At 41.1% G+C, this 68,860-nt stretch overlaps 2 protein-coding genes across 2 annotated transcripts; one reads left to right on the forward strand and one right to left on the reverse strand.

Moving 5' to 3' along the window:
• Positions 1–1,563: 1,563 nt before the first annotated feature.
• Positions 1,564–37,668, forward strand: LOC128071412 (phosphatidate cytidylyltransferase 1; the record flags this gene model as incomplete). Its single annotated transcript, XM_052664284.1, has 10 exons — positions 1,564–1,661; positions 6,274–6,413; positions 17,636–17,694; positions 19,515–19,597; positions 21,519–21,606; positions 24,211–24,279; positions 27,080–27,232; positions 28,616–28,735; positions 31,441–31,544; positions 37,539–37,668. Coding segments are annotated over 10 exons (1,044 nt in total), but the record flags the coding sequence as incomplete, so codon positions are not given.
• Positions 37,669–55,883: 18,215 nt separating this feature from the next.
• Positions 55,884–67,242, reverse strand: LOC128071411 (WD repeat and FYVE domain-containing protein 3-like; the record flags this gene model as incomplete). Its single annotated transcript, XM_052664283.1, has 6 exons — positions 55,884–57,155; positions 60,311–60,508; positions 60,862–60,973; positions 61,587–61,910; positions 65,541–65,637; positions 67,060–67,242. Coding segments are annotated over 6 exons (1,038 nt in total), but the record flags the coding sequence as incomplete, so codon positions are not given.
• Between the last annotated feature and the right edge of the window lie 1,618 nt (positions 67,243–68,860).

Here is a 68,860-nt window from a genome sequence, read left to right on the forward strand (position 1 = left end):
AAAGGTGATTTGAAGGACAGTATTTAGATTTCCTCTTGTGTTTATAACACATTTATAACTTTTTCTTAAAAGAATTATTTATAGTAGTTTGGCATAATATTTTCTTACCAAGGGGACACAATTACTTTTTTAAGTATGTCATTGGACGTGTAATAGGTATAGTGGGGAAAAATAGCCTAAGAGTATCCTGGGCAGTAGGTTTGGGAAAGCTGATTTGTGGTGATCTTAAAAAGAAATCCCGAAGTGTATTCTTTAGCAGAGTTTGGTTAGTTCTTTCTGGAAAGGCCCAGATAGTACTTCAGGCTTTAAGGAGCCACATATGTCTCCATCATATCATCTTTGGGTTTTGTTTGTAACTGTTTAAAGATATAAACTCCATTCTTAGCTCCAGGGCTATACAAAAACAAGCCCTTGGGTAGATTCTCTAGAGGTGGGAAAAGCTAGTCTGCTATGCTGACAAAGGTTTGGATCTCTTAGTTTCTGATGATGAGTATTCAGCTTGCCCTTTGCTCTTTGAGTCTTGGAATTGACTTCAGCCAAACACTGGTTATGATGCTGTAGTCTCAGAAATTACCTTTATCTAGATTGCTGGACGCAGCAGTTTGAGGGACTGCTGCATAGACCATCAAAAAGGGATTCATGAATATAAACACATTTACTCAGCATGTGTGGGGCTTCCCTGGTGTTCAGATGGTAAAGAATCTACCTGCAATGCAGGAGACCTGGGTTCAATCCCTGGGTCGGGAAGATCCCTTGGAGAAGGGAATGGCTACCCACTCTAGTATTCTTGCCTGGAAAATTCCATAGACAGAGGAGCCTGGCAGGCTACAGTCCATGGGGTCTCAAAGAGTCGGACATGAGCGACTTTCACTTACTTACTTGGCATGTGTATTGGACCCTGTGCAGACAGAACTGCATAGACTCACTTGACTGGCCACTGGGGCTGCAGATGTCGAAGGCTGCTTATAATATGTCAAGGAAGCACCGCTTGGGTTGATCAGAGATGTGTGTTGCTGGCTGAGGGAGAGTTGGCATGGTGGGAAGAAAGAAAATCTCTTGCCAAACCCCTGAGTGACTCAGTAAGGATATTTTAGCCATTTGTCCTGATAGTATCTTTATCCTTGGCAAGAATACCAACTTGTTAAAAATAAACATATACAAGGAAATTTTCACATAGGATCATTTTCTTAGGATAACTCAAGAAACAAAATCGACAGAAGAAGCCACTCAACTTCAAGAAATGAAGCAGTAATGAGGGATTGATTAAGCCTAGTTAGCTGTGACCCCAGCCAGACTATACCTTTCAAGTTCTAAAGTACAGTGCCGCCTCCTACCCTGGGAAGCATCTCTCAAATGTTATGAATAAAACATTGTTTTGCTTACCTCTTTGGGATATCACTTGATTATAAAGAAGTTGAATATTGAATTTTTGCTGATGATCTTGAGAATAACTGAAAGTGGGTAGCTGAAGATTTTTAAAATACATGCGACGTTACTTATTAAATAATTTAGCATAAATATAGACATTAAGAACTGTTTGTTAATGTTTTCTCTTGGTTTCAGGTTCTAAGCATCCAAGTGAAATGCTTCCATGAAATCATCACCATAGGTTACAGAGTCTATCATTCTTATGACTTACCTTGGTTTAGAACACTGAGTTGGTAAGTGACTTAAAACTGTTTCAGATATGAAAATCTGATTCTTTTCTAAAGTTGGTAAGGAAGCATCCTGACCAGTCAGTATCGACCCAGTTGACCTTATAGATTGAGTATGAAGAAATATAAATAAAAAGAATGCAATTGAATGTTGAAAGAATAAAATCACCTTTAACTTTCCATTTCAACATAACTATTTTCAGATTTCATCTTTCACTCTTTGTACAGAGTGACTGACTTATATTGCATATACCCACTATTTTTGTCCTCTTTTTAAAAACTTCAGCACTATATTGGGCACATGTTTATACTCTTTGTAATTACAATGTTAACAGAAAGTTTCATTTTGTGAAGTGTTAAAAATATGTTAATCTTTTGGTTTATTTCCCCTCAGCTGACATGAGACCATACACAAAACCTGATATTTCTACAAAGACTGGAAGATGAGATATGAAAATAGTTGTGGGTTTTCTTTTTTTTTTTTTTTGTCTTTTTTGAGTGACAAGTTGATTCAGGAGAGGAAAGCCCAAGCTGCATGTCTGTCTCCCTCCTCCCCTCCCCACCTCACCCCTGCAGACTGGCCTGTGCTGTGCTTAGTTGCTCAGTCGTGTCTGACTCTTTGCAACCCCTTGGACTGTAGCCCACCAGGCTCCTCTGTCCATGGGGATTCTCCAGGCAAGAATACTGGAGTGGGTTGCCATGCCCTCCTCCAAGGGATCTTCCCATCCCAGTGATTGAAGGCAGGTCTCCAGCATTGCAGGCAGGTTCTTTACCATCTGAGCACCAGGGCAGGTAGGCAGACTGGCCTACCTTCTCCAAAGCACCCATAGGCCTGGGGCGGGAGGAGGGAGCAAGGCAGTGAGAGGATGGATGACCTTACCTTTGCTGCTCCTGGCTTGGTCTCCTGAAGGCCCTAAGATCTCTGACATGCAACAAGGATGGTTGTCAGAGGGAATAGGAAGGCTCTGATGGGGGTCAGTGTATAAGGCACCCTGCTAAACATTTTAGGGCAGTTACCAGCCCCTGAAACATTGCATATAAAATTATTCTATATAGGAAATATTGCATGTAAAATTAGTAAATAAGAATCACCAAACAATTTTGATATTTAATGTTTTATATATAAGTTTTTTCAGGTTTCTTAGTTATCAGGACCTTGACCATGAAACATGGTAATATGATAGTTCGTAGTTAACAGTCCATGTCTTTGAATATATCAGTAGTTGTTTGATTAGTATCAGTGTCTTTTTATTTATTTATTTATTTATTTATTTATATATATTTTTTTAAATTTTACTTTACAGTACTGTATTGGTTTTGCCATACATTGACATGAATCTGTCTTTTTAAAACAGGCATCACCTTTTGGGTTTACAGTAGTCAAAAACAGTTTCTTGGTTTTATGAACACCTAATTTTTCCTTCTGGAAAGTTTCTTCATGAGTGAGTGGCAATGTGTACAGAGAATGTTAGATAGGTAGATTAAGTATTAGTGATTCAGTCACTCAGTCGTGTCCACCTCTTTGCAGCCCATGGACTGCAGCACCACAGGCTTCTCTGCCCTTCACCATCTCCTGGAGTTTGCTCAGACTCATGTCCATTGAGTCAGTGATGCCATCCAACCATCTCATCCTCTGTCGCCCCCTTCTCCTGTCCTCAATCTTTCCCAGCATCAGGGTCTTTTTCCAATGAGTCTACTCTTTGCATCAGGTGGCCAGAGTATTAGAACTTCAGCTTAATCATCAGCCCTTCCAACGGATGTTAAAGTAGTTGGAGAGTAGCTAACCCATGCAGGATTGATTTTAAGTGTAAGGGGGGGAAAAGGTAGGTCAAGATGGGCTCCAGTGATTGTAGAGGCTTCACGGAGAAGGGGACAGAGAAACTGTTACTAGAAGTGAAGACAGGCTTTGGATGGAGAAGGATGTTTTAGGCTGGGGAAGCAGCACCCATCAGGTTCTAGATGGGGGACAGAGGAGGCACCTGCCACAGGTCATGAGATCTTCTTGGCTCTCCCGTGTGGGAGGGAATAGTGGCCCAAAAGTTGGACTGGGGCAGGACTTTCTGGCGGTCCAGCGGTTAGGACTGTAAACTTCCAGTGCAGAGGACATGAGTTCAGTCCCTATTTGGGGAACTAAGATCCCACATGCATGGGCATGGCCAAAAACAAAAAAGTTAGTTTGATGGCTGGATAGGCCTTGATAGCCTTACAGAGGCGTCACAGACAGTTTCCATATAGGAGAGAGAGACATGGTAATCTGGAAACGTGATGTGCTTCCCTTTGGGAACAGTGGGGTCTGATTCTATTCATGAGGACCAGAGGGAACCACCACCCCTCTCCTCTTCTACTGCTGCCTAGGACACAGTCTTTCTAAGGCAGAGTGTGGGAGGAACCCCGAGGCAGTGTTTCTCAGCATGTTTTCCTGGCTTACACACACTCCCATCAGCAAAGTCTTGTGGGTTCAACTTCTGCCTGGGGAAAAGGATAAAGCAGCGCTGGGAGAAGGGACAGGCCATTCATAAAGTTTTTTTTTTTCTTTCAAATTTTACATTCCCCATTTTATTTTATTTTTTTAAATTTAATATATTTATTTTAATTGGAGGCTAATTACTTTACAATATCATAGTGGTTTTTGCCATACATTGACATGAATCAGCCATGGGTGTGTACATGTGTTCCCTATTTTGAAGTTTTTCCCCAGAGATTTTTACCTGCAGCTAGCTCCCAACCCTCACCGCTACCTTTTTGAGTCACTTATTCAACTAGAGTCCATCCAGAGCATTGAGAAAAGGGGACAAGACCCAGTGTGGGCAGGACAGAGTAAGAGGTGAGAGGTCAAATTACTTCTTCCCTCTTTTCCCATTGGTCTTCCTTAGGGCAGGCGGGAATTTGACTTAGGAGCTCTATTATTAAAAAGCATTAGAGGGACTTTGCTGGTGGTTCAGTGGTAGAGGCTTTGCCTTCCAGTGCAGGGGGTACAGGTTCAGTCCTTGGTTGGGGTGCACTAAGATCCCAAACTTTAGCAAAAAACTAAAACATAAAAAAATAAAGCAAAATTGTAACAAATGCAATAAAGACTTTTTAAAAAATGGCCAATATAAAAAAAAACTTAAAGCATTAGGAAGAATGCTAATTCTCCTAAAGCTAGGGAATGCATTTTCATTGTAAACTTAATTCTGTGTGCGTGTGTGTGTCTGAGAGTGTATTAGAAACCGTGTGTGTGTGTGTCTGAGAGTGTATTAGAAACCGTGTGTGTGTGTGAGAGTGTATTAGAAACTGTGTGTGTGTGTCTGAGAGTGTATTAGAAACCGTGTGTGTGTGTGTGTGTGTGTCTGAGAGTGTATTAGAAACCGTGTGTGTGTGTGAGAGTGTATTAGAAACTGTGTGTGTGCGTCTGAGAGTGTATTAGAAACCGTGTGTGTGTGTGTGTGTGTGTCTGAGAGTGTATTAGAAACCGTGTGTGTGTGTATCTGAGAGTGTATTAGAAACCGTGTGTGTGTGTGTGTCTGAGAGTGTATTAGAAACTGTGTGTTTGTGTGTGTCTGAGAGTGTATTAGAAGCCGTGTGTGTGTGTGTGTAGTAGTTTCTACACTGTTTCCTGATTTTCTGTCTCTGGGATTAGATTTTGAGCTAAATAAAGGCATGAACTACTCAGTACATTTTTGTTCACTGGTAAGTTTGAAATTTTAAGTTTAAAACAAGGGGGAAAAAGCATTTTGGTGGAATATATCATGAACCTACCACCCTTATGGCAGAAAGTGAAGAGGAGCTAAAAAGCCTCTTGATGAAAGTGAAAGAGGAGAGCGAAAAAGTTGGCTTAAAGCTCAACATTCAGAAAACGAAGATCATGGCATCTGGTCCTATCACTTCATGGGAAATAGATGGGGAAACAGTAGAAACAGTGTCAGACTTAATTTTGGGGGGCTCCAAAATCACTGCAGATGGTGACTGCAGCCATGTAAAAGACGCTTACTCCTTGGAAGAAAAGTTATGACCAACCTAGATAGTATATTCAAAAGCAGAGACATTACTTTGCCGACTAAGTTCTGTCTAGTCAAGGCTATGGTTTTTCCTGTGGTCATGTATGGATGTGAGAGTTGGACTGTGAAGAAGGCTGAGCGCCGAAGAATTGATGCTTTTGAAGTGTGGTGTTGAAGACTCTTGAGGGTCCCTTGGACTGCAAGGAGATCCAACCAGTCCATTCTGAAGGAGATCAGCCCTGGGATTTCTTTGGAAGGAATGATGCTAAAGCTGAAACTCCAGTACTTTGGCCACCTCATGCGAAGAGTTGACTCATTGGAAAAGACTCTGATGCTGGGAGGGATTGAGGGCAGGAGGAGAAGGGGATGACCGAGGATGAGATGGCTGGATGGCATCACTGACTCGATGGACGTGAGTCTGAGTGAACTCTGGGAGATGGTGATGGACAGGGAGGCCTGGCATGCTGCGATTCATGGGGTCGCAAAGAGTCGGACACGACTGAGCGACTGAACTGAACTGAACTGAATGTTTAAAACTTAGTTTTGATTTGTGTCATCATCAAAAGTAGAAGATAAGTTTTGTGGAGTTTGAGGGGAAAAATGTTTCAAATATAAAGAAGCTAATTGTTTTAACCTTACAGGTACTTTCTGTTGTGTGTGAACTACTTTTTCTATGGAGAGACTGTGGCTGATTATTTTGCTACATTTGTTCAAAGAGAAGAGCAACTTCAGTTCCTCATTCGCTACCACAGATTTATATCATTTGCCTTGTATCTGGCAGGTAAGTTAAGGAAAAGACTCTGTATTGATTTGTAGCCAGTATATGTTACATGCTTATTTTATGTTAAATTCTAACATCCTTTTTGGTTACATTTTAATCCACTTTCTCTTTTTAAATGTCTCATATATAAAACTACTTTAATCACAGTCGAAATAAACTGCAATTTCTCCCTAATGGTTAAAAAAAGTACTTGGTGGCTGAAAAAAAGTACTTGCTTAGTAGTCTGTCTATATATTTGAAAATTTTCTTTGTAAATTATAGTAAAAGAACTTGAAGCATATGGATTATTTACCAAGTAATGATATAATTTACAAAGAAACTTTCACATATATATTGCTTTATTTGTTCCTAGGAAATAGTTTTATGTAGAATTAATCAGGGTACTTAGTTTTCCTGACATTTTTTATTATATAGTTATTTATATATAAATATATATATATGTTTATAGTAGGCTATCACATGATTATGATTTTAGATTAAGAGTCAGATACTTAGGATAACATTAGAATTAACAGATTTGTGGCTGTCCAATAGTTAGGCTCCATGCTTCCACTGCAGGGGGCCCAGGTTTGATCCTTGGTCAGGGAACTAAGATCTCAAAAGCCATGCAGCATGGCCAAAAAAACCAACAAACCAGATTTGTTTTCCATTGAAGTTGACCAATTATAAAAGAAATTTCTTTAAAAATTGATTTAGATATGTACTTCAGTAAAAATTATCTATTATTTTTATTTGGCTTTATTGGGTCTTAGTTGGAGCATGTGAGATCTAGTTCCCAAACCAGAGAGTGCACCTGGGCCCTTTGCATTGGGAACACGGAATCTTAGCCGCTGGACCACCAGGGAAGTCCCTAGGTAGGTACTTGTAAAAAGTCAGATTTCCAGTATGAATCCTGGTTCCACCGCTTACATGCTGAATAAACTTTGGGAAATGTAATTAACTAATCTGTGCCTTAGTTTCTTTGTAAAGCACTTAGAGCAGTACCTGGTGCTATTTAAATATTGAATATTATCATTCTTTTCACTTTTAAAGGCAGAAATGAAATTTATTTGTGAGTTTTCTCTTTAGCTCTTAATGGTTACTGTTTTAGCTCTTAGGGGTTTCCTCATAAATAAATTCTTCTCCAGTGAGTACAATTATGGAAACTTAATACAGTATGGATGACTCCTTTCCATTTCTCATTAAACAAAAATATATACAGAGTGTGTGGGAAAGTCCTTTAAAAGCATGTCATTTTAATTCAATAATTAAAATACATTCTTTTTTATAGCTGAGTAATATTCAGCTGTATATATGTAACACAATTTCTGTATCCATTCATCTGTAGGTGGACATCTAGGTTGCTTCCATGTCCCAGCTATTGTAAATAGTGCTATAGTGAACACTGGAGTACATGCGTCTCTTTCAATTATAGTTTTCGCAGCTTTTGTGCTCAGTAGTGAGATTGTTGGGTCATATGGTAGTTCTATTCCTAGATTTTTAAGGAATCTCCATATTGTTCTCCATAAAGACTATCCATTTACATTCCCACCAGCAATGAAAGAGGGTTCCCTTTCTACATCCTCTCCTGCATTTACTGTTTGCAGACTTTTTTTAGTGATGGCCATTCTGACCTGTGTGAGGTGATACCTCATTGTAGTTTCGATTTGCATTTCTCTGATAATGAATGATGGTGAGCGTCTTTTTATGTGTTTGTTCACCGTCTGTACGGAGAAGGCAGTGGCACCCCACGCCAGTACTCTTGCCTGGAACATCCCATGGACGGAGGAGCCTGGAAGGCTGCAGTCCATGGGGTCGCTGAGGGTCGGACACGACTGAGTGACTTCACTTTCACTTTTCACTTTCATGCATTGGAGAAGGAAATGGGAACCCACTCCAGTGTTCTTGCCTGGAGAATCCCAGGGACGGGGGAGCCTGGTGGGCTGCCGTCTATGGGGTCACACAGAGTCGGACGCAACTGAAGCGACTTAGCAGCAGCAGCAGCAGCAGCAGCAGCAGCAGCAGCAGCAGCAGCAGCAGCAGCACCATCGATATGCCTTCTTTGGAGAAATGTCTGTGTAGGTCTTCTGCCCATTTTTTGATTGGGTTGTTTGTTTTTCTGGTATTGAGCTGCATGAGCTGCTTGTGTGTTTTGGAGATTAATCCCTTGCAGTTGCTTGTGTGTTTTGGAGATTGTTTCCCTTGCAGTTATTTTTTTCCCATTCTGAGGGTTGTCTTTTAATCTTGTTTGTTGTTTCCTTTGCTGTGCAACTTGTTTCTTTTTATAATATTGTATACATGATACCCTCTCAACTGATTCTTTACAGTCATTGTTGCTTCCTCCCCTGAAATTTCTGACTGTCAAATCGGTATTTGTTCATCTTTTTCCAACTGATTTCTATCATTGGCATAGCTCGCCATTGCTCTTCTATAGAATCACAGAAGCTCCTTGAAAGTCATCGTTGTCATTCTTTCAACAAACACTCGAGTGCTTTCCAAGTGCCAGCGCTGTCCATGGTGGTGAGGATACAAAGGGAAGCAGGCCGTTAGCGTGCCTACCAGGGTCTGGCAACTGCTGAGACACGTGTCCCCTTGTTCACTGCTGGAATGTGAACAAGGACCTCTAAGACCGCAAAGAAGGGGAAGGAGGGCCTTGCTTTACTGGGGCAGGAAGGCCATTGAAGGCCTTGGAGAAGAGATGCTTGTTGTTGTTCAGTCGCTAAATCATGTCTGACTCTTTGTGAGCTCATGGACTGCAGCGCTCCAGGCTCTCCTGTCCTTCACTGTCTCCCAGAGTTTGCTCAAACTCACGTCCATTGAGTTGGTGATGCTATCTAACGATCTCATCCTCTGCCATCCCCTTCTCCATTTGCCTTCAGTCTTTGAGGGGGAAGTGGCAAGCCACCTCAGTATTCTTGCTCTGAGAACCCCATGAACAGTATGAAGAGATGATTGGTGAAAAACAAAGAACAAGCAGGTGTTTGCCAGGTGGAGGGTGGGAAAGGGCATTCCAGGTAGAGAAACCAGCTGTGCTATCTTGAGAATGAGAGCGGCATGTTTGGGACCCATGGGAGGTACTGAAGGTTGTGCAAGTAGACAGGAGCCCCATCTTGAGGAGCCTTGTATATCATAGGAAGACTTTGGGCTTTATTCCTAGGAAATTACCAGAGGATTTCAAGCTAAGAGATAATATAACCAGGTTTGTAATTCAATGAATGGTGAGTGGGAGACATTAATAGAGTGACAAGATAGGAAATTGTTGCTTTAATTTATACTAAATATAATGTATGCCTGAGTCATTCACGTTTATACTTAATACTAAGAGGGTCATAATTTTTTAAAAAAATTGTGTTTTTAAAAAATAAAATCTGGACTATTATTGATGGGAAAAAAAAAAATTATGGGACTTCGCTGGTGGTCCAGTGGTTAAGACCCTGTGCTTCCTCTGCAGGGAGTGGAGGTTCAATTCCTGGTCAGGGACTAGGATCCCACCTGCTATGTGGTATGCCCAAAAAATTTAAAACAAAAAAAAATTTTTTTTTTAATACTAAGTGCTGATTTTAGAACCAACTGCTGTTTATGACAATCTATGAAAAATTGCTTTTATATCCTAAATTATTGGCTTAAAATGTACTTTTTGTTGAGATAATTATGCATTTTCATGCAGTTGTAAGAAATAACACAAGATGCCTTATGCACTTTTCCTAGTTTCCACCGGTGGTAATATTTTGAAAAATTACAGTGTAAGATCACACAGGGATATTGACATTATACTAATGTACTTTTAAAACACAGTTTTTTAATTGAAATATAGTTGATTTGCAGTGCTGTGTTAGTTTCTAGTGTACAGTGAAGTGACTCACATATACTTTTTCATGTGCTTTCCCAGTTTGGTTTCTTACAGGATATTAGAGTTCCCTGTGCTATAGAGTAGGCCCTTGTTGTTTATCTGTTTTACATATAGTAAACTATATCTGCTAATCCCCAAATCCTAATTTATCCTTTCCCCACCCCTTTTCCCTTTTGGTAATTGTAAATTTGTTTTCTATGCTTCTGAGTGTCAGTTAAGTCGCTCAGTCATGTCTGACTCTTTGTGACCCCATGGACTGCAGCACGCCAGGCCTCCCTGTCCATCACTAACTCCCGGAGCTTACTCAAATTTATGTCCATCGAGTCGGTGATGCCATCCAACCATCTCATCCTCGGTCATCCTCTTCTCCTCCTGCCTTCAGTCTTTGCCAGCATCAGGGTCTTTTCCAGTGAGTCAGTTCTTCACACCAGGTGGCCAAAGTTGGAGCTTCAGCTTCAGGATCAGTCCCTCCAATGAATATTCAGCACTGATTTCCTTTAGGATTGACTGGTTGGATCTCCTTGCAGTCCAAGGGACTCTCACGAGGCTGCTCCAGCACCACAGTTCAAAAGCATCAATTCTTCAGTGCTCAGCTTCTTTACTGTCCAACTTTCACATCTGTACATGACCACTGGAAAAACCATAGCTTTGACTATATGGACTTTTGTTGGCAAAGTAATGTCTGCTTTTTGGTATGCTGTCTAGGTTTGTCATTGCTTTTCTTCCAAGGAGCAAGCATCTTTTCGTTTCATGGCTGCAGTCACCATCTGCAGTGATTTTGGAGCCCAGGAAAATAAAATCCATTGTTTCCCCATCTATTTGCCATGAAGTAATGGGACCGGATGCCATGATCTTAATTTTCTGAATGTTGAGTTTTAAGCCAACTTTTTCCGCTCTCCTCTTTCACTTTCGTCAAGAGGCTCTTCAGTTTGTTTGCTTTCTGACGTAAGGGTGGTGTCATCTGCATATCTGAGGTTATTGATATTTCTGCCAGCAATCTTGATTCCAGCTTGTGCTTCATCCAGCCCGGCGTTTCTCATGATGTACTCTGCATAGAAGTTAAATAAGTAAAGTGACAGTATACAGCCTTGACAGACTCCTTTCCCAATTTGGAACCAGTCTGTTATTCCATGTCCAGTTCTAACTGTTGCTTCTTGACCTGCATACAGATTTCTCAGGAGGCAGGTCTGGTGGTCTGATATTCCCATCTCTTTAAGAATTTTCCACAGTTTATTGTGATCCACACAGTCAAAAGCTTTAGAGTAGTCTATGAAGTGGAAGTAGATGTTTTTCTGGAATTCTCTTGCTTTTTCGATGATCCAGAGGATGTTGGCAATTTGATCTCTGGTTCTTCTACGTTTTCTAAATCCAGCTTGAACATCTGAAAGTTCTTGGTTCGTGTACTGTTCAAGCCTGGCTTGGAGAATTTAGAGCATTACTTTGCTAGTGTGTGAGATGAGTGGAATTGTGCAGTAGTTTGAACGTTCTTTGGCATTCCCTTTCTTTGGGATTGGAATAAAAACTGACTTTTCCAGTCTCTGTGTTTCTATAAAATGCAACTTTGTAGTAAGCTAGGAGCTGCTGGGTTAAGTGATGAAACTTCTGATATAAATTATGCATGGTATTGTATTGGGTTGGCCAAAAAGTTCATTTGGGTTTTTCATAAGATGTTATGAATTTGAAAAACCCAAATGAACTTTTTGGCCATCCCAGTATATCTGTTATCACTTCACATGTGTCGTAAATATGGTCCTATTAAAGGATCATAAGCACCCACTTTGTGTTTCTCTCGTTTTGTAAATTCCTGGTGCCTAATGCAGGGTCTGGGATTTAGGTTCCTAACACACATTTCCTGGATGAAGGATCGAGAGGCTGAGAACATGCACATCTAGACATAGTGCTTTTTAGAGATAATTTTTTTTTTTTTTTTTTTTTTAGCCTCCAGATTTTGGTGGCTGGGTCTTGAGGCCTCATTGATTGTTTCTTGAAGTGATTAGCAACATTTATGAGCTTAGTCCAGCAAATAAAGTTAGACTTTAAAACAGGAGTGAGGAAATAGAAAGTATGTTCTGTTGAGATAGTTGCGCCTTTCTTTCAAATTATGCTGTGAAAAATGTCTGGACTTCTTCTAGTTGGACAACATTCCAAGAGGCCTGTCCAAATTTTAGTTCTGCAGTGGTCAGATGAGTTTTATAGGTCTTAACGGATATAAAAAGCAGAGACAACACAAGCTTTTTCATTGATGTTGAATTTTATTAAAATAAAAAGTACCTATATCCAGGTCTGACCTACTCACCAAGGCCCAGCAGGTTAAATGACTCATTTAACATTATCCCAGATAACTCACTGACTAGGACCCAGAAGCCATTCTGACACTTTAGATAATTTTGTTGTAAAATGAATTTGTCTCATAGTAAAACGAGTATCAGTGACAACATTTTCTCTAGAGTCTGGATATATTTTTAAAAGATCTCGGTGATTTGGATTTGAGGCTCTTTAGAAACAAGAGCAACCATGTGATTACATGTCTGGTAATGACAGGTGAATAAGCTTAAGATGTTGGACCCGTAATATCGCCTTAAGATCTCTTTAGCCAACTAGTGAGAAGCATATTAAAGGCATATTATGTTTAGTCAGGTCTTTTCCCTTGTATTTGTGCATGGCTAACTAGTTTGACTTCTTTTTTAAAACCCTTAAGGAGAGGTTATGAGTTGAATAGAATACTTTGAATTCAAGAAAAATCACTGGACAGTATAATATTGAAAATCAAAGTGAAAGTGAAGTCGCTCAGTCGTGTCCGACTCTTTGCGACCCCATGGACTGTAGCCTATCAGGCTCCTCCATCCATGGGATTTTCCAGGCAAGAGTGCTGGAGTGGATTGCCATTTCCTTCTCCAGGGGATCTTCCCGACCCAGGAATCGAACCTGGCTCTCCTGCACTGCAGGCAGACGCTTTACCATCTGAGGCACCAGGGAAGCTCTAAGGACAGTATAAGATTAAGTTATGGCTAAAATTAATACATGATTAAGAATTGTTTTCAAACATCCTGTGTATCTTTCATCTCAGAGAGGTAGATGAAATCTTTGAAAGATGTCACAAATCACTGTTCATAAAGGATTGTATCTCCAGAACCACGTCTAGTTTATATTTGTGTGTGTGTGTCTGTGTGTATAGAAAAGAAAAGAAAGCTAGAGCTAAGTCGTGCCTGACTCTTGCGACCCTATGGGTTGTAGCCTGCCTGGCTCCTGCCATTTCCTTCTCCAGGGAATCTTCCCAAGCCAGGAGTCGAACCCCGGTCTCCAGCATTGCAGGCGGATCCTTTACCAACTGAGCTATGCGGGAAGCCATAGCTTGTTTATTTTTGGCTGTGCTGGATCTTCAGTGCTGCGTGGGCTGTCTCTAATTTCCATGAGCAGGGGCCAGTCTCCAGTTGTGGCGCGTGGGTGTCTCATTGTGGTGGCTTCTCTTGTTGCATAGTATTGGCTCTAGGGCACAGGCTCAGAAGCTGTGTCTCATGGCCTTAGTTGCTCCATGATGGCTGTGAGATCTCCCTGGACCAGGGATCAAACCCGTGTCTTCTGCATTGGCAGGTGGATTCTTTACCATGAGTTACCAGGGAAGCCTTCCCACGTAACAGTTTTTTAATTAAACATGATTATAAACTGTCTACATATCAGTCTTGTTTTATACCTTAAACTCACTATGCAGATTAAAGGAAAACTTTTTCCGTATATTAGTTAATGTAATGGTTGATTTGTGTGAATTTCTACACTACATATTTAAACTTCTTTAAAACGCCTCAGTTGTATTCTAGTATCTGAATATGGCAACACATACATAAAGCAGTGTACTTCTGAATTGTTGAATACGATGTTTGGTACGTTTCAAAGTTTTGGTTAGTTAGCGAAGTGTAATGAAAAATACAGCCATGTACAAAAGTAATCGGTGAGTCAGTAACCTCCAGTGTATAATCCTGGGTCTGTCTTTGTTTTTTGAGTTAAGGACTGCATGTGTTTACTGAATCGGTTAACCAACAATAAGAAATTTAAAAACTTTATCATTTCTTTATATTTTCTGTCTCTGCAATTAAAGTATGAGCTCCTTGAGCGGAATGACTATCTTATCCATGTTTTGTATTTTGTGTGTATTGAGCATCTTAAGTGCTCAATAAATATTTTTCAATTGTCTACTTTTTCTGAAATTCCTTCTATCGGATCTTTTGGACTTTTCAATGTCTTTTTTCTTCTTCAATTCACTTGACTCCTTAGACATCTCATTCTTCTTTATGCTTTCTGAATGTACCTCTCTTAAGTCTATTGGGAAACTTGGTCTCCCTAACCTCCTGGGAATTCCTTGATACTGGGCCACAAGATATGTCCATCTTTGCACTGACACCACCAGGCCCAGTGCTGTGTATATAACTGGTAATCAATAAGTGTAACTGAAAATAGTTACATATCAAGACTGTATGTTTAGGAAACTTTTTCAGTGAACATTTTACTTTAACAGATCCTGTGATTTTAATTGGAAATATAACCATAAAAATCTTCTTTATTAATTGGGGAAAAAGTAAAACTATGGATCCAAATATGCAAAGTTATCCTTTCCAAAGATTTGTTGAAATATAGCATGTATAGGATTCTTTACCAGCTGAGCCACAAGGGAAAGCCCCCATTAGCCTCTGAACCAAGTGCTTCATTTAAACAGAAAATGGCTGTGAATGAAGAAGTAAATGCATGTGTCTCTTTTTTAGATTCTTTTTCTTTGACAATAATATTTAACCTTAGATATGCTAGGAAAACAGTTTACATCCTCCTCCCCCAGATTCCAAGAATGGTATTATTTTAATATATCCACGAGTCAGATAGTTATATCCTTTATTAGAGCACCCTAAAATTCTGTGTGTTACTGGTGGATTTAACCATAAAATTGGATCAGGTAAAACTGAGTTGCCAAGACTGTCCTGGATAAAATGATCATCAGGAAAGTATTGAATGAATCTGCTGGTGATTTTGTGTGAAGAAATGCTTAAGGGTGAATATAATTTCAAGAACAAGAAAACCATACATGCTGGAGTAGTATTTGTGAGGAGATAATTCATAATTAATGATGTTCAGAATTTCCCAAGGCTGCGCTGGGAGAGCCAGAAAGGTCTTATTTGCCAGAAGGGGAGGTTCTGGAGACTTTCAGCTCAGTCTTGCTTCTGAGTTGCCTTTACCCCATTAGCTCTGAAAGTGAAAGTCGCTCAGTCGTGTCTGACTCTTTGCAACCCCATGGACTATACAGTCCATGGAATTCTCTAGGCCAGAATACTGGAGTGGGTAGCCTTTCCCTTCTCCAGGGGATCTTCCCAACCTAGGGATTGAACCAGGTCTCACGCATTGCTGGCAGATTCTTTACCAGCTGAGCCACAAGGGAAAGCCCCCATTAGCCTCTGAACCAAGTCCAGTCTACGTTTGCCTGTAACCGTGGACCAAAGGCATAAAGCAGCATAGAAATTTCGTTATTTCTTAAGCCACAAAAGAAATCTCCCTGCTATTGAAGAAAAATTTCAAAGCAGTGATTTTAAAAGAAAGTCTTTTGCTTCCGTTGATTTTAATGCCATGAATTCCGTGTTTTAGTGCCTCCCCCTCCCCCGCTTCCATTCTTTCTCTCAAGAAAGAGACATGTGTCTCAGCTTGCCGCTGCTCAGAAATGTTTCCATATTTCTTTTGCAGTTGAACCAGTCAGGTGGCAAATAGGAAGTGAGATAGGATCTGGGAGCCAGTATGCATTCTCTTCCCTTAGTATCACCCTTTACACTGACATTTCAAATCGGTCATCAAAAAATAGGTGCAGGCAGCTGCTGTTTGATTCCGTGCGCTGGTCAGAGTAGCATCAACCTTGCTTACTCTAGTGGGTAGAACTCCCTTGGTAAGTACATCTTAGATATGCAAAGTATAGTGTTTATTTTACATGGGATAGATTAGTTGACCAGTTGTTTTCTCTCACAGAACTCATTTTCTAAAGATATTGCCAACTAGAATGCATGCATGGCTATTTAGTTGAAATTAAACTTGGTTCATGCATTTCTAACATCTACTTCTGTAAAAAAAATTATCTTCAGAACTTTACTGATGTAGTGGGCAAAAAAGTGTATCATAGTGCCTCCTCAGTATTTAACATAGAATTATTAGATTTCTGCTTCGTTAGTGGGCTTTCCAGGTGGCTCAGTGGTGAAGAATCTGCCTGCCAATGCCAGTGACGCAGGCGCGATCCCTGGGTTGGGAAGATCCCCTGGAGAAGGAAATGGCAACCCACTCCAGTATTCTTGCCTGGAGAATACCATGGACAGAGGCACCTGGTGGGCTACAGTTGATGGGATCGTGAAAGAGTCAGATACAGTTTAGCAACTAAACAACAACAACAAAAGTTCATTAGGTAGAATTTTTATTTAGTAAAATTTTACTGTAATTAATTTATAGACAGAAACACACATGCTGTTTGTGCATCTTGAAATTGTTAAGAGTATTTTGTTTTACTGTAATCATTATAATATGCTTCTGAGAATTTTTGAATCATTCTTAACCTGAATCTTGAGGATAATGGTTTATGGAACCACATGACTCTTAAGGGTCAATAGAATCTAAGGGTTTAACTCCTCCTTAGCGCCACGATCCACAGTAAATTAATAAAGTCCTTTGTATATTTTTCTTCATCTGTAAAGTGGAGATAATAATAGGTAACTACATCATAGGAATGTTGGAAGGATTAAATAGTTAATATTTATAAAAGGCTTAGGCAAGTACATGGAACATAATAAGTGTTTAAAGATGTTAGCTGCTATAATTATTATTAATTTTTATGTAGAGATTTAAACATTCTACGTATGTATACTTGATAGAATGATACAGTGAATACATTTTAGTGAACTGAAATTCAGGGTCCAATTTTCTATGTCTGTACATTAGCAAGGGACTGACTCAATTAATGTAGGAGATGTTTATTGAATTTACGGCATGGACTATATCAGGCATTTTGGAGAATACAGGATCATTTCCCTCAAGAAACTTCTATTTAAAATGCTTGATGTAAGAGTCCTGTCCAGGAGACCAGGGTTTGATCCTTGGGCCAGAAAGATCCCCTGGAGAAGGAAATGGTAACCTATGCCAGTATTCTTGCCTGGGAAATCCCATGGACAAGAGGAGCCTAGCAGGCTACAGTCCATGGGGTTGCAAAGAGTTGGACAAGATTTAGTGACTCAACAATAATGTAAGAGTAGGAGGGATGGCGTATGAGTGAGTAGCCAGTGTATAGCTAGATGTGGTATAGAAATGTGGTTTATATGAACTCATCGAATCTTAAAATTTGTAACAGATTACACAACAAGCACATGTTTTTGTTCTTGAACAGGTTTCTGCATGTTTGTGCTGAGCTTGGTGAAGAAACATTACCGTCTGCAGTTTTATATGGTGTGTATTAACCATTATTTTGTAGTTACTATATGTAATAAAACCTTCACCTTTATTATTATTTTTTCTGTAGTGAGAAAATAGGATCTAATCTGCCAATTGCCTAAATGTCAGGGGTATTTGAATTTTGGATGACTAATATTTATAAATGTTTGAAGTTGAAAATTTTTTTGAGGACTCAAAATTTTTAACTGTTTCCAAAGTTTCCTAAAAATTTTTCCTTTGAGTATTTTCAAAGGCTGTAAAATTAAAGTCAAGTATCTGGATTCCCTAAATATGTAGAAATTTGAGGTGTTTCATAGTCTCCTGAACAGTTAATAAGTCCCAGAAACATCTATCATATATTTGTATGGAAAGGACCTATGTTTACTTGTGCTTAGCCTAGGCATAAGGGGAACAGAGCTTACATTTTCCGGGTAGCTATGGTTAGTTATACACTTGCATGATTTGTTTTGGCCAGAAGTATTTCCTTCAGTGTATCCTTGAACAGTGTTCAGTGTCTTATGAAATGAATCACTGTATATGATGACCTGTTATTTTCTTAAAAGGTAGCTAATGATGAGAGTGTAAAATGACAAATGTAGTATCTATAAATTCACGTATTTGCTAGGTTTGTTGTGAATTTGGGGTATAATTCCTATTCTTCATGCTTTGCTTTTCCCCATTAAGACATCCTGCTGAGCACCATTGCTGGAAAATTATAGTATTTCTTACATTTCTAATTTCTGGGGATCTTGAGAAAAAAAGAAATAGTTAAGTTCTCAGTGAAAATTTAGAAACCATCATGACAAATTAGAAATAATAGAATCTGCTATGAAAATATAAATGGTACCTATTGGGAAAAATCATTTATGCATATTGAAGCAACTGAGACAGAATTGGGTCACTTAAGCAGATGAAAACAAAACATAACAACCAACATAATACACAGTTTGCTGAAATGAAAGATAGGTTTATTATGAATAAATCAAAATCCTAAGAATTCTGAAAAGTCCTTTTATAACTTTCAGTGAAAGTTATGAGAGACTTCCCTGGTGGCCCAGTGGTTAAGCCTTCACAATGCCAATGCAAGGGTTGCAGGTTTGATCCTTGATTGGGGAACTAAGATCCTGCATGGTGTGCAGCAAAAAAAGAAAAAAGAAAAAAAATTATGAGACTAATACATAGAAATATCAGCCCTTTTTCTTCACATTCTACTCATATTAATGATGCTAAAAGTAGCTAAAGTGGCTGTCTCTCAGGATAGATGGAACTGATGAAACAGAGGCCTTTGGACAATTTAAAATGGAATACTGTCATTGAACAGAGCTCAGCTTTCAAGTATGAAAAGGTTGGATTTAAGGGCAATTGATCCCTGCTGGTTTGAATCATTTGAAGTTATAGACAACTCTTTATGGGAAAAAACCATAGTGAACTCAGGGAAAAATCGTTTTCAGCATTTCTAGTAACTAGAGAATGCATTCAGAGTAAGATTTTAGTTCTCATCTAAATCCATAGCAATACTGCACACTTGTTATGACCACTTTAATCTCATGATTCAAGGTGATGGTTTATTTTTTAACAGATGTGTAGCTCGTTGTTACCAACATTCCATTTTTGTATAAATTAAGGTTACTTTGTTGAATATTTTTCATGGTTCTCAGGTTTCAGGAGGCACCAAAATGAAGGTAATTTACTAATGGCATTTATTTTGTATGACCTTATCTTATGAAATTTGACCAGTAGTTGTGCTAGAAATTTGCATTTCAGAATTGCTGTTGCTTCGTGGCCTGCCCTGATCTCTTGTGCTCATTATTGTTGTGTTGTTGGGCTATTAACAGTTCGCATGGACTCATGTCACCTTACTGATAACAGTTACTCAGTCACATCTTGTCATCCAAAATCTGTTTGAAGGCATGATATGGTAAGGGGACAGTATATGCTGCTTTATATTTATATATATTTATAGCACTTTTAAAGCTCTCTTACCCTGGACAGTGTCTTACGGGGATTTCTACTAAAATGTCCTATTTGTTGTCACTCTATTTCATTAAAGTAAGTTCCCCTTAACTGTTTGACTGGATTCCCTGGTGGCTCAGGCCGTAAAGAGTCTGCCTGCAATGCAGGAGACCCGGGTTCGATCCCTGAGGGACATGACTGAGTGACTTCACTTCTAACTATTTGACAACTGAAGACAAATGCTTTGTTATCAACTGGAAAACTTCTTTTTTCAGGTTTCCAGTAAAATGCAGAAAACCCTCATAAAAGCTCCAAATAATTAAATACATTTTCAGGTGTTACTACACTTTAACATGACTCTTCTCTAAAAACAAAGAGTCGAGTTTAAAGAGTGTACTGTTTATGTGGAATGTAAAAAGAAGGGGAAAGTTTGCTTTTAAGCAGACAGTGAGATGGCAGTGCATTTTCTTTGGGTGAAAGGCGGGTTAGTTCTCCTCTGCCTTTGTATAGGTGTAGAGTGTCCAGGTTCCAAGTATGTGGAGTTACTTGCTAGTAACCTACTTGGAGTGGGTTGCAGATTGAGAAGGCATTTTTATTAGTTAAAAATTAGCTTAAGTTAAAACAATTATTATTAATTAAAAATAAGAGTGGAGAAAAACTTAAGATTTTAAGAAATCTGACCATATTTTTTCCACATTCTTTTAAAACACAGTAACTAAAAACTTTTATAATTGGTAAGTTTAGTCAAGATAAATTTGTTCCCTTGACAGGTTGGTGTTTTTTAATGTATGTGTGTGTGAAAAATTGGAATCATTTTAAGACTGCCTTCCATATACAAACTTTTCATTGATGGGAGGCAATCACTGAAATTAGTAGGTTCTGTACAGTTAGTAGGGTTTAATGCCCCTGTAGGCTAGGATAGAATTAAAACTGATAATTGGACAAGAGTTTGGTGTAACTTTATCAGATTATACTCTGACTGACTCATTTCTATTTTGAAAGGCTGCTTTTAAAAAATTCATTATCCTACTGTAACTTGTTTTTATTGACTGAAAAAAAAAAAAAAAGATGCATGATGTGAGAATTGTGAGTTAAGTTTTATTTGGAGCCAAATGAGGACTATATAGCCCAGAGACAGTTTCTCAGATAACTCTGAGAAAGTTTTTCAGGTAGCTCCGAGGAACTGCTCTAAGGAGGTCAGAGGGGAGGTCAGTATACACATGAGTTTAGTGAAGGGGACGCCTGCCATCAAGCATGCATTTTGGCAGAAGGTTGCTGCTAGTCACGAGGAGCAGCTGTCTCTGCTAGTGATGTTAGTGCTTTTCTAGATACGAAAGTGAGTCTGACATAAGCAGTTGGCCTCATAAAATCTTCTCCTAAAAAAATGTCTAACTCTCTGAGGGCCTGTTCTGCCAGTTTTACCTGGAGCACAGAGTGCCTCATTCCTGACCTTTGCCCTGAACTCCTTTCAGGATGTGTTAAAGGTCAGCAGAGGTCAGCAATGGCAGTGACTAGTGATCTAATCCTTGTAGAGCCAGATGGCGAGTGACAGTTTTTAGCTGGCATTCCTCATAAAATGGAAATTTGAAAGTCCATAGCTATAGAAATTGATTTTTAACTGTCAAATTGATTATTTAATATTTTCCCTAGCAGTAGTCTTCTAGTATGTTTATAGATTTTGCTCTGCCTAACTGCTAAATGGGCAGATTTGGTTGATATTTATTGTGTCTATTCATCTTTCAGCATGTGTTATGTTCTGGACTAGGCTGCAGTGTCATGCAAAGGGTTATTGCATTGGTTCATTGAGTCAAAACCGTGTAAATATTTGCCATTTAATCTTACAGACTTCTTTCTGCTGACTTTTTTTATTTTTTATTTTTTTTAAGGTTCCTTGTTCCAATTTCAAGTGTTATTTGCAATGACATAGCTGCTTACATTTTTGGGTTTTTTTTTGGAAGAACTCCTTTAATTAAGGTAATGGAAAAACACCACAAGCAAGCCCTTACCATAACCTAGATGATTAGCTACTGGAAAAAATTCCCAACAGTTAGGTGCTGTTACATGTTGCTGATTTCTCAGGCGCTTTGACTTTCCTTAGCTACCCTCAGCAGCCACAGTGTTGAGGGCAGAAGTCTGTATTTCCCAATGATTCCACCTGGGCTTTTCGTCAGCTGGTCTCTTGACTCCTCTGTCATTCATTCTCTTCCGTGAAGGCTCCTGTCATTTTCCTCTGGCTTCTTTCCCTTGGCTGTCACGTGTTGTTTTATTCTGCTCCCCAACATCCCTCTAAACAGGCCTGTCCTTGACTCTGCTTTCCTCTCAAGCCATCTCATTTGTCTCCTCCTTTACTGAGTTGGTTAAAGGTGCATAATGTACCAGCATCACATACTCATGTCCATTTGCAAGACTTTTATACTCAAATTCATTTAAAAAAAATCGAGGTTCTTCAATAAAAAACATCGATGAATAATGCAAGTGATAAGGAAAAGTGAAGCTCAGAGTCCAGAAAACACACATGAGGAAACCGTGTTGTTTTGTGTTAGATTTGGTTCCGTTGGCTTCCCAGGTGGCACCAGTGGTAAAGAACCCACCAGCCAATGCAGGAGACTTGAGAGACGAAGGTTCGATTCCTGGGTCGGGAAGATCCCCTGGAGGAGGGCTCGGCAACCCGCTCCAGCACTCTTGCCTGGAGAATCCAATGGACAGAGGAGCCTGGCAGGCTACAGTTTGTGGGGTCACAAAGAGTCGGACACGACTGAAGTGACTTAGCACAGTACAGTAGTCAATGGAGGCAAAGAAGGAAGTGAAGTAATTTTTAAGTTCCCATCTGGGGTTAAAAAAAAGAAATCAATTTCTCATATAAAGACAGGCCATTTTATAGAACTGGTTGCTTCAAAAAATAAACACTTTTCATGTTGGGGCCTTATAAAGGAATTACTTGGTTTATATATTGGGCCAGGTCTTTTGTGACATTCCCACAAATGCATTAAGTGGCTGTTTTGATGTTATGACATGAAGGCATTTTTGGAGGAACTGAGACAATTATTCGGATAGAAAACTTGTTTGTTCAGAGTGATGTGAGGATAGTTTATCATTCCCAGAATAGTGTATGGACTGCTTGTCCTTCAAAAACACCTTCTTTAAATTCTTCCCCACATAGGAGTCTGGTACATAGCATCAAGCTGAGCTGTAGGGACACTGGCCGGCAAAGTACATATTTTTAAAGTTTCTAAAGTTGCTCCAGCACAAGAGTGAGTGGTGAAGTAGTCAAGGCTTCTATACCAACTAAGAGCTTATTGACTCAAGAGCCCTCAGAGGCTGTAGAAGACTTACTGTCTGATTGTAAGCGTCAATTTCTAGTGAATTACCAGGCTGAATTAGTTGTATAATGCAGCCAGGTGTAATTAAGCAAGTTAACCCTGAAATCAATATGATAGGGTCAATTTAATTTGATAAGCTCTCTTTAATCAGCAGGCACTTTCGAATTTGAGTCAGCTGCTGTTTCATGACAACGATACTGAATTATCCTAAGAGGTAGTGTATACCAGTCGCTTACCTATGATGGAATTGTTGTCAGATTGGGCAAGAAAGGCTTTGTGCTTTGTAAACTTCAGGCTGAGACTTCATGTACTTTAGCATATTACCCATTTCTATGTCAGAATCTTCCCTCTGCTAATTTGTTTGGCTTCCGTCCTCGCTGATCCACTGAAAGGATTCTTACAGAGTCCACCAGAGTGCTTTCCTGATGATCAGAACCCTGTACCGAGTCCTTATTTTCCAGAGCATCTCAGCAGTTAGCACTGTCTACTCCTAAATCTTTTTCTCCTGCCCCTGCTTCACCAAGTTCAAGACTTTCCTCCACATTTCTCTCCCTGAATGCTCCAAGGACTAATAAACAATAATTGCAACCTGAAACAAATTGCAAAGATACACAAAATACCACAGTATCCTTAGAAGCACAATATATTTCTTCATAGAGAATGACATATTCTGACCAAAGGAAGGAGGATATGTGCCCACTTGTGGGGCTAATCTGCACCTGGGCTATGGAGTATTTGGCCATTTCAGAAAGAGGTCTGCTGTAAGCCTGGCGTTTGGGAATATGTGACGGTCCGGGGCTCTGTGGTGTCCATGTGTTGTTGTATGCATCCTACTTTTGATCAGTAGGCAATCAACACCGAGCATGTATACTTAGAAGGAATAGATCTCAGCCTTATTTCAAGAACTACATTATTCTGGGAGTTTATATAAGCATGAACATTATGGGACAATTGTTTCAGGATAGAGTTTATAGTCCTTTGAGTGATGAAAACAAATTGAGGCAATTTATAGAAACAGATATTCACAATATGTCAGATGTATGAGGGCCTAATATGTGTTAGACTCTCTAGAGAGATTCACACAAATAGGACACAATCATGGACTGAAGGAAAAAGCATTGCAAAGTCTTTTCAGTATGAGAAAAAGGAGAGGTGTACAGGGTATTATGGGAGTTCACTGAACATATGTATCTGTGTTTTCTGAGTGCAGTAACTCTTTTAAATTTTATTTAATATAAAAAATAAATATCTTTTTCAGTTGTCTCCTAAGAAGACCTGGGAAGGATTCATTGGTGGTTTCTTTTCCACAGTTATCTTTGGATTCATTGTGAGTTTTACTCGGATTTTTATTTTATATTTTGAGAAATGGTAGCAAGTTTATTAATCTATTCTAAACCTTAAGACATTAAACCAGAAAATGCTAATAATGTAGTAACTGAAGCCCACTCAACAGAATCCGCAGTCATACCTTGGAGATACTGTGGCTTCAGTTCCAGCCCACCACAGTAAAGCAAGTAGTGGGGTTAAAGTGAGTCACACGAATGTTTTGGCTTCCCAGTGTATATAAAAGTTACGTTTACATTTTACTGTTAGTCCTTTAAGTGTGGAATGGCATTATATCTTAAAGAACAACGTACATACCTTAATTTTAAAATACTTTGTAGCCCCCCTACCCCCAGCAAAAAGAAAAAAAAACCCTGCTAACTAACCATCATCTGAGCCTTCAGAAGTCATCGTCTCTTTGCTGGTGGAGAACCTTGCTCTGGTGTTGATGCTGCTGACTGAGCAGGATGGTGGTGGTTAAAGGCTGAGGGGGCTCTGGTAATCTCTTAAAATACGACAGCAATGAAGTACACCATGTTGGTTGTCTCTTCTTTCGTGACTGACTTCTCTGTAGCATGCAATGCTGATAGCATTTTGCCCTCGGCATAACTTCTTTCAGAATTGGAGTCAGTCTTCTCAAATCCTGCTGCTGCTTTATCAAACAAGTTTATGTCATAGTCTATAGCCTTTGTTGTCATTTCAACAGTCTTCGCAGCATCTTCACCAGGAATAGAGCTCATCTCAAGAAACCACTTTGTTTACTCATTCATCACAAGTGATTCCTCATCCATGGAAGTCGTATAAGGAGATTGCAGCAATTCCACCCTTATTCAGGCTCCACTTCTAATTGCAATTCTTTTCCTATTTTACCACATTTGTGGTTACTTCCTCTACTAAAGTCTTGCTGCTGGAAAAATGGTGCCATTAGGCTTGCTTGAGGCAGGGTTGCCATAAACCTTCAATTTGTTAAAAACACAAAACTTGGGAAGCACTGTAAAGCGAGTGCAATAGAGCGAGGTATGCCCGTATTCTCTAGCCCAGCAGCTCCCATCCTGGCCTGTGTCAGGATCACCTGGGGAGCTTCTCTAACATTCATGTCCCAGCCCTCTGCCAGCTCCGTTAACTCCCGCAGCTGATTCTCATACACAGGTAGGCTTGAGACCCTTTGTTGTATTCTGGTAGTTTCTAATAGCTGTGCAGCCTTTGGGGGACACAGATCCTGGGAAAGGTGGTGGCTCTAAGTAAAAGCAGAGACTGCAAATGATGTTGAAGACTTCTGCCTCCTTCACACTTGCCAGCTGCTTGACTTAATGGGCGTTTGTGGCTGTGAGCCCAGTTAACAGAAGAAGTTTGTTAAAAATAATTGATGTTCACTTTTAGCTGTGAATACGGATCTTGTTAATGTTTTTAAAAATAGTGTATAATTATGGAATTTAGGTTTTTTATTCAAAGGTGTCTTGTGAGAATCAAGAAAAGGTACAGAAAAATGGCTGGATATAAGATAAATATACCAAAAAATTACTGTCAGGAAGTTTAATTTCTAAGTCATGTCCCTTAACAGTTCTAGAATATATTCTGTAGCCAAATATAGGGTACTTACTAACAACATGGGGCTTTGAGAGGGAGCAAATGCACAAATAAATGGAAATGAGCCAGGCTGGATGGGAAAACCATCATAATTCCTTTGTTTATCAGTTTAGTTCATTCTCAGTGAAAATTCCAATAGAATTTTAAAAATTATTCCAGTGTTTATTTGGTAGAATGTTGATAATAATTGATAAATAGGATAATGGAAAGGGACCTGGTCCTATCCAATGTTTATACAGTATGAAGCAAGGATAACTGGAATATTATTAAGTTACATACTACTACAAGAATCTGGTATCATTAAAGACAATTTAGAAATTCTACAAGAACAGCCATATCACTGGATAGGACCAAGGATAGGACCAAAGAAAATAAAGAGCTATCCTATAAGAATGTAATGCATGACAAAATAATGAGGGAAATTATATATATATATATATTTAAATATATATAATATATATATTTAATAAGTAATTTTGAGGAAGCTGGTTATTTGGAAGCAAAATCACTATATATCCATTCCCATTATTATATTTGCACTTCTGTTAACCATTCTGGAGCAGTATAATGGTGTGAGTGTCTGTAAAAGAAAGGAAATGAACTAGCACTTTAAATTTATAACAGGATATTTTGCTTTTATATATCTTCTTCTGTGGCTGAGAACAGATAGCTTTAAAAATTGCAGTGATGCGTCCAGAGAAAGAATAATTTAGTAACCATTTTCTGGGTTTTTCACCTGTGCTGTTTTCTTAGCAATTTTGAATTACTGGTTATTTTTTATTGATGAAATTAATATAACCTTTATGTAAGAAACTTCAGCCCTGTACTGTCCCATATCTTTATAATTCTTAGCTTCTGTTGACATTAAGTATGTTCTTAAAAAAAAGTACAACCTTGCTATAATGCTTGTCTATATGCTTGTCTAAATGCTCAAATCAATTTTTTATCTTTTTCCCCTTCCCCCTTATTGTCATACTGAGATTATGATAACACTGATTTTCAAGAATTTTTGGTTTCCTGATGGCTTTTCAAAGTCTTTTATTATGTCACTTATGATCATTTAACTTTAAATATACACGGCAGAATGAGAATGCAAGGAAAACTTGGCATTCTGTTTCTGGCCTTTCTGACTCATGATATATATATCCATTAAAATTTTAGTATATGCATATTTCTGTTTCATTGAATGTTTTATGAACGCTTGCTTTGTCATTTAGGCTGCTTACCTGTTATCCAAATACCAGTACTTTGTCTGCCCAGTGGAATACCGAAGTGATGTAAACTCCTTCGTTACAGAGTGTGAACCCTCAGAACTTTTTCAGCTTCAGAGTTACTCACTTCCTCCCTTTCTGAAGGCAGTGTTGAGACAGGTAAGATGAACGTGGGAGGGATCCTCCCTCCCGAAGGTTAAGCTTCCTTTAAAAGTAAAATTAAGATTTTCACAAGAAATCAATTTCTACAGAATTGTTAGCTATAGAATACAAAAGCGGTTTCACTGACTGCTTGGCATCAATCGTATATCCTATTCCCTTGGGGTTTCCCCTTCTTGAACATACAATGAATATTGCTATCACAAACTAATTATCTGTTAGAAACTTATTTGGCTAATGGTTTGAATACTGGTGGTAATTTATTTTGTATTTGTCTTAGAAACATTTTTCAGCATCTTTTAGATTTCTACAAAGCAGTGATGAGTTATAATGAGTTTTATGTGTAACTGGTATAAATTGACTCAGTTTAAAACTTTTTTTTGTGGTGCCTCATGGCTTGCTAGATCTTAACTCTCTGACCAGGAATTGAACCCAGGCCCCAGTAGGGAAAACACTAAGTCCTAACCACTGGACCACCTGTTTCAGGGATTCTTTGAAGCATTTAATTGTTAAGTGAAGTTAATTTTTGAGAAAAAAAAGGTTAACCAACAAATTATTTCTCTACTTGAATGCTAGATACAGTGATTCTAAGAATTTTTTCAATGTTCAAGCCATCTGTTATCTGCTAGAGAATGCTCTGATTCTGTCAGTCTTTGATTGGGATGAGCCCATTGCTTAAGAGAACATATCCAAAGATTGGAGTTCTTAGTGATCTTTTGTAAATCACACCCATGATGCACTTTCTCAAATGTGTAATTTCAGTTTATTTAAAGTGGAATAAGAACTAAGAATTTACGAAATTTGACTGTAGAATTCTTCTCGATTTTTATGATTTCTTCTCCACATCTTTTATAATTGTCTTCCTGATGCTCATTTTGGCAGTCTTTTTAAGCATTTTACTTTCAGGTGTTTCCACAGCATTTAACTTAATTTTAAAAGAAGGATCAACTTTCCCCTCATTTTGTTATATAAAACTAAAGTTAAATAAAATGCACAATCAAAATATATATTATATGATTACAGAAACAACTGTAAAAGACGGTTTCAGAGATTAATTGATTTTTGGTAATCCTGCAACCCAAGTGATGTATAAATCTCTAGACAGATTAGAAAGCAGCCTGTTGGATTTTAGTACACCAGGTGCTTTCAGTGTGCTTACAGAGGGAACGGGCCGTGTAGGCTGAATAAACAAAGGATAGTATGAGCTTACAACATTTATTTTTTTCCTGTGATCTTGATAATTTGTGAAATTAATAAAACTATGGCATATGCTCTTGACTTACTGTTTATATCACGGTTCTTAGTTTAGGTGGCATGCTCAAATACATTTCTCACGCAGTTAGCTCCAATCCCTCTCCTTTTTTTATCTTTTAACCTCTTTAGGAATCAGTGAGCATGTACCCTTTCCAGATACACAGCATTGCTCTTTCCACGTTTGCATCTTTGATTGGTCCATTCGGAGGCTTCTTTGCCAGCGGATTCAAAAGAGCTTTCAAAATCAAGGTGTGTGTTTAGATTCTTTGTTAGAGTGTTATAGAATATAATTAGAGAATGTGAGAGGGTTGGAATTTGGTTCTCTTTTGGCCTCCACATTAAGCCCCTGGGCAAAAACGTTTCCACCCTCTGTGTGTCAGCCTCACAGAGTCCCTTCTTTCTTGTTAGGTTTTGGTCGTGCCGTGCCAATGCATCTTAAAGTTTCACGTCACCCTCTCTTCTTGAAATGGCACGTGTCACTTAATGTTGGGACAGACACAGAATCTTGGTCCTTCAGGTGTTCATCCAGGAATCTGGCCATGAATTGTGTTGAGTGCAGTGTCCGGTCACCGTCTCATATGAAGGGACGTGCAGGAGAATCCTGGGATCTGTGTCTGGATTCTCCAGATCAAGGGGCAGCAGACTCTTTCTGTAAAGGCCAAGCCATATGTTAATAGTAGTGCTGTTCCAAACTGCTCAGCTCCGAATTCTTCCATAGTGAGAGAGCTCCATGGACAAAATGTCAATGAATGGGTGTGGCTGTGGTTTAATAAAACTTTACTTACAGGAAACAGGCAGCGGGCTGGATTTGGTCTGTGGGACATAGTCTGCTGGTCCCTGTTCCAGATACTTAAAATCAGCCCTGTGTTTTAAGTTAGAATCTCATAAAGTGAAATAATGGCCTCTTATCTCAGCTTTCCTCACGTGGCTTCACTAAGACTGACTGTTGTGCCTTTGGGAGTTAGAGTGGCTTCTGAAGGTGGGGCAGTCAGGGCAGGCTTCTCTGAGGAGGTGATGTTTGAGCAGGGATCTGGGGAAAGGATGACAAGTCCTACAGAGAAATTGAAGGAAGGGAGTTCCAGTGAAAGCGCTGGAGCAGAGGAGCCCTCACAGAGGGGAAAATGAAGAAGAAGAGCATGGCCACGGTAGAGAGTAGATCAGGCTACAGAGTGGATGGGGCCAGATCCCAGGGAAATAAGTACCTGAACTCAGAGCACTTCCAATGGGGGACATCCTACCTTAGGTGCATATAATATACAGAAATGTGCAAGATGTTGTCTGCACTGATGCTCACCACCTACTTGGGGAGATTATTTATACCCACAAAGGACCACAGCAGTAGCTGTGCAAGACAAGAGGCCTGAAAAGTCTGCAAACAGTAGAGCAGGGTTGAGTCACCACGGCTCTCCTGTGCTTCGGTCAGCAGGGGAGAGATGGAAGGAAATGTGTTGGCAAAAATTAACCCAAGAATTTTTCGATCATTTTTTCAAAGAGAGAAATGTTATGTTTAGAATGGTATTTTCATGTATTTATTCATTGGATTGCCACTCCAGTATTCTTGCCTGGAAAATCCCATGAACAGAGGAGCCTAGCAGGCTGTGTCCATGGGGTTGCAGAGAATTGTACATGACTGAAGTGACTTAGCACGCACGCATAATTGCTTTACAATGTTATGTTAGTTTCCGCTGTGCAACAACGTGAATCTACTCTCTGTATACATATTTTCCCTCCCTCTTGAGCTTCCATCCAGCCACCCCCACCCCCACAATCCTACCCCTTAAGGTCATCACAGAGGATAAACTGAGTTCCCTGTGGTATATACAGCAGCTTCCCACTAGCTATTTTATTTGCTTTAATGGTCTCCAGTCCAAGGTTTCTTGTTGAATGATGAGATTTCTTTTTATGTCTGAAATGAAGGTATAATTGCTGTTACATTTTAGAGGTTTTTCAGGTTGCCTGAGTAAATGAGAAGAGCACTTGGTCATTTCCGTTCCCTGGGCACTGACACGTTTCCATTTCCTGGATAGATCTGTTCAAGGTCAACTTGGCAGAGGCTGATTAACCAGTCCCTCCATTTGGCCATTTAATGGACTAACATGTCCCAAATGAAGTAGCTGTTTTGATTTTCTTTTTTACCCCAATACTTTAAAAAAAGAAGAAGAAATATTCGTCACAGTAGTAAAATATTTATTTCAGCATAAGAACTATTAGGATAAACATGAGCTAGAACCAGTTGTGCATCTGTCGACAACACTAAAATAGCACCCTCCCAGTAGCTGCTGATAAAACAAGAGCAGGATATATGATTAGTATTAGCTGATAGCGGTTTTTGTTTCGAAAAAATTTTACTAACTGAAAAAAGTTAGTACTAGATTGAATGAATATTTAAATAGTGTTATTTGAAAGCTTTGGCTTGGGACTTCCGTGGCCGCCCAATGGTTAAGACCCCCCTGCTTCCACTGCAGCGGGTGTGGGTTGGATCCCTAAAAAGGAAACAACAACATAGAAAGCTGTGGGTCAGTTCAGTAATCACTCTAGCGTGATTCTAACATATTCCAAAGATATGGTTTAAATCTGTTGGATAGGTTCTAATAAGTTTGTGTTTGTGTGTGCTTAGACGTTCGGTAGAGTCTGACTCTTTGCGACCCCATGCCTGCCAGGTTCCTTTCTCTGTGGGGATTCTCCAAGGAAGGATACTTGCAGTGGGTTGCCATGCTCTCCTCCAGGAGATCTTCCCAACTCAAGGATCAAACCAAAGTCTCCTGCATTATGGGTGGATTCTTTACCGTCTGAGCCGCAAGGGAAGCCCTTATATTTAATAGGAAAATCCAATACTAAAGTATTTTCTTTGAAGTCCATGATGTCAAGGAGACATTTACAGATAGAAATTTTATAGCAGGTGATTTTTGAGAATTTACTAATATGTTTGTTGTTGTTGTTGTTGTTTTCTGAAGGATTTTGCAAACACCATTCCTGGACATGGCGGGATAATGGACAGATTTGATTGTCAGTATTTGATGGCAACTTTCGTGCATGTGTACATCACAAGTTTCATAAGGTACTTTTAGATTTTTAAAAAATGTTTTATTAGATGATTTCTTTGAGTGTTCATTTCCATAGGCATTAATTTGAATTAGCTACTTTTTTGTCATTGGTATTCCATAATAGTGAAAGGAATGGTGGCCCCTGGAACCGTGTCACACTGTTGCCTTGGGCTGTATGATTAAAGTATAATTATTTTTCTTAGATTTGAACAGCTTAAAAAATAGTATATGTCATAGTCTAATAGGACTGAGTTAACCTTCAGTCAGCATGGATGCATGGTACTGGGTTTGGAACAGGAGGAGATTTCATTTCTCAACTGTGGACACTGTGGTAGTGGTCAACACTGAGGGTTAAAAAGGACGGACATACTTCATCCAGCCCACTAGTTACTGCTGGAGTATCTGTTATGTGTTGGGGCATGTTCTCGGCACGGATATAGCAGAGGACAAAACAAACCAGTGCCCGTCTTCAACTTATTTTCTCGTGGGGGAGTTGGAGGGAGGAGGGGCAGGAGTGGACAACAAAGAGAGCTTGTTCGGTGGTTGTGAGAACCATGGAGGAAAATGAAGCAGCCTAAGGGGTTTATGGATGTGCACGTGTGTTGAGGGTGGGAGTGGAGAGGTGAGGCAGGGTGACTGGAGAGTGTTGCTATTTTATATGGGTGCTTTATTCTCATCATTAAACTTTAATGTTTTGGATCTGCCCTAAAATGCCAGTCTGGCATGTGAAGGCTAACCACATCAACCACATGATAACTTTTTAAAATCATGGTCTCTACTGGTGTCTGAGCCTAGAAAACCTGTAGGTTTGAATATTCCTAAACCTAGGAAATCTGTTATTTGGAGGAAAACTCACATTTATAGCCCCTAAATATGCATTGTAAATCTATACCCATAGTAGTGTGAGCATTTTTGTATTAACCTTTATTTTCCTTGAGCAGTTTTGTTAGGAGTTTATTTCATTAATCTTTTCAAAGAGTCAGATTCTGACTTGAACTTTCGCTGTTGGGTGTTTGTTTCCCATTTCATGATGTCGACTCTCACCTTTCCTTCATCTTTTAAAAAAAATTTTATTGGTGTACAGTTGCTTAACAGTGTTGTTAGTTTCAGGTATACAGCAAAGTGAATCAGTTATACACTTATTCATACGCTTTCAGATTCGTTCCCTGTATAGTTTATTATAGAATATTGAGTAGAGTGCCCTATGTTATAGAGTAGGTCCTAGTTAGTTATCTATTTTATATGTAGTAGTGTGTGCATGTTAATCCCACACTCCTAATTTATCCCCTGCCTCCAGCATTTCCCTTCTGGTAAACATAAGTTTGTTTTCAAAATCTGTGAGTGTTTCTGTTTTGTAAATAAGTCCATTTGTATCGTTTTTTAAAATTAGATTTCCCATATGAGTAATACCATGGTATTTGACTGACTGCACGTAGTGTGATAATCTCTAGCCATCTGTGTTGTTGCAGATGGCATTATTTTCTGTTTTATGACTAATATTCCATTGTATATCTGCACCACATCTTCTTTATCCATTCCTCTTTTGATGGACATTTGTAAATAGTGCTGCAGTGAACATTGGGGGTGCATGTATCTTTCTGAATTACGGTTTTCTCTGGATATATACCCAGGAGTAGGATTGCTGGATCATATGGTAGCTCTATTTTTAGTTTTTTAAAGACTCTCCATCCTATTCTCCATAGTGGTTGTACCAATTTACATTCCCACCAACACTCTCTCCAGTATTTATTGTTCGTAGATTTTTTGGTGATGGGCTTTCTGACAGGTGTGGTATGATACCTTATTGTAGTTTTGATTTGCATTTCTCAGATAATTAGTGATGTTAAGCATCTTTTCATATGCTTTTTGGCCATCTGTATGTCTTCTTTGAAGAAAGAACTGTTTAGATCTTCTGCCCATTTTTTGATTGGGTTGTTTCTCTTTTTTTTGGACCTAGAGCTGCATGAGCTGTTTCTTTATTTTGGAGATTAGTCCCTTGTCAGTCGCTTTGTTTGCAAATGTTTTCTCCCGTTCTGTGGTTGTCTTTTTGTTTTGTTTGTGGTTTACTTTGCTGTGCAAAAGCTTTTAAGCATAATTAGGTCCCATTTGCTTATTTTTGTTTCTATTTTCAATAGTCTAGGAGGGGGATCCAAAAAGATCTTGCTGCAGTTTTATGTCAAAGACTGTTCTGCCTATGTTTTCCTGTAAGAGTTGTATGGTGTCTAGCCTTACATTTAGGTCTTTGATCCATTTGAGTTTATTTGTGTGTGTGTGTGTGTTAGGGAATGTTCTAATTTCATTCTTTTACATGTAGTTGTCCAGTTTTCCCAGCACCACTTATTGAAGAGACTGTCTTTTCTACGTTGTATATTCTTGCCTCCTTTGTGATAGATTGGGTGCCCATAGGTGCATGGGTTTATTTCTGGGTTTTCTATCAGTTCCATTTCTGTTTTTGTGTTCTTTATCTTCCTTAAGTTTCAATTTTCTGTTCCTTTTCCAGCTTCTTGAGATAAAGCTTAGGTTACTGATTTTCAGCTTTCTTGTCTAATATATTCATCTAACACTATATATTTCTTAATAACTACTGCTTTTTGAGTGCTCTTTTTTTAATACTCTTTAAGTACTGTCATCCCACATTTGTATTTTCATTATTCAGCTACAAATATTTTTTGATCTCCAGTATTATATCTTCTTTGACATGGGATTATTTACAAGTTCATTGATTCACCTTCAAAGAAATGGAGACTTTCTCATTCTCCTTTATTGATTTTTGCTTTAATTCTATGACCAGAAAACATACTGTTATTTCAGTATTTAATATTTATTGAGACTTGCTTTGTGCTCAAGCCTATGGTCTACTCAGATATACATTCCATGTGTACATGAGACAAGTGCTGTAAGTCCACTGGGGGGAGTTTAGCTAAATCTTCTGTACTGATTTTTTGGTTTGGTTTTCCATCTGCTTGCTCTGTCAGTTATGAAGAGAGCTTTGTCAGAATCTTCCAGTTTCTGCTTTATAGATATTGAAGTTGTGTTAGTTGTATACACAGTGTATACACTGTTGAATCACTCCTAATGTCATATAATATTCATCTTTATATACTACCTGTTTAAAGCTTATGTTGTTGAATATAAGTATAGCTACATCAGCCTACTTTTGATTAATGTTTGCATAGTATTTCTTCGTCTATCCTTTTCTATCTTGTGTGCCTTTTCCCTTATATTTAAAGTGTGTTTTTCTTCTCACAAGTGCATAGCTGGGTTCTGTTTGTTTTTGTAACCCAGCTGACAGTCTTTGTCTTTTTGATTGGGGCGTTTAATCCATTTGCATATGACTCATTCACTGGTCCATTTGCGTGTCAGTGATCGGTGCTTAAACCCTTGGGGCGCTTTCTTTCCTGAGGATGGTAGCTTTTAGAGCGCTAACTCACACTTGCCTGCTTTTGATCTGCTGCTCTCTCAGTAGGAAAAAGTCAGGCTGAGCCTTGTTGTCCTCCATTTGAAAGTAGATATTTAGAGGATTAGAAATACAGTGCTAGAGCCAATGTGCAGCTAGCTGGGAGCACCTGAGGACAATTGTGCATTTAGCTGAACTTGCTAGAATAGCCTTCCCTTTCTCTGTGGGGCCTTACTCTGGGTTTATGTTATTAAGTTGCTGAGTCTTTTGAAGAAATATAAGACAAGCTGTGTCTTGACGTGAGTAGGCTACGGTTGTGGAAGACTTAGGGTTTCAGGGTTTTGGGAAATGATTTGAGCCACGTGCACAAAGGTGTGACCTATGAGACAGCTAATTCATGCTATTGTGCAGTTTTTTGAATCAAAGGTTTTCTCTGTGATATCCCCCTACAGCAAACATTTCTTGGTTGCTGGGTTTTCTACTTCTTATAATTCCATCTGAACTGAAGTTGTTTAGTCACAAAGTCATGTCCGACTCTTTTGGGACTCCATGGACTGTATGTAGCCCACCAGGCTCCTTGGTCCATGCAATTCTCCAGGCAAGAGTACTAGAGTGGGTTGTCATTTCCTTCTGCAGGGGATCTTCCTGACCCAAGGATGAAACCTGAGTCTCCTGCATTGGTAGGTGGGTCCTTTACCACTGAGCCACCAGAGAATCCCTTGAACTGAAGAGCCCTTATCATAAGTCATAAATTTAATTACCCACGTAAATGTCTTTCTCAGAATTCTGTGCCATTCTCCATCTATTACTTGTGTCTTGCTTCTTTTTCCCATTGGATTTCCTGAAAAGTAAACCTACTCTGCTTTTCCTGTTCAAGTGAATTGTAGGAATTGCAAAGAATAGTACATATGCATTACGGTCTGAATGAGGTGCATTCTGAAATTGGACAAAATAGCACTTTAGCAGAAAGTGATCTGTAGCTTACAAATGGATTGAGTGCTAGTCCAAAAGGTAGGAAATTGCACTCCCCTGCCTGTCACAGTGTCTCAGGATAGAAGAGTGTGAAGTCCTGGTTGGGACCTTTTCTGACTCAGAGTGCACCAGGGGAGGGTGCAGAGAGAAGGGCCAGTGTAGGGATGCTGGAGAAGCCTAGGGAGAGGCCCCTGCCTGGTACCTGGTGGAGAGCAGTCACAGCCCAGTGGATACTTAACGCTGCCTGGGCTTATTTCCTGCCCAGTGGGAATGGGACTGCTGGGTAAGGTGGATAAGGCAGGCAGGGTTCTCCAGCTCCCTGTCCTCCTTTCAGCTAAAGCAAGGTGGGTGCGAATGTGTGTGTTCAGTTGTGTCTGACTCTTTATGACCCCATGGACAGTAGCCTGCCAGGCTCCTCTGTCCATGAAATTTTCCAGGTAAGAATACTCCAGTGGGTTGCCATTTCCTACTCCAGGGCACCTTTGCAACCCAGTGATCGAACTGGAGTCTCTAGCATATCCTGCATTGGCAGGCAGATTCTTTACCACTGGCACCACAGCTGGAGCAGAGCCCCTTTTATTTCGTTCCTGTTGTTGGGGTTTACCCAAGACCTTTTTTGAACAAAGGCTGTTGTTCCCACTGCAGATCCCAGGTGGCGGCTTCAGTGCAGGCTCAGCACTTTGTGTATTCTTTCAAAACACCTTCCTTGTCTGATGTTTCTTTGAAGCAAAAGTATTTATGTTTTCATGTTCTCTTCTAGTTTATCTTCATCTACCAGGAACTGTGCTCCTTTTCTTACAGAATGGTTTTTGTGTCTTGTCCAATCTCAGGTTTTGTTACCAACCTTCACTTCTCACTCAGGTTGCCCTTTTGAGAAGTTTTGTGGAATGCGTGGATCTGCACTCCATCGGTGCCTCGTGTTGACCCTGTCTTCTGTGTTTGTGCGTTTCTCTCATATCTATACTCCACGCCTCTCAGTGGAGAGTTCTAGGTTTTTTTTCCCCCCCGTGACACTAACATTAAAGTGAGCTCTGAGTAAGAGCTGTTTCAGTTAAGAGTGGTCCTTTGCACTTAAATGCATGACTTATTTTATCTTTTAAAAATACTTCTCTGTGGTGTTGGGTCTTTGTCGCTGTGTGCGGGCTTTCTCTAGTTGTGGTGTGTGGCTTCTGATTGCGGTGTCTTGTTGCAGAGCACAGGCTCTAGCGTGCACAGGCTCAGTAGCTGTGGTGCACAGCTTTCACCTGCTCCTTGCCATGTGCAATCTTCCCAGACCAGGGGTCGAACCCATGTCCCCTGCATTGGCAGGCGGATCTCTATCCATTGTACCACCAAAAGGGAAAGTGTTGGTCACTCAGTTGTGTCTGACTCTTTGCGACCCCATGGACTGTAGCGTGCCAGGCTCCTCTGTCCATAGAATCTGGAATAATGATGTGGGGAGCCATTCCCTTCTCCAGAGGATCTTTCTGACCCACGGATCAAACCCAGGTCTCCTGCATTGTAGGCAGATTCTTTACTGTCTGAGCCCCTATTGTGCCACCAGGGAAGTCCTGAAGGCATGGTTTATTTTAAATACAAGTCTATGCTGCCTTCAGCTCTCTCAAAATAGTGTGAACTTTGTCTTTTCTGCTGTTTCCAGGGGTCCAAATCCCAGCAAAGTGCTGCAGCAGCTGTTGGTGCTTCAACCAGAACAGCAGTTAAATATCTATAAAACGTTGAAGACTCATCTCATTGAGAAGGGAATACTACAGCCCACCTTGAAGGTATAATTGGAGCCGGAGAGGGATGGACCAACAATAAAGAATTCTACAGGAAAGCACTGACAGATGACATTTTTGTAATTGTACAGAGAAACAGTTGAAAATGCAATGGATTGAAGTTTTGCAGACATGAATATTTCCTCTCTGAAGTTACTGTGAATATTTAACATTTTCTTGATCTAAGTTATGAAATAAGTAGCAAATGGAGGGCAAAATGTCTTATACTTTTCTAAAGTGTATTTTCTGATGTTAACTTCCTTCCCATTACTTGCTAAGTTTCGTCACTTAAAAGACTTGTATTTTAAAGAGTCACACACTATGAAATGAGTACATTGAGGATGTCTTGCGGTTGCACCTGGCGGTGTGCCCTTTTCACAAATATTTGCCTTTGTAGTCGGAGCCGTTCTTCATTTTCAGCAAAACATTTTATGTAAGGCACAATAGGAAGCTAGTTCTCCTCCACTTCCTCCTCTTTCAGTCTGAAGTATTTTCTGAAGGGCTGACTTGGATCCAAAAAAAGAATAACTGTCCACTTTTCAAAGAAGTAATTATTTGCCAGGGGAAAACATTCCACTTTTAGGTAGGTTTGAAATTCAAGAGAGAGGGGCTGAAGTTTCTACCACGATTGGTTTGCTCGAAGGAGCCGACATCAGACTACTTTCATAAAATGGTTTGGAAAAAAACAGGATCTTCTCAAAAGCTTTCAAGAGAAATAGGAGAATTCCGCTGGGAAGAACGGATATGCGCATGCTCCACCCGTCATCTCAACAGACAGGCAGTCAGGAGGCAGCACTGGATGATGGCACGCACAGCCTGCCTCTTGGTTGACTTCTCTGCCTTCGTTTCCCTGTGAGCTGTTCTCCGTAAGTTCTGTGCCCACGAACATCAGTATATAAGGTAGTGAGGAGGCGTGGTGATCGAGGCAGAGCAGGGGGTGCTCTGCTGAGTGAGAGCAACGCCCCCACCACCAAGATGCAGCCCCACATGCCTGGGCCCCAGGTTCCTGGCTCCTGGTGCCCGTGTAGCCCACCGGACCCGCCCCTGGGAAGAAGCGAGATCTGCCTGGAAACCCCATCCCAGACAGGCTCCATGGTTAGCAGCTAATTTTTGTCGCATTCCTTTTTCACATCATGTCACAAAACCCGAGGTCATCAGCTGGTGTTTTTTCCTTCCAACGACGAAAATCAAGCGGAAGTGATTCCCACCAAGAACAAAAAGCACACGAATGCCAAACCTTTCTTTCAGTGGACTGGACACTGGAACCAGAGGAGGATAAATTTCTTCTCGGTGGATGTCAGTAATCTACTGTTGCTGTGTGCTCACTACAACCGTATTTATTGTATCGAACTGTCAGCACAAAAACCTTCAAAAATTGCCGAGTGCTCCTTGGCTAAATGTTCGGAGAGGAGAAGTTGATATATTTTAAAGAATGTTTTGTTAATGAAAAGAGTACATATTTTTGTTTAAATCAGAAACAAATTTCAATTATTTTATATTTCTCTTCTACAACTCTACTTAAAATAAAAAAATTGCGGATATGCCTGGGTTCCACAGATGTAAACTAAGCAGCTTTATCCCGTGTACTACATGACTGTGGTAGATATAAACTCAGTCCCAAGAGTCTAATATCTTGGTTTGGCATGCACTCAGTCAGTTCATCACCACTGAATGTGTGCAGTCAGCGTTATTCCACACTATTCCATAAACACCTAGAACTGGCCCTGGAGATGTTATTACAGAAGGAAGTGATCCTTTTTAAAATCAGGTTACCTTCAGGTTAATTTTCAACATCGCTCTTTTTTACTTGCTGCATTAAAAGCCCCAAATGTGGATCATAAAAGAATTTTACTTACCAAGGTTTAAAAAATATTGTAATAGGAACTTCTGTTGAAAACTTGGTGATTTGCACAATAAGAACTTCTTGGAGAAAATGCAGTTTCCTCTGCATTTTTCTTTAGTGATGAGTGAAGTATTGCAGTATAGAATTATGAGAGCATTACTGAATATATGTATTATAAAATTGATACTATTATAAACAAAATCTGAAGCTAGAAATATTTGGGGTCACAGTCATAGCTATCCTCAAATATACTTTTAGAGTTGGGTGTATATTATTCTATATGTAAAAAAAAATTCTTAATTTTAACAGAGCTCTAAAGATTGACCTTTTTAGTGTACTTTTATAGCATGTATATTAAAATAGAATATATTTTAGCAAGAATAAAGTTTGGCAAAGATTGCCATAGAACCTTGACTTTGATCACTTTTATATTTGCACTCTGAAGAGGGTTTAAATTCCAGTGTAGCAAATGTGATGACAGAAAAAATGGAAGACTAGGAACTTCCTTTATAGTAATGGCTAACTGTTCCAATCTGCTGTTTGGAGAGGTACTCTGAGGGTCCTGACTGTTTAGTACAAATGTTTCCTCAGTGCTTTTCCCCTCGTGGTGATAGGTATACATTTACTGTCTGAGAATAAAAAGGCTACACCCACACACCCTTTTATTTTTATAGTATCTCTTCATTTGTAATTTGGTTTGAACAAAGAAAGTGTCACCTATCAGGGGAAAAGAAAAAGTAGAATCAGTGTATACCTACTGTATATGGCTGGAAGGTAGCTTATGATATGTGTTAATCCATTCTCTGAACCTCTTACTCAGACAGGAAAATAAACAAATCACGTTTGAACTCTGTTGTGTGTTTTCTCTTTGGAGAAGAAACATTTCATTCAGCAAATACAGAAACTGTGTATACTCCGTCACCAACACCTACAGTGACATCTTCAGGGCGGGGGAGTAAATAAACTCTGCTGATCATTAAACTTGGTTGTTGAGAGGTGATATCCTCTTGATAGAAAGAGGACTGAATGTCTTGGGTATGTCTTAGTTTGAAATTGCTATTTATTTTTGTGAATCTTTATTCATCATCACTAGAGCTCTAGGCTGCATGGACAGTGAGTGGTGTCTGTCTTGATGGCCACTGTGTTACCAGGGTCTGGCTCAATGCTGGCATCTCCCCAGGTCCTCAAGCTTCACATCCCCATTTGTGTCTCTTGAACAGCCTCTCCACTCTCATCCCAGTTTTTATTTGGTGTGACTCTAAGATGGGCTTCATTACTCTTAGTTCCTATGGTTAAGGGTTAAGTGAAAACTCCTATGAATATGTTGTGATTTGGGTTCAGCATAAAGGAGCTGAGCCTTGGTGTCCTTCCTTCTTCCTCTCTGCTCCTCTCCTGTTGCCCATCTCTGCTGGGAAGTGACTGTTTGGTAGGACTGAACAGAATGGTGTCCACATGTCTGGTCTCATCTGGTTTAGGTAGTTTTAATGTAAGTGGGAAGATTCCCCTGGAGGAGGGCATGGCAACTCACTTGAGTAGTCTTGCCAGGAAAATGCCATGGACAGAGGAGCCTGGTGGGCTATAGTCCATAGGGGTGCAGAGTTGGCCATGACTGAGTGACTTAGCAATGTAAGTGCTCCTTGAATGGACACCATCATTCTGACCTCCATGGACGAGCTGCTGCCCTGCACAGAGTCCACAGCCAGTTCTCCTTACCAGCTCTGAAACTTCAAGTTTAAAATTCACTCCCTGAGCAGGGGCTGTATTTGGGAATCTTCATGCAGTGGCTGCAAATAAAGGCAGATCTAGACAATTTAACCAAAATCAGAAGCCTGTCTCACCTTAATCCCATTGTCTTCCTTTTCCTGCACGGAAGGGGAGAATATTCTTGAAACATCAGATAACAAGGAGAGTCATTTAGTACGGGCTGATGAGTCGAATATTATCTGTTGATGGTGAAGTGAGTTTCCAAAATGAACTGAGAGAATACTCTGGTCCTTAAATGTGTACAGAGGACACGGGTGGGTAAACCAGCAGTCTTGTTGCCCAGAGAAAGAGATTCATTGAAGGACAGTCCACCTGAAGGTGTCCTCTTGGAAAAAGAATGAAATTTCAAACTGCTCTGTCAAACTTACAGGACAATGGGGTATGGATTTGGGGTTTAAGCTCTTATAGCCTCCTTTTCTGCTGTGTATTCAGCTGGAGTGTAGTGGATCCAGGTGGTCTTTAATTCAAGCATGTGCAATGTTCAAACTTCAGACAGGACCTAGAAAAGTGGTAAGTTTGGAGAAGAGTCTTGAATAATCTATTAAGTATATTTTTGATCAGTTTTAATCTCAAAACTTTGTGAGGGAACCAGAGGCTTCAACAAGTACAGGTAAGGTAGACACATTTGTATCATTAGCAATTTTGTTTTTCCCCCCAATATTGATACAGTTTATGTACCATAATACTGTGCAACCATTACCACCTGTGGTTTGAGAACATTCCCATCACTCCAGAAAAATCCCTGGTGCCCATTTGCACATAATCCTCACTCCAACCTCCAGCTTTAGGCAACCACTGGTTTGCTTTCTGTCTCTAGGAATTTGCCTTTTCTGGACACTGCATATACACAGACTCATACACTATGCGGTGTTCTATGTCTGGCATAATATTTTTGCATATATCGGTACTTCTTTCCTTTTTATTAATACTGTAAATGCTGACTCATTTACCTGTTGATGATTTCAGTTATTTCCAATTTTTGGTTCTTATGCAAAATGTTGACGTGTTGTGTGGGCATGTCTGCATTCCCTTCGGATTTCCAGGGTGAAATTGCTGGGTCATATAGTAAGTTTATGTTTAACTTTTAAAGAAATGGCCAAACTGTCCAAAGTACAATCTTATATTCCTACCAGCAGTGCACAAGTGTTCCAATTTACCTACATCCTCACCAAAACTCAGCATTGTCTTCTTTCAGAAATTTTATTGGAGTCTAGTTGATTTACAGTGTTATGTTCGTTTCAGTTGTACAGCAAAGTGAATGTTATACATATACACACTTTTATTTTTGGTGGTGTCTTTTTAAAGATGGCCATTCTGGCTGGTGTGCCGAGGTATCTCAAGGTGGTTTTAGTTTGCATTTCCCCAGTGGCTAATGATGTTGAGCATCTTTTCATGGGCCATTTGTATATCTTCTGTGATAAAATGTCTATTCGTATCTTTGCACATTTTTACATGTGATGTTTTTCCTAAGTTGTAGGAGATTATTATGTATCCTAGATACAAATCCCTTATCAGATATATGACTTACAAATATGTCCCAGCCACCTGGGAAGCCCTGAAGGCTGTTGAAATAACACCACAAGATTTAAAACATTAATAAACTTAGTTTATAAAGCAGCAGCAGAATTTGAGAGGATTGACTAATTTTGAAAGAAGTTCTACTGTGGGTAAAATGCTGTCAAGCAGCATTGCATGCTAAAGAGAAATCGTTTGTGAAAGCAAAAGTCAATAGTTGTGGCAAAATTCATTGTTGTTTTAAGAAATTGCCACAGTCACCCCAACTTTAGCAACTACCACCCTGATCAGTTAGCAGCATCAACACTGAGGTAAGATCCTCCACCTGCAAAAAGGTTATGACTCATTGAAGGGTCAGGTGATGGTTACATTTTTTAACAATATTTTAAAGTTGAGATATATACATTATTTTTTAGACATATTGCTATTGCACACTTAAAAGACCACAGTATAACATATGCCTTGAGAAACCAAGAAATTCAGGTGACTTGCTTTTAGATATTTGCTTTATTGAGTGGAAATGAACCTACAGTATCTCTAAGGTATGTCTATATAAAATCTTATACTCATTTTCTTAACTTTATACGTAAGTATTTCATTTTTGGGAATGATAATGTAAATGGCATTGTTTTTAATTTCAAATTTCACTTGTTCATTGCTGACATATAGGAAAGTGACTTATTTTTATAATATGAAAACTTTCTATTAATGCTTATTAATTAAAGGAGTTTTTGGTCACATTTTGAGGGGGTTTCTACATATAATCCTGTCACCTGGCAACAAAAAGTTTAATGTCTTTCTTCCCAGCTGTATACTTAATTTTCTTGTCTTACTGCATTAGGCAGAACTTCCAGTATGATGTTGAGGAGTGATGATGGACCTTGCTTTGTAGCTGATTTTAGTGGTAAAGCTGTAAGCTTCTCATCTTTGAATATCATATTAGCTGTAGATTTTTTGGTAGAGAGTCTTTATCAAGTTGAGGTGGTTCTCCTCTATTCCTAGTTTAATGAGAGCTTTTAGTGAATGAGTGTTGGACTTGGTCAAATGCTTTTTTTTTTTTTGCATTTGATATGATCATATTTTTCTTTTTCAGCTAAATGATGTGATGGATTACATTGATTTTTAAATGTTGAGCCAGCCTTGAACACTTGAAATATATCTCACTTGGTTATGGTATATAATTCTCTTTATGCATTGCTGGATTCGATTTGCTACTACTTTGCGGAGGATTTTGCACCTATGTTCATGAGAGAGATTGCAGTTTTCTTGTGATGGTTTTATCTGCTTTTGGTATTAAGCTAATGCTGTGTGCATAGAATGAGTTAGGAAGTGTTTCCTCTGCTTCTGTCCTCTGAAAGAGACTGTAGACAATTGGTATCATTTCTTCCTTTTTGATAGAATTTTCCAGTGAATCCACCTGGGCCTGGTATTGTCTGTTTCAGAAGGTTATTAAGTATTGATTTAATTTCTTTGATAGAAGCCTATTCAGACTATTTCTTGTATGAGCTTTGGCATATTATGTCTTTCAAGGAATTGGTCCACTTCATCTAGGTAGCAAATTTGTGGGCATAAGAGTTATTTATAGTGTTCCTTTATTGTCCTTTTAATTTCACAGGATCTCTGGTGATAGATTCTATTTCTTTTCTAATATCAGTAATCAGTGTCCTCTCTTTATTTTAAGGTAGATTGGCTAGAGGCCTATTGATTTTTAGTGATATTTTCAAAGAACCAGCTTTTGGTTTCACTGATTTTTTGGTACTGATTTCTTGTTTTCAACTTCACTGATTTCTGTTCTCACTGTTTCTCTTCTTATGCTTACTTTGGATTTACTTTGCTCTTCTTTAGGTTATTGGTTTTCGGTCTTTATTCTTTTCTAATATATGCACTCAAGTGGTATAAATCTCCCTTTCTGTTCCTTTCACTTACAAATTTTGGTAAGTTGCATTTTCATTCAGCTCAAAATATTTTAATATTTCTTTTGAGATTTCTTCTTTGATGCATGTATTTAAGCTCCATGTATTTTGGAATTTCTGGTTTATTTCTTTGTGGTCTGAAAGCAGACATTCTATTATTTCTTTTTTTAAGTTTAGATGTATTTTATGGCCCAGAATATGGTCTATTTTGGTGAATTCCATGGGACTTTGAGAAGAATGTGTATTCTGTTGTTATTGGGTGTCTGTGCATGTCAGTTTTACCCAGTTGAGTGATGGTGCTCTTAAGTTCAGCTGTGTCTACTAAATTTCTGTCTCCTGCATCTGTCCATTTCTGATGGCTGAAGTCTCCACCTATGACAGTGCATCCATCTGATTCTTTTTCCATTCCCAGGGTACTACTGCAGGCTGTCACTCTCAGCTTGAAAGTACATTAGAAAGTGGCCTGTCTCTAAATCAAAGAGACATTTTAACGAGGGCTCATAGGTGACAGAGAAGGGACTGAGGGTTGGCTGGTGCTGTTCTCTGAGAATAAAAAAGGGTTGGACACATTGCTGGAGGGAATGTAAAATGAGAGAACTGTTTTGGAAATCAGGTTGGCAGTTCCTCAACATGGTAAAGCGTTACCATATGATCCCAATGTAAACACAAATGTTTGCAACAGCATTAATCACAACAGCAAACAGTGGATGCAAACTACATGTCCATCAGGTGGTGAATGGATAAATAAAATGTGATATATCCACACCACAGACTAAACTACTTGGCCATAAAAAGGAAGTTCTGATACATGATACAATATGAATGAAACTCCAAAATATTATGTTCACTGACATAGGACAGCCCCTAAAGAGCACATACTGACAATTCCATTCAACCAAATGTCCAGAACAGGCAACTCTATAGACAGGGAGTAGGTCAGTGGCTGCCAGGGCTGGGGACAGGGAGGAGAATGGGGACTAATGGTGTGAGATTTCCTTAGGGGTGATGCAGATGTTCTAAAATTAGACGATAGTGACAGCTGCACAACTCTAAACATGCTAAACTCAGAGAGTCTTATTTGATGAATTTTTATAGGATGTTAATTCTCAATAAAGTTGTTAAATGACTAGACAATCTGTCATGGTAGATGTACAGGGGAACGTATTCTGGGCCTGGAGAGGAGCAGGGGAGAGCTGCCGATTGTCTGCACAACTAGGGGCCCCACGATGTGTTCAGCCTCCCCTCCTTGCCCACATGTCTGATGGGCATCATTGAGGGGTCGGCTTAGTATTGCCCGGAGGTCTGGAGAGGCCTCCCTTAGAAGGTGACGGTTGAGACATGACTGAGGCAGGGGAGTGAGGAAGTGGAGCACAGATGGGTTAGGAGCCTCAAGGCAGACGTTACAGTTCGGGGGAGAGCCTGGCAAGTGTGCAGAATGAAGGAGGTAGGAGGTGAGGAGCCCTGCAGGTTTTAAGAAGGACTGACAGAATCCAGCGTCTTAGTGGGCTTGCCTGGCTAAGAATGGACCATGAAATCCCACAGCTAGTCCCCAAAGTAAGGGTGAATTTACTCACACTGTATGTCAGCAAGTGCAAACTCTGGGTTGGAATACCCACGTTTAAAAGGAGGAAGATGCAGATCAACGCTATCACACCTACACAGAACAAAGGAAGACAGGCGAGCAGGCACACACGCCCAGAGCCCAGTCTAGGGGGCGGGGGAGGAAAAACCACCCTAGAGAAGATTATTTTCTGGGAAGGCTTTGTATTATGTAGTTCAGTGAAAATATGAGTTCAATGAAGGATCAGCGATGAAATGAGAGAATAATAGAATGATGTGAAAATGAAGATCGAAGAGTTGAGAAAACCAACTGTGATGAGATTGTCATTCTTACTGAATTAGAAACAGTAAGAAATGGAATAGACTCACTGAAAATACAACTATAGATCTTACACCGACTTGAAGGCAAGCCTCTCTATAGGCTAGAAAGTTCTTGAGGTTAGTTATGTCATTTTTGTATCATCCACAAGGCCCAGTGGAATATGTATCATCATGGACATAGAGATTGCTACCTTAGGAGAAGGAAAAATCTATGTGGATGGATCCACACTTGAGCCACAAGCATACTTGGTCACACTGCTGGGGTAGGTCTTGGTTTCTTTCTCTTGGCAGAACTGGCCTGCAGGGTCACACTGAGATGATCCTTGAGTTTATAGTCAGGCTGCTTAGGTTGACCTTTGCTCCCTGGTTTATTTCTTCCTAATCAGTTGGATCATAAGGCTGAGCACTGAAGAATTGGTGCCTTTGAACTGTGGTGCTGGAGAAGACTCTTGAGAGTCCCTTGGACTGCAAGGAGATCAAACCAGTCAATCCTAAAGGAAATCAACCCTGAATATTCATTGAAAGGACTGATGCTGAAGCTCCAATACTTTAGCTACCTGATGCAAAGAGCTGCCCCACTGGAAAAGACCTTGATGCTGGGAAAGACTGAAGGCAAAAGGGGAAGAGGGTGGCAGAGGATGAGATGGTTAGATTGAATCACTAAGTCAATGGACATGAATCTGAGCAAACTCTGGGCGATAGTGGAGGACAGAGGAGCCTGATGGGCCACAGTCTATGGGGTGGCAAAGAGTTGGACTCGACTTAACGACTGAACAGCAACAAATCAGGTTGCAAACAGGTGGCTTGGCTTTTATGTACAAAAAATATTTTAGGGTACAGGTTTTGTTTGAAATGTATAGGAGTGCTTGAGGGCAAAATCATGAAGGAATTGTTTTCCTATGAATAATAGTTCTGTGCTCTGGAATGCAGCTTGCAACTTACTTGCCTTTGCCTTTGTTTAACAGGAAGTGTGATAGTTGAAGGCCAAGGTTGAAGTTCCAACCCTTTATCTTTATGATAAAGCTGGGCATGATAGAAATAATATCCTAGTACGTTTTCACTGAGGTCAACACCACTGCCCCACAGCACCCGCCCCACCCCCACCGCCCAAAAGAAAGAGAAAATGGAAAATGGAGCCTGGAAGCCATTTGTAAAGATCACTGGCCTTGGAGTTGGGAAGTTTAGGGGCAGAGCAGGGAATTAGATTTAATAAGCAATAGGGCTTTGGGAATGTCAAAGCTTTCTCTGAATCCCTTTCTTCTTGGTGCTCAATGAAGGTTTGGGCTGCACGATTTCTAAGGGCTCTTCCTCAGCTGGCATTCTGCCTGCTGTGAATCTGCCTGAAGATGAACTTGCCATCAGTGGCTTTAGATATTTAGGCTTTGGAAAATGCACCACACCTTTTACATTCGTATTTCTAATTTTTTGTTGTTATTGTTCAGTCACTAAGTTGTGTCGGACTCTTTGCGACCCCATGGACTGTAGCACACCAGGCTCCTCTGTCTACCATCTCCCGGAGTTTGCTTAAATTCATGTCCTTTGAGTTGGTGATGCTGTCTAACCATTTTCTCTGTCCATGGGATTTTCCTGGGAGGAATACTGGAGTGAGTTGTCAGTTTCTCCTCCAGGGGATCTTCCCGACCCAGGAATTGAATCCACGTCTGCATCTCCTGCACTGTCCGGCAGATTCTTTACCACTGAGTCACCTGGGAATCCATTTCTAAATTAATGCTACACTATATTTAGAACACCTGGTAAAGCACTACACGTCCTATATTGTTATTCAGTCTGTAAGCTGCGATCCCATGAACTACAGCATGCCAGCTTCACGGTCCTTCACCATCTCCTGGCGCTTGGTCAAACTCATATCCACTGAGTCAGTGATGTCATCCAAACATCTCATCTTCTGTCGCCCCCTTCTCTTCCTGCCCTCAGTCCCTCCCAGCATCAGGGTCTTTTTCAATGAGTCACCTCCTCACATCAGGTGGCCAAATTATGTGAAGAGCCAACTCGTTGGAAAAGATATGTATTACCCAATTTAGTCTCTGTAACAATTTCAAGTATCATAATACAAAACTGACTTATGAGGAAGCTCAGATGTGGAGAAGTGGCCTAATGTCACACAGTAAGTGGCAGAACGAGAACTTAAACTTCAGACTGACCCTCAGTTGTCAAGTTCCTGACCAGCTCACCATTTTAGGCAGAACTATACTCCATAGAAAGGATTACAGTGTTTTTCAGTTCAGTTCAGTTGCTCAGTCGTGTCCAACTCTTTGCGACCCCATGAACCACAGCACGCCAGGCCTCCCTGTCCATCACCAACTCCCAGAGTTCACCCAAACCCATGTCCGTTGAGTCAGTGATGCCATCCAACCATCTCATCCTCTGTCATCCCCTTCTCCTCCTGCCCTCAATCTTTCCCAGCATCAGGGTCTTTTCAAATGAGTCAGCTCTTTGCATGAGGTGGCCAAAGTATTGGAGTTTCATCTTCAACATCAGTCCTTCCAATGGATATTCAGGACTGATTTTCTTTAGGATGGCCTGGTTGGATCTCCTTGCAGTCCAAGGGACTCTCAAGAGTCTTCTCTAACACCACAGTTCAAAAGCATCAATTCTTTGGTGCTCAGCTTTCTTCATAGACCAACTCTCACATCCATACATGACCACTGGAAAAACCATAGCCTTGACTAGATGGACCTTTGCTGACAAAGTAATGTCTCTGCTTTTCAATATGCTGTCTAGGTTGGACATAACTTTCCTTCCAGGAGTAAGTGTCTTTTAATTTCATGGCTGCAGTCACCATCTGCAGTGATTTTGGAGCCCAGAAACATAAAGTCAGCCACTGTTTCCCCATCTATTTGCCATGAAGTGATGGGACCAGATGCCATGATCTTAGTTTTCTGAATGTTGAGCTTTAAGCCAGCTTTTTCACTCTCCTCTTTCACTTTCATCAAGGGGCTCTCTAGTTCTTCACTTTCTGCCATAAGGGTGGTGTCATCTGCATATCTGAGGTTATTGATATTTCTCCCAGCAATCTTAATTCCAGCTTGTGCTTCTTTCAGCCCAGCATTCCTCATGATGTACTCTGCATAGAAGTTAAATAAGCAGGGTGACAATATACAACCTTGACGTAATCCTTTTCCTAACTGGAACCAGTCTGTTGTTCCATGTCCAGTTCTAACTGTTGCTTCCTGACGTGCACACACATATCTCAAGAGGCAGGTCAGGTGGTCTGGTATCCCCATCTCAGAATTTTCCAGTTTATTGTGATCCACACAGTCAAAGGCTTTGGAATAGTCAATAAAGCAGAAATAGATGTTTTTCTGGAACTCTCTTGCTTTTTCGATGATCCAGCAGATGTTGGCAATTTGATCTCTGGTTCCTTTGCCTCTTCTAACACCAGCTTGAACATCTGGAAGTTTACGATTCACGTACTGCTGAAGCCTGGCTTGGAAAATTTTAAGCATTACTTTGCTAGCATGTGAGATGAGTGCAATTGTGCAGTAGTTTGAGCATTCTTTGGCATTGCCTTTGGGATAGGAATGAAAACTGAGCTTTTCCACTCCCGTGGCCACTGCTGAGTTTTCCAAATTTGCTGGCATATTGAGTGCAACACTTACACAGCATCATCTTTCAGGATTTGAAATAGCTCCACTGGAATGCCATCACCTCCACTAGCTTTGTTCGTAGTGATGCTTTCTAAGGCTCACTTGACTTCACATTCCAGGATGTCTGGCTCTAGATGAGTGATCACACCATCATGATTATCTGGGTTGTGAAGATCTTTTTTGTACAGTTCTGTGTATTCTTGCCACCTCTTCTTAATATCTTCTGCTTCTGTTAGGTCCTTACCATTTCTGTCCTTCATTGTTTTTACATGATCAAAATTTTGGAGTCTTGACTAGAAGAATGTGACAAAAAATGGCTGTCTTAGAAACCCCAGCACTCCAGTGATGCACTCTTGGTCTGTGTGTGCTTTGAGCTGGGGAGGCAGTTTCTGGCAGAGGGCTGTGGCCCCAGCGGTAAGCCCAGTGTGGCAGGGCCTGTCTTGCACTTGGCAGGCTTCAGAGCGAGCCCCACTGAAAGCCCCGGGTCTGTGATTAGAAACCTGGCTCCAAGTCAGTTTCAGACTGGTTGCTTTAAAATTAGGAACACCTCATGTGTCTTCTCCTTGGACCAGTGCTTCTGCAATTCAGAGTTCCAGACCCTTGGGATTCCTAAAGACCCTCTCAAGGGTCAAAGGCAAGATGAAGATTATTTTCATGGTAATACTGAAATGTTTGCCTTTTTCAATGCATTGATATTTGTACCAAACTCAGATGTGAAACAACGGTGAGTATAACTGCTAGAATTCAAGCATGCGATCGGGCAGCAGTACCGAACTGCCACTTGTTATGATAGTCTTCATTGTCAAGCGCTCCCAGTAAAAGTATATTTCTCTTAAGAATGTCTTTGGAGAAGCTGTGAAGTTACTACTCTTCTTAAACCTTGAACCTAAAGTTACATGACACAAAATGAGAGGTACCCAGAAGGTGCCAGGTGCATCGGGTACAAGGTTCATCTTGAAGAGATGCACTTGCAGTTGAGTTGTGGCTGGCCTGTGGCTTTTCTCCTGGCATATCTTTCCTCCCTGAAAGAGCAGTAGACAGACCTCAGTTCTTGGGCAGCAGTGTTGTTGGGATTAACAAGGTGAGCCTATTGCTTCAAAGAAACAACAGTGACTGGTGCCAGTGAGAAAATTCTAGGTTTTAAGCAGAACTTAAAGAATTTTGGAAAACTTGTGATATCCACTACGGTGAGCTTGACTTAGAATTTCCTGAGACGGCTAGAGATGTTTTGATATTATGTATGACATGATTTGGGGGGATATATTACAGAATGAAACGCATCCTGGAAGATCTACACACATTGTAGCAGTGGTGATAATAGTTCAAACGGCCAGTGTTGTTTAGTTGCTTTGTCATGTCTGACTCTTTTGCGACCCTGTGGGCTGTAGCCCACCAGGCTCCTCCAGCCCATGGGATTTTCCAGGCAAGAATACTGGAGTGAGTTGCCATTTCCTTCTCCAGGAGATCTTCCTGATCCAGGGATGGGATCTGAGTCTCCTGCTTAGCAGGCTGATTCTTTACCACTGAGCCACCTGGGAAGCCCTCTAAATAGCCAGTGAGTGCTATAAAATTATACATGGGTAAAAGATCGATTCAAAGTACAAGACAGACTAATGGATTTTCAAGCAATGGAGTATAAAAAGTTCACTGATAAAATGGGTTGGCCAATAAGTCCATTTGGGTTTTTCTGTACGATGTTGTGGAAAAGCCCAAACCTTCTGGCTAACCCAGTAGTTTCAAATACCATATAGCAATCAATCTTTAAGAAACTTAAAGTTATTCAGAAACAATGACTTGAAAAGGCTATTAAAATACCCCTCCCTGCCCCCCTTTTAACCACATACCTGTGTGAGGCTGGATTTCCCTCATATGCTTCATCCAACATGAAGAATCACAAGAGACTGAACGTAGAAGAAAATGTGAGAATCCACCTGTGTTCAATTAAGCCAGACATAAAAGGTTTGCAAAATTGTAAAGCCATTCCACTGTCTTTACTAATTCTTTTTCTCTCATGGTTTGGAAAAGTTTTTTTGTTTTTTCCATAGACATATGTAATTGATGTTACTACATAATAGTTTCATCATTGCTATTTCTAAATAATATACATACTTTTAAAATCTCAGTTTTGATCTCTAATACAACGCCTACTAACAGAGACAGCTCACACAAACAAAAGTGATAGTTTTAAGGATCAAAATGGTTTGAGACCAAAGAGTTGGAAAAGCGCTACTTTAGACTCATCCCATGCTCACAGTCAGTGTTGACACAGGAAAGGCTGGTGCACCAAGAGGGATTAAATGCGGGGCTCCGGAAGTCACCGTCTCTGAATCCCAAGCCAAGGCTCTCCCAACACCATGGTATCTCTGAGTTCAGTAGCTGAGCTTGGTGCACTTCTAGCAAAAGTCAAAAGAACAATATATAAATAAAAAAGGAACTTTGCAAAGGGTGGGGGAAAATGAGAATATTGTTAAAGCAAAAGAGTCTAAGCCAGTGCTAAAGCAATTCCATCTCTGCTTCTTCAACATTCCAAATGGGCCGAAATGAGGGGTGAAGAGGAAATTTTACTTGAGAATCAAAAGGCAGACATGGGACTTACTGAAGATCATTTGCACATTTTCCTTTAAACCCTGAAAAAAATTTTTGCAAGTCCGTCCTTGACAGCAACTCTTCTTGAGGTCATTAGAATTATGAATGGTACTACATTAAAACAATGAGAACTGCTCTGGGTTTTCTCTTATCACCAAACTATTTTTGAAGAAATATCTATTGTCTTAGAAATTCTTAGCATTCCTATATCTTTTGGCTCTACACTGGAGTTGCACTGGGGGGTAATTTGTAATAAGTACAATATCCTCAAACGTGGACTCTACTATTTATACTTAAGATGAAATGGAAATTTTGTTAGTATATTTAGAAAGAAGACATTAAAGCAGCCTAAATAAACGTAAGTGTTTTCTACATTCCCCCTTTCTGGGAAGTCAGTTTTCAGACCAAATAAGCTAGTAACTATAAAAACAGATGTGAGTTGCTAACAATCTCAGATCAAAGGCTGAAATGGAAAGTCTAGCTGATGACAGAGGGCGCCGTGCTTCCGGAAAGAGAGCAGGACAGCAGAATATTCCTGATGTGAATATAGCAGGGGCTGGAGATAGACAGATATAATTTATCATTGCTTACATTTCACAATATGATGGATAAGAGAAAAAGCTCAGAGAAAAGGAGCCGAAACCATGAGATGTAGTCCTTTTCCAAAGGTTCATTCAAGTCTGAAGGTCATGTCTCCCAAGAGCCACTTGTCTCTCCCTGCGGCTGTGCACACCGTTAGCCCCGGGAGTCCAGAATCACTGAGAAACTCAGAATGCGGAAAGCCTGATTTTAAAACGTGGATTGCACTAGAACGGGAGCCAGGTCCTAGCAGCCAACACCTCTGCAAGCAGAGACTTTAAGCAGGCGCTTCTGAGAGATATATTCACAACTAGAAAAGAACTACACACAAGCTTTACTGGACCTCAATTTTGTTTTTCATTCTCTGAAGAGCTGGCTCAAAAACTTTTTCTTTTTTTCCTGGGGGTGGTAAATAGGAGGTATTTATCTGAAATGAAAAAAAAAAAAGTATCTGGACTACTGCATTTAATCATGTATTGTAATTGTGTTACTCTACCTTTTTGCATCAGAGACAGATATACAATGAACATTCAGTTATCACAGGTTGCACACTAAGATAGTAATTCTTCAGGCCTTTTACATAACCACCAAAAAACAGATATTGGATTCTGCAATATAGTACAAAAGTCCACAGTCAATCCAGTCTTAGCCAGTATCTTCAATTTACTTCTGTTGCTGTACAAATAATCGGCCATTACTAGGGCTTACAAGTTAATAACAGGACAAAAAAATATACATTGCACTGACACAAAAAGTCAGCTGTGTTAATAGTCATGCAACAAGTAACCAAACTTGCTGAAATTAAAAATACTTTCTAAAAACAGTTTTAATGGCATAAATATTTTATACACAGTTCATTTACCCAAACAAAATGTATTTAAATGATACAAAGCAAAAATAAGTTTCTACCAACTTTATACATAAGAAAGTGCAAAATAACTTATCTAGAGTGTTTTGCTATTATCCAGACGGATGGCTGCTGTGGGCAGCTAGTCTCCTCTTCAAAAGCATGACATTACCATGCCACACTACACACAGATGTTAGAAAACAGGGATGAATGAATGGATGGATGGACAAACCACTACAAAGATCAGGCAGAAGCCCTGTGAGGTACTCTCAGAGAAAGAACATGGACCACACAAAGGTGGGTGGGTGTACATGCTGAGAATATATGTTGATAAACAAATGTGCATGGAACAGAAAGACATCCAGAGAAACGACTAGTTTATGTGAGTGAGTGTACTTGGGTGTGTGAGTGATTTGTGATTTCTGCATTAAAAGCAAAAAGGAAAAGAAACCCCACTGAACAAAACGGTTGCCCACAGCACCAGCTGCCAGAGGAAATACTATCATGAGGGTTTTGGTTTCCACCTTCTAGTTATGGAAGTTGTGTCGGAAAGTTTAAAAGTGTTCATCTCATATAATTTCATATTACACAGAGGAATAACCTTTAAGTAACTACGTTCAGACATTCATATATTCAAGTCTTTAAAGAACATCTCTGCCGCTGGGTTTGGGGTAAACATGGTTCGTGGACACAAGGAGGACGCCTCTTTTAAAAAGTGTAGAATAACACTGCTACAACTCATCTCTAGGTCTGGACAGGGGCAAAGCCCACGGCTAGGTGAGAGCACAGGTCCTGCAACTGTTGAACACCCAGCATTATTTATTAGAAAGGAAGTTAGAAGGTTGGGGACGGAGCGGGGAGGAAGGTGGGAGAGAGGGAGACACAGGAAGGAAAACAGAACACACTTTTCTTCAAGTTAAAGTATTAATGCCAATAATCCTTTTATTAACAAGTATATTTGAACTTTTAGAAATGGAAGTGTTTTCCTCAATTTTGATATGTAATCATAAATAGACGGTAGGCTCAGACCTAAGTAAATAAAGGTGTAAATTTAGTAAGCATAAGGCACTAAAGCAGCCTTTATATTTTTCTCTTGGAGACCTAGTTATCAGGAAGAACAAATTTGTTCTTAAGCTGGTTTCAGCCCATTAGGTACAAGGTTACTATTGTACCAATGCCTATGCTTGAATGCATGTGCATATATGTGCATTTTAGTGCATAAGTGTGCCTGTCACCAGGGCCTAAGGATGAAAAATTGGGAACGCCAAAGCCGCTGTCCTTCGTATGATACTCCGAGAGGTGTGAAGGCCTGTCCTTCCTTTCCTGGGCCATAAATGCTTCAATGTTTTTCAAATCACAGGGCTTTTAGATTTGTTCATAATATTATCACTAAATATCTGAAAATGTTAAAATCTAGATTAATCGTTTCATTTGTTTTATATATATATTTATATATGTACATAACACACATTTAAAAAAATCCCACCACCAAAGCCTTTTCCTTCTGTAAACGAAACTTATCTCTTCGCCCCCACCAGCTTTAGTCTCCCTGGATTTGTGTGTTCTGTATCCAACTAGTAGAACAAATTAAATAACTAAATATTAAAATACTGTACTTATATTCATAGCAAAAACAAAAAAATAGACATTGATACAGTATAAATCTCACTGTTTTCAGGTAGATGGCATTAAATGGTAAAGGTTAAATATAAGCAGTTCTGACATGATCCAGTTTTACAACAAGGTTTACATGTTAATTCTGTACACTTTTTTCTTTTGTTTTAACCCTTTTTTGGAAAATAAGCTATAGTAGAACATTAGTGTCACCAAAGACACATACTTCTTATGTTCTATGCAAGAGAAGCTAATTTGGGTTACATGCAAATATATTTCCATCAGTTGAGGCAGGGCTGTTTCCTGCACTGCGTGGATTGCCTGACCATCAGGGCGCAGTGCTAAGAACAGATGCTTTGACCACAGGGCAGTCCAAAGAGAAGTCTACGTGGGGCCTTGTGACATCAGAACAACACCGAGGTGGTGTGTAGCCATGTGCAAGATGCCCAAAGATTGCCAGGGTATCTCAGGGCCAGACTCCTATTCTCCCACACTGTTTCCTAAAGAAGGTCCACATGACATTGTTTTGGTTACTAGCTTAGGTTAAGTGGAGATACCGTGGGCAACTTGAGAGAAAGGACATCAGGCACACGAGCTGGGCTTGAAAGGGGAAAGGAAAAAAGACCACAGATAATGTCTTTGAAGATTTAAAAAAAAACATATTTATAATTAATTGGTGAGCGATGTCAGACAAACCATAAGTATTTCATTGAATTAGTGGTTTAGTTGGAAGTCTCATGTTACAGGCTGTTAAGTCCTTATTTAGAAAAAAGGCCTTTGTACCTATTTACAATATACACAGTTACTTGCAAAGAAGTCAGATTTACAACCATTTTCTAAAAGCCTTTTTTTTTTGTAGTTGTTGATTTTTCCAATCGAGGATGAGTAGCTCTACAAAAATGAGACGCAAGGAAAGAACAGGTAACACGTGAGGATTTTCTCTTGGAGACAGCGATTGTTAAGGGAGAGTCGGATACTGAGATGTCGCTCCTGGGAACCACCTCGTCTTCTCAGCAGGTGCTGCTCCCCTGCACAGTGCCTGCCCCGTGACTGGACTCTACACCCGTGTAGTCAGTGTTCCCTTTGAATCCCACACTTCAGACGCGTGGTGTGAAGAGATGTGTAAACGGAGACTGTTTCGATGCCTTCCAAGCTGCGAGTTGTGACGGGGGAGGCGGGAAGCGGGGTCTCCAGACCGTGGTCTCCGATCAGCTTGGTGAATCTTCAACAATTCCGGGGCCCGTCTTCTGAACTCCTCTCATGCTGTAAGTTGTAGTAACAGTTCTGACAGACACGTACTGGGGAGGAGATTTTCAAGCGTTTGATTTCTGACTGAAATCGGCTGCACCTAAAGAAGAGGCAAAACCAGGTAGTTATGGATTTTTTCCCACATTGGACCATTGGGCCCCGAAATGCTCATTTAAAAACAGAATGGACAGCCTACAGTATAACACTCAAGACCATATTGTGTCAGAAGAATGCCAGAGGCTGTACTGGTACGGGTCATGTGGTTTTTGACCAAGGACCACGAGGAATGCTGTATTCCTTGTTTCATTCTATGAAGAAATGTGCTAATAAACCAAGGCAAGGCATTTATTTGACAAAAGAAGATTAAAAAAAAAGTTAAGATTCTGCTACAGGATGAAGCCAGGGGAACTGAACAGCTCTGAGGCCGTTCTTCCTGTGCAGGACGGAAGCAGGGCATTCTTCCTCATGTCCTGTAACCTTGGGCAGTATGCCAATGTCTTTACTTGGAGCCTGACTATTTTCCCTGGGCATTAGAGCTCTCACTACTCATTTTAGAAGATACTTTGGTCACTAAAGAGTTCTTCTGAGCATTTAAACACTTTGACTCACTCTTCAGTCATTTCTTAAACACGTAGTTTGACTTTTCTGTCAGGTCCAAATGTTCTCATTTTTTGTTTATCTTGACAGAATTTCTTGAGGTGGAATACACACTTAGAGATGTTCTTTATAGAAAGCATTCTTATTCCTGGCATAAAGCAGGGTATGACCCTGAATGTGGCACTCCGTCACTTTGAGCTTGGCTTTTCACAAGACTGAAAATTTTATTTCCTCCATTAATCTATCAGTAGAAGTGTCCAGAGAATAAGTGAAGCACCAGCAGCCTCGGGGGTTTAAGGGACTGGACTTTGAGGAGACCCTTAGGAATGCTGGCAAGCTCCCTTAGCAGCTCAAGGGTAAAAGATCATGGCAGGGCTATGCCCTCTGGGACAGCATTCCTTCCATGCTCATTATGTCATCCTCTGTCACTTGTTTGGTTGGTTTTTCAAATAAAGCCTCCATTCAACATTTGAGGGCCTGGGATAATTTAAAGAATCACCTACATGTAAACAGTACTTTGAAAATTAAACACTACAAAGAACAGATGTATGTCAGCAGACATATGGAGCAGCAGATGACCAGAAATTACCAGATCACTAGGCTTCACAGAGTGGGTGTCTCAAAGCACAGAAGCTCAAGACAGATACCTCTGCCATCATGGAAATTCCTGTAAGAAGTGGCTGGCAGCAACTTTCTGCTACCTCACCTTGAATCAGGCATCTCAGGAGAAAAGGTTTAAGACATTAATCTGAAAACAAATTTATAATTATGATAACACTTTTTACTAAACACCTATACTGCCAGACTTTGCACCTGGTGCTTTACAAAACTCATATGTGATTTCAGAGAGGGCTAGTAATGTGCTGAGATGACGCAATGGACAACAGCCCAGTGAGTACCCGGGCAGTGTAAACCCAAGACCATAGCCTTTCCAATAAGCCAAGGCCCTCAGTGACTGGCTCAGGAGCAATGATACACTTTGTGTTTTCTACGAAAGCATCTTTCGAGTAAGGCAATATACATATTAGTGAGTACTGCCTGGGGGATCTTTTCGGTTGTCTGCCATGAAAACTAAGGACTGGGGCTTCCCTGATGGTCTAGTGGTTAAGAATCTGCCTGCCAATGCATGGGACACGGGTTTGATCCCTGGTATGGGAAGATCCCACATACCTCGGAGGAACTAAGCCTGCGTGCCACAACTACTGAGCCCACACGCCCTGAGACCTGTATTCCACAACAAGAGAAGCCCACGCGCTGCGATGAAGGGGAGCCTGCACTGCAACTGGAGAGAGCCCATGAATGGCAATGAAGACCCAGTGCAGGCAAAAACACATGCATGCATGCATTCCTGCCTGGGAAATCCCATGGACAGAGGAGGCGGACAGGCCACAGTCCAAAGGGTCACAGAGAGCTGGACACGACTGAGAGACTAAGCAGGCAAATGTGTAGGTAAATGAATCTTGAAAAAAGGAAAGTAATGCGTGAACATGCGTGTGTGGGAACCCGGTGTATGACAGAGATGCCAAGGAGTCAGTGCATATGGGACAGCTGACTCTTCATACCCGGGAAATGTAAGTGATCCCCACCTCATGTCGTACCCCCAAATAAATTCCAAATGGATTTGAACCTAAAGACCCAAATGGGAAAAACAGAACTTTGAAACTTTTAAAAGAAAATGAACAAGGCCATCTTTATGACCTCAGGACAGAGAAAGATTTTTTAAGGCCAAAAAAAAGAAGCAAAAGTAATAAAAAGTAACACATGCTACTACATCAAAATCCTAAACCCCTGTGCCAGAAAAAGACATACATCAAGTTAAAAACACAAGCCATGGACTGGCAGAAGATATCTGCAAGACATATATAAGGCAAAGGATCAGAGCCCAGGATACAAAACAACTCATGTAGGTGGAAAAAAAACAAAGAGCAAACCCAAAGGGGAAATGGGCCAAGTTACCCCAGAGGAGACTCAAAACTGCCAATAAGCATATGAAAAGATGCTCAACCTCAGAGACGCTGCAAGCAGGAACAACACAATCTGGCTCTCAGATTGGCACAAGTGGAAAAGCTTGGCAGTTCCAGGTATGAATAAGCACTGCAAGAACTGACATATCCCGCTGGAGGGAGAGCAAACTAGCACTACTGTTCTGGAGAGTAATCTGGCAATAGCTAGTTACGCTCAGGGCTATGTCTGCCATCTAGCAATTCCTTTCTGAGGTATCTCCTCCAGGGAAACTCCAGCTTGTGTATGAAGAGGGCATTTATAATGGTGTGCATTGCAGTATTGCTTATCGTTCTGATAAAATGAAAGAAAATCCCTTGATTTTCAAGGACCTCCCTGGTGGTCCAGTGGTTACGAGTCAGCCTGCCAAAGCAGGGGACACAGGTTCAAACCCTGGCTGAAGAAGATCCCACCTGCCACCGGGCCACTGAGCCCATGAATCACATCTACTGAAGCCTGTGTACCCAGAGCCCCGCCTCTGCAAGAAGAGAAGCCACAGTGAGAAGAAGCCCGAGCACCGCAACTAGAGTAACCCGAACCCTCACTGCAACTAGAGGAAAGCCTGTTCACGGCAATGGAGACCCAGAGCAACTAAAGATACATAAACAGAAATTAATTTCTTAATTAAAAGGAAAGAAAGCTTGCATCTCATCTTACTTCTGGCAGAAGAGCTGACCGCAGTTCCTGCAATGGTGCCGTCTTTCCGTGAGAGAGAACCGCACGGAGCAGCCTGAACAGCTGTCCCCTCCTTCGTCCTTCACCCAGTGGTCAGCGGCGGAGCGGCCGGGCTGGTCGCTCACAGACCAGCTGAACACCCGGCCCCGACTGTCGCCCACGAGGATCCTGCTGTGGTCCCTGCAGGAGACACGGCAGAGTTACCGCCAGGCGGCCGCAGCTCCCTGTGACCCTGGTCCCCAGTGGATGTGTGTGCTGGGGAGGGGTCGAGCGTGGATAGGCACAGAACAGCATGGAGCCCGAATGCACACTTCCATCTCAACCCTCCATGCATCAAACCGTGCTATATCTCTGAAGAACAGAGAAGGCAAAGTTTTTTGGTTTTTGAAATTCACAAGTGAAATCCACACACTGGCAGGTGTCCTGGTGTGTCTGGTGCAGCCCCACAGGATAATACAGATGAAACCTGTGCTCTCCAGAGGTGGCTTGAGTGTGGGTGCCCAGGCTGGGCCCCAGGAGAGCTGGCCACTTACTTGGAGACACCCAATGCGGTGATCTCGGCAGGGTGAGCGTTGTCCTTCCGGTCGAAGGCCGTGTGCATGGTCAGCTTACTCCTGAACACCAGCTGCCGTTCCCAGCGATACCCTGGGGCAGAAAAGGGCAACGCATGACTGACGAAGCGAGGGGAGCCCATGTATGGTAGGTGGCCCCTGACAAAGGGCTCTCAAACCTCAGGGTGCTGCCGAACACAGCTCTGGCAGCCTCTCTGGTTCTCGGTCGCTGCTGCCTTGGTTATTAAAGGTCCAGCAGTCTAGCCTGACACTGACCATGGACTCAGGCCTTCACAAAGACAAACACGGAGAGGGGAAACCCTCAGTACTAGACACAAATTCTCCAGTTGAGGACCTGGCCCCTAACTCTATCACAGGTAAAGTTCTCTGTGAATAGAGTTTTATCTATTTATCCATAATCCATAGGCTACCCATTTTCAAAAGCTTTCATAATTTGTGAATGAATGAAGTTTTGGTTTGAGGTTATTTTTCCTTACAAAATGCCCAACACATTCCAAATGCTACTGTAGGATAGACTCTCCAAGGGTCTCTAGCTCCACTTTACACAAGAAGAAACGTGAGGCCCTCTCGGCGGGCGGCCTCGGTCACAGGGATGGGGCAAAGAGGAGCTGCAGCACTCTGCCTCAGTCCACCGACCCTCGCCAACCCACAAGGCTTGACAAACAGACGTGGGACTTCTGAGTTACCAGGCTTCAATCGGCTGTAATTCCGCGCCTCGATGGGATTGGGGTGGGGGTGGTTAAGGGGAGTCTGAAGATGAGGTCTGCTCTGGCCCTCTGAATAGTTCACAAATATGAAGCCGTCTTTCTCATCGAGGCTGAGCTGATCGGACCAGCGCCTGGAGTCGTCGGAGCCACTGTCGTTATACCAGGTGGCTGTGGCTCGGCAGGAGGCTGCCCGGGGCCGGTGGCTGGTGCTGCTGGGCTGGCTGGGCGTGTCCTTGGGGTCCTGGCTGACGCTCTGCTCGTCGGCTTCGGAGTCGCTGCTGTCCTCATCCTGGGCTTCTTGCCCTGGGTGATGCATTGGGGGAATTAGAGAACACACACACATCATGGTTAGATCCAGCTTTGTCCCACTCGTATTCTTCCTCTAGTGGTTAAGACACGAGAGACAGTATTTTAAGCTCAATATTACAATATGCAAAGTCGCTTCAGTTGTGTCCCACTCTTTGTGGCCCTGTGGACTGTAGCCTGCCAGGCTCCTCTGTCCATGGTATTCTCCAGGCAAGAATAGTAGAGAGCCCTCCTCCAGGGGACCTTCCTGACCCAGGGATCGAACCCACATCTCTCATGTCTCCTTCACTGGCAAGAGGGTTATTTATCACTAGCTCAACCTGGGAAGCCATAAAGGCAAATGAATTGCCAGAATTTTCAGTTAGGTATGATAACAAAATGGCAGAATTTCAGAGTTTATAGACTGTTTTGGCCCAAATCCTTAGATCGGCATTTATTCTTTCACAATCTGGCCAAAGCCTGCCTTTATGAATTTCTCACCACCCGCACCTGCCTCACGGCCACAGCTCAGCTGGACGTACCCACTTGGCTCTCCACGCAGCCCTGCTCCTCCTCGCAGCTAGTTTTGCACACGCGGGTTGGCCCTGCTTGGACCCATCTTCCCAATCTCTGTGTGTTCCGGTGTGACCTATCTCTCAAGACATATCTTAAATGCTTCTTTCTCTAAAATCTTATGTGGTTCCTGCAACAGAAAGTTAACTCTCTCTTCTGGGCTCCTTTAACAGCTGTATGGCTCTCACACATTTAAAATTATCACTCCAAACTATTACTTTTGGTCATTATTTCTACAAGACAGTGGTCAGTTGCAGAGCAGGAGTCCCAGCATGGTGCCTTCCACATAGCAGTCAATATAAATGACAGCACAGATGAGCAGACCATGGATAGAAATCTTAATTGAGAATTTCATTCCTCCTCCTCTTTCCATTGTTATTGTGCATTTCTTCAGCTCAATTCCCTTGCAACAGTCTACTGGAGGGAAAACCAGCTTTCCTGGTGGCTCAGATGGTAAAGAATCTATCTGCCCGTAGTGCAGGAGACCCGGGTTCAATCCCTAGTTCAGGAAGATCCCCTGGAGAAGAGAATGGCAACCCACTCCAGAATCCTTGCCTGGAGAATCCCGTGGACAGAGGAGCCTGGCGAGCTACGGTCCACGGGGCTGCAAAGAGTCAGAGCCTACTGAGCGACCAACACTTTCACTTACTTTCAAACATATGTAACTGGAACAAAGGAGAGAGCAAGTCCAAGTGAGCAGGGACCTCCCTGGTGGTCCAGTGGTTAAGAATTCGCCTTCCAATGGTGGAGATACAGGTTTGATCCCTGGTCAGGGAACTAAGATCTCACACGCCACAGGGCAACTAAGCCTGCGTGCCTCAACTACTGAACCCATTTGCTCTGGAGCCCATGAACCTGCGTGTGTCAATGAAGATCCTGCGTGCCACAACTACAACTTGATTCAGCCAAAAACAAACAAACAAACAAGTGAGCAAGCACCAGTCCACTACGCATATTTTTTAACTAGACGAATACTTAATGTGCCTGTGGTAAGATCCAACCAGTCCATTCTGAAGGAGATCAGCCCTGGGATTTCTTTGGAAGGAATGATGCTAAAGCTGAAACTCCAGTACTTTGGCCACCTCATGCAGAGTTGACTCATTGGAAAAGACTCTGATGCTGGGAGGGATTGGGGGCAGGAGGAGAAGGGGACGACCGAGGATGAGATGGCTGGATGGCATCACTGACTCAATGGACGTGAGTTTGAGTGGACTCTGGGAGTTGGTGATGGACAGGGAGGCCTGGCGTGCTGCGATTCATGGTGTCGCAAAGAGTTGGACACAACTGAGTGACTGAACTGAACTGAACTGAAAGAGTCTGCCTGCAATGAAGTAGACCCAGGGATCAAACCTGAAGATCTACCCAAAGGAGGAAATGGCAACCCACTCCATTATTTCTGCCTGGGAAATCCCATGGACAGAGGAGACAGTCCATGGTATTACACGGAGTTGGACATAACTGAGCAATTAACACTACTACTAACGTTAGTAATCTGGTTGGCTAATTTCAGAGCTTTTTTTTTTTTTAAACCCAATGGCTTATGATCATGAAAGTCTTCAAACAGTGGTCTTTGACACAGGTTTGATTTCCAGAGAGCCACTAGCTCTCTCTTTCATCTGGGGCCCTGCCCTTGAGTCCTACGACTCTGACATGGTCCCAAGTTAACCCTTGCTGTAGGCTGCTCTCTGCCTCTGCCACTCTTGCCTAACTTTGTCCACAATGTGAAAACATGAAGAGGACAAAGACATACAAATGTCTCTCCTCCCTGAATCTGACCCCTTCTTCTCTCCTTATTCGTATTTTCCTGTTTTTCACTTACAAGCTTTGTTACAAGGGAGAGGGACACACTTCTCATTAGACTGAACAGTCGATGTCTGACACACAACAGTTATTAACTCTCAAATACTGACTGAACTGAATTCTGAGTGTAGGTCTTCAAACACCCAGATGACTTTCTTCTTAGTGGAACTGCAACTGTATGTGGAAATTTACACGCATTAAAGTAACACAAGCATTACAATGTCCTGTTCATCGGTTCTGGCAAAGAAAGTAAAAGCTGCTGTCAGCTTACAAGGAGAAGGATTTGTGTCTTTCTGATAGTAAGTCTTTTCCCTTACAACTTCCTCATATTGTCAAACTCATGCTGAATTCTCAGTGTACAAAAATTAGATGATCTAGAGGTTGAACTTAAAGCCCCGTTCCTTTCTATGAAGAGTCTTGGACCAGTTGATCTAACTCAGCAAGAGGTATTTCTCTGGAGACTCAGTAACCCAAAGCACACCTTAGCTTGATTCTTTGGTGCCATTTCCAAACATTCTGTGTGTGTATATATACACTGTGTATATATTTCACTGGAAAATTTTAAAGTGCTTCACAAACAGCAGATACAGAACAAAGATCGGGGCTTCCCTGGTGGCTCAGTGGTACCAAGAACCTGCCTGCCAATGTAGGAGATGTGGGTTTAATCCCTGGGCTGCGAAGATACCCTGGAGGAGGAAATGGCAACCCACTCCAGTATTCTTGCCTGGGAAATTGAGGGCCAGAGAAACCTGGTGGGCTATAGTGCATGGGGTCGCAGAGTCGCACGTGACTTAGCGACTAAACAACAAGAATACAGATCAGCAGGCTCCTGTCTGATGAAGGCCCCTCCTGAAGGGGTCTAGGGCATGGACTCTGGTCTGTCTCTGTGAATAGTTTACAAACATGATGCTGCCTTGTCCCTCACATGGAGCTGTTCAAGTGATGGGGAGGACTGAGGTGTGGCCCCGACTCATCGGACAGTGGACTCTTGCACCTGCTTTGTATTTCTCAGAATGGAAAGCCCAAACCTCTGGTATTCTGGGAAGCTTGCAACTGTATTTATTGTGGGATGCGAAAGCTCACCATGAGACACTACCACATGGGGTGTTGCCTGATGAACCAGAGAACTCTGTGAGCCTGCCAGGGTGCTTTGCACACCAGGTGGTTAAGACCAACCTCAGGCTCTTGCTTACCTTGGTTGATGTAAGTTTACTCATAAGGATTAAAAAAAAAGAAACATGAAAATTACTGCAAAACTTAGAAAGTATTCAATACCGATTTGTGCTTCTGGACAGTCTTCCTGCATTTCGAGAACTTCAGCAGGCTCAGGGGCTGGTGTTTCAGGAACTTGCAAAAATTCCATTCTCCAAAACTGAATTTAAATAAGCATGGGGAAAAAAAACAAAACAACACAGTTGAACAGATTACAGAAACAATTTATGAGTTACTCCATGAAGATGGATTCTCAGGGTTAAATAGGTAACCTGATTTCTCTTATTATGTACAGTCAGGTTTCCCTGTATCTTGAAAAATGTGGCAGGGACTGCTTCCAGATTAAACAGTTCTCCCCAAACTGTGTTGCATGAGATGTCAGTGGGTTTTTCATGGTCAAGGGAAAGGAATGGGGTCAAAGAGATTTCAGAAACACAGTTAAACTATGTACACTTCCTTATTTCCTACAAAACCCCTGTGAGCCTTGCATACACTGATATGTACTTTACACCTCCAAGAAGGTGTACAGGAAGTAGGAGCCCCAGACGTGTTTGGCTAGGGTGCTCTTCATGATGCCTCACAGATGGAGTAATCTGGAATGCTGCTCTGCAGCCCTGCAGCTTTGGGGGTGTGCCCTTTGGGCGAGTGGCCACAGTCTAAGAGTAGAATGTGGCCGGGGAGTGGCCGATGGCCTCATTGTGTAGCTCTGCTTGTGACTGTGATTACAAGGGCAGCAACCATCTGCTCTCTCCTTTCACAGAGCACAATTAAAGAAGGACATAAAGAAAAATCTCCCGAGAGAAACACCCAAGTATTACAACAGACTAAAAAGGTAAACAGTCCGTGGATTCCATTTTTGGTAGAGGCCCAACGCATGAATGCATCGGCTTCCCTGGTGGCTCAGACAGTAAAGCTTCTGCCTACAATAAGGGAGACCCGTGTTCAATCCCTGGGTTTGGGAAGATTCCCTGGAGAAGGAAATGGCAACCCACTCCAGTACTTTTGCCTGGAAAATCCCAGGGACAGAGGAGCCTGGTAGGCTACAGTCCATGGGATTGTGAAGAGTCAGACACAACTGAGTGATTTCACTTTCTTTCTTTTCTTTTCAACACATGAAAACTAAGAAAAGGATAAATGGATCTAGGATTCAGGTAAAATCACCCAGGATCTGAGACAAGCAAGGAATGGATGACGTGAGGCCCCTGGAAGCATGATCGAGCTCTGTGATTCTCTGCAGAGAAGAGATGGTCCCCATTTTCCCTAAGAAGCCATCTGACGGGCTGAAAGGCCAATACTTGGGCAGCTGACATTTCTAGCAATCCCAGTGCGACAGGGAAACGGTGTCTCAGTGATCCTGTATCAAGTGGTCAATGCACTAACACATCTACTTAATGGGGGGAAAAGAGGCCGAGTCACTGACGCTCCCCACATCTGATAACCCAGTGGCCAAGGTCTACATCTGAGTGCCAGTTTGCTAAACAGCAGGACAACCTCCAGGTGTCTTCACCTGAGGACAGCTACAGAAGCTTTGGGTGAACCAGGGCAGCAAACACCCTGGCGCATGTGCTCACAGAGGACCTACCCGGACCACGCCATCCGAGTGTCCCGTGACGATGACGTTCTGCGTGTCCCACTCGTTCATCTCTGACACGCAGCAACAGACGATCTGCTGGCTCCTGCCTGTGAACGTGTTCACACTTACGACGGGGTTCCCATTGATGCTCCACACATGGATGTACGTGCCAGCGCAGGACACGATGTCCCCCTGAGATGGGGAAGAGAAACGTCACTCCCAGCAGAGGACACGCTCCTTTCAGAAGCAACTGAATCTTTGGTCTGGCTCTTGAGAACTCTCTTAAGTGCTTTGACTAGTGACTGGGTAGTTTCTGAGGTAGCCTGGAATCCAGAGCTTGCTGACTTAAAAAAAATACCCTGAACAGAGGCCTCTTTAAGAATGCAAGCTGGCATGAAGACTGGCCAAGGTGATCTGGTGATGGATTTGGAAGCCCTTCCACACACTCAGCAGAGCCCTGCTGCATTCCATGTCAGAGCTATCTGTAATCTGAGGAGGTGATAACCACTCTCTTACTGTTTACAAAATCTATACCTTCCACCCACTTAATTTTACAAAATGAGCCCAATCATAAAAGCCACGGGGTAGAAGCGAAATCTTTTACTTTGGTGCAGCTGGGACTCTCCTTCAATAAACGAAAAGATGAAATCTTGGTAACACTGTAATATCCTATTACAAATTTGTATTCACAGTAGAAGAAGAAAGCTAGTATGTAGGTCATTTCTTGGCACACGGAATTAAACCCTAAGACTCCCTGAGCAGAGAAGTCAGTTTTTCATGAGTTCCAGAGATAGGAAAAAAAAAAAAAAGGAAGCTTTTCCTTCAAATTCTACCAGTTTGGTGAAAAAACAACCCACTACCGTTAAAGGAACTAAGATACTTCCTGAAGCATCAATAGTGTGTTGGTTAGTGCGCTGGGCCCTTTAGACACCCCAAAGCTTCTACACCATCCCAGGCAGCCTCTCCTATCCCTGAGATAGTCTGACAGGCGTGATGCTAGGTCTGACTTCAGAAATGATCTGGTGGACACAGCCAGTGGGCGTAGGACAACATACAGGAATTGGAAGATGGTCATCAAAACAATAAATATGCCAGCAAATCTGGAAAACGCAGCAATGGCCACAGGACTAGAAAAGATCAGTTTTTATTCCAATCCCAAAGAAAGGCAGGGCCAAAGAATGCTCAAACTACTGCACGATTGCACTCATTTCACAAGCTAGCAAAGTAATTCTCAAAATTCTCCAAGCTAGGCTTCAACAGTATGTTAACTGAGAACGTCCAGATGTTCAAGCTGGATTGAGAAAAGGCAGAGGAACCAGAGATCAAATTGCCAACATCCACTGGATCACAGAAAAAGCAAGAGAATTTCAGAAAGACATCTACTTCTGCTTCACTGACTATGCTAAAGCCTTTGACTGTGTAAATCACAACAAACTGGAAAATTCTTCGAGATGGGAATACCAGACCACCTTTCCTACCTCCTGAAAAATCTGTATGTAGGTCAAGAAGCAACAGTTAGAACTGGACATGGGAAAATGGACTGGTTTCAAATTGGGAAAGGAGAACATCAAGGCTGTATATTGTCACCCTGCTTATTTAACTTCTATGCAGAGTATATCATGCAAAATGCTGGGCTGGATAAAACACAAGCTAAAATCAAGATTGCCAGAGAAATATCAACAACCTCAGAAATGCAAATGACACCACCCTTATGGTAGAAAGTGAAGAGGAACTAAAGAGCCTCTTGATGAAAGTGAAAGAGGAGAGTGAAAAAGTTGGCTTAAAATTCAAAAAACTAAGATCATGGCAT

The sequence above is a fragment of the Budorcas taxicolor genome, unplaced genomic scaffold (genome assembly GCF_023091745.1).
Source record: "Budorcas taxicolor isolate Tak-1 unplaced genomic scaffold, Takin1.1 scaffold509, whole genome shotgun sequence".
Taxonomy (NCBI): Eukaryota; Metazoa; Chordata; class Mammalia; order Artiodactyla; family Bovidae; genus Budorcas; species Budorcas taxicolor.